Source organism: Cannabis sativa, chromosome 3 (assembly GCF_029168945.1).
Source record: "Cannabis sativa cultivar Pink pepper isolate KNU-18-1 chromosome 3, ASM2916894v1, whole genome shotgun sequence".
In the NCBI taxonomy this organism is placed as follows: domain Eukaryota; kingdom Viridiplantae; phylum Streptophyta; class Magnoliopsida; order Rosales; family Cannabaceae; genus Cannabis; species Cannabis sativa.
In genome coordinates, this window is record NC_083603.1 from 15777961 (window position 1) to 15850049 (window position 72089).

The following is a 72089-nucleotide window of genomic DNA, read 5'->3' on the forward strand; positions in this document are numbered from 1 at the left end:
ATATACAATGTATATAATATTTTATATGTCTAAATATGTGAAAGTTTTGATTTTAATATTTTATTTGTAATAATATATGTATATATTATGTAATAGTATTTATAATTTACAGGGTTAATTATTTAATTTTGTTAAAAATTATTATGTTATTAATTTCTTAAATTTTTTTACAATAGGTACAAAATTATAAAATTTTTTATATAATTGATTATTTAATTATTTTTAAAAAATTTAGTAAAAAAATTAGAATAAAATTATATTAAGTTTTGAAAAAATTAATTATAATTAAAATATTTTTTAACAATAATTATATAAATGTAAATATATTTAAATGATTTTTATCTATATAAAAAATAATAATAAAAAAAATATTTTCATGTAAATAATTCAATAAGATTTTAGAATCTAAACTATAATTATTTTAATAATAAATATTTAAGTTAGGAAAAAAAATTTATAAAATAATTACTTAATAATTAAATATAAAAAATTAATTAAATAATAAAATTATAATTTATAAATAATTGAAAATTGAATATTAACAATAATAATTTAATTTTTATGAATAAAAAAATTTAATAAATGAGAAATTTATTGAAATAATTACTTTAAAAATAAAAAAGTATTTTCATGTAAAGAATTAAATAATTTTTAAGAATTAATATAGGAAAATATTTATAAATAATATTTCTTTAAAAATTAAAAATAAAAAAGACATCTAATAAATTAATAATATAATAATATATAATTAATTAAATAATGAATGTTAATAATATAATAATTTATAAATAATTTTGTAATTAATGTTAAAATAATAATATAATTTTTTTTGAAAAATAAAATTTTAATATAGTTAAAAATAAAAGTAATAATATTATAACTTTGTTATACCCAAAGTTTGGTAAGCACATTAGAGGAGGACATGTGTCGAGCTGCGAAGAACTCAAACACACAAACGACAAGTATGTGTAGCATGGAACAACTTGTTGGAAATATAATTTAGAGGGTAGGTTTATAACTTCGTAACCCATGTCTGCAAAACGAGACGAGACGTTACAATCATTATAAAAGACAATTAAAAAGGGGAGGAGTATAAATTTCCTCCTAAGGGATTACCAAAATCACTAAAAGGCGAGTTATCATTAGATGAGGGGGTAGAAGGACTATAATATTCGCTAAAATCCCTACAACCTGTAATTTTGAATATATTAAAAGGCTCGAGTGGTTTTAAATCCCAGCTCGCATCTATGTGACTTGCCCTATCTTCTATGGTACCATGTTGCTCGGCTATACCATAAAATGACTCGTGACAGTTGATCTGGACATGGAATCTAGGGTACCAACTATCAAACTTATGAGAAATGCAGTCCACGAGAATGGATTTCCAAGTATAAAAATTAAGACGGGAGTCTTGGAAGGTAACTAATGTATTACACTCAGCCCTAAGTACAGTAGGTGACCAGCCTCATTAATTACCTCAGAATGCTCCTTCACCGGATTCCCGAGGGGCAGTGCTTTGAAGGTATTGTGCTTGGGCCAGGCGATCCCAGGCCTGGTCTTCAGGTGGAACAATTATTTGATGCCAAGAAGTATATTTGGGAATCTTGTAATCGCAAGTGCATTCTTTGTCAGCGAGAAGGCCCGCCGATCGCAAGTTTACTTCGTTCAAAAGGAATTTGCATGATTGAAGACCGTAAGGGAGAGTCATCAAGCGCCTGTGCCTACTAACCATCTTGGGGGTAGGGGTAGGTCTCGTCATAAGAGCTGTCAAAACAAACAACACATTAGTCAAGTACTTAAAAAAGGAATATTGATGTAAATAAGAAAGAAGAGAACAATCACTTACGGAGTTTGCAAAATGTGTTTGTGCCAACGGGGGAGAGACCAGACGTCTAGAAAAAGTCGTCCTTGAAGGAGACTTTATTTGGCAAGTCTACGATAATTTTTGGCTGCTAGCGTGAGTGCCAAGATAGAAAAAGCCCCCTCCGGCGTTCTTCCTCGATGGAACGGCTTTAACTGAGTAAAAGATACTCAATTTCTACAGGCGTGGGACAACCCCAATTCATAATTTTGTACAAGACTTTCAAGCTAGCAAGAATCCTGTAAGAGACGAGATTCAGCTGGAATGGGGCAACCTCGATGTGATTTATGTAATCCTTGAAGTAGTCCTGAAGAGGGAGGATGGCCCCTGCGCAAATATGCTCAAGGCTCCAAGTGCCCATACTAGTTGAACCATTGGTTCCTGGGTTATTATTGGCAAAGCGTGCAGGGGGATAGCAACTGAATTCACCCTCTCGTACTGACCTAACCTGACATGATTGCCCAAGTGCAATGCCGTAGGCCTTTAGCATTTTGCCTGTGTAGCCTGAGATAGATCGCACCTTCGATTCTATTAACTAAGCCTCGAAGGTGACGTTGGGATCTTGAGGAGTTTTGGACGTACGTGGTTTGGGAGGCATAATCTTGAAATCCAAGTCACGTGGTTCAAAAGCAATTGTGACGTTGGGTAAAAACAAAGGCTTTGCCACAGGAATAAAGGACACGCTGAATGTTTGGCCAGGCTGCTTCTCGTAAGAATCGGCGTCTGCCTTCGGATATTTCTTGCAAGAAGTGCCTGTGGCGACTAGAAATATCTTCCTTTTGGGTTCTCACTGTGTGTTCCCTAACCGTAGAATCATTTAACTCTAATTTGGAGGTGGGTTTTGAGGGATTGTATTTATATGGGATGGCCAATTCTATAGGAAACTCAAACTCTAAGGCTTCTGGATGATAAACTCTTGAACCAGAGTGGTGTTGGGTTTTATGCCCTAAATAAAACTCATTTCAATATAATCAGATTTACTTATTAATATAGATCAGAAATAACATTTAATGTTGCATGGTTCACATGATTTATTTCATGATTATATGTACATAATGTATGAATTCATCTGAAACCCTTTTCACATACTTGATCCTGTTTATTGTGCCGTCAACACATTGGAAAGTAAACATGACTATGTGAATAAAATTTCCTAGATTTATCAGACATAGGGTTTTACTGATATGATAATCTACAACAGAGTTTACTTGCATTTGGAGAAGTGCTATGTTCTTTCCAGAGCATTGGTTAAAGTAAAGCTCAGGTTGGATGCATGGAGTATGCATCGGAAGGGACCGATATTGAACTTTGACTTAGATTTAATTAAACTTACCGTAAAATCTATTCAAGTCAATATCACCAAGTTGATCCTAGATCAAATGTTCTTAATCCTGTTATGATTAGGCTCAATCTTGAAAGGCTATTCGTGTTCTTTGATTTGTTAGTTAAGCCTACTTTTAGGTCAGGGTGATACGTACATTTTGGGAACACGGTAGTGCAATTGAGTGGGAGCGCTATCATAAACATGGAATCTATAGCTTCTATCTGGCGAATAGTAAGCAAAGGATGATCTCCTTCGAGCTTGACCAAACGAACATAAATGGTGGAGTACTCATTTCACATAAGCTGAAATATAATTTATACTGGGTCAAGTGTTTTAAGGAATAAATGCATTGTAGGGTGTAACGGTAATTTAATCCCTTTACAGTGTAGATCATTCATATAGAGGATCATTGATCAAATTAGGATTATAACAATGGATAACTAATGATGTGTCTATATGGTGGAACATATAGAGCATTCTATATACTGAGAGTGAAATTCTAAGTTCTATGCGTGGATTCAACGAAGAATTAGTAAGTTAGTGAATTTTAGTGCTAAATTCTTGATCTACTTATTGGAAGCTCGGTTATATAGACTCATGGTCCCCGCACTAGTTGAGATAATATTGCTTGTAAGACTCATGTAATTGGTTTTGATTAATCAATTATAATTCTCAATTTAGACTATGTCTATTTGTGAATTTTTCACTAAGTAAGGGCGAAATTGTAAAGAAAGAGTTTATAGGGGCATATTTGTTAATTATGATACTTTGTATGGTTCAATTAATAAATATGATAAATGAAAATATTATTTAACAATTATTTATAGTTATTAAATAGTTAGAATTGGCATTTAAATGGTTGAATTAGAAAATTGGCGTTTTTGAGAAAATCAGATGTAGAAAAGGTAAAACTGCAAAATTGCAAAAAGTGAGGCCCAAATCCACTAGTATAGGGCCAGCCACTTTTGTAGGAAATTTAAACTGATATTTTCATTATTTTAATGCTAAATAATTCAAACCTAACCCTAGTGGAATGCTATAAATAGATAGTAAAGGCTTCAGGAAATTTACACTTAAATTTTCTATTTTTCCTTTAGAGAAAAACCTGAGCCATTCTCTCTCCCTATCTTTAGCTGCCACTTCTTCTTTCTCTTCCCTCTTGAATTTCGAAATCCTTAGTGTATGAGTAGTGCCCACACACAGCAAGTGATACCTCAACCATAGTGAGGAAGATCGTGAAGAAAGACTTTCAGCAAGAAGGAGTTTCAGCATCAAAGATTCAGAGAAAGAGATCCAGGTTCAGATATTGATAAAGCTCTGCTACAGAAAGGAATCAAGGGCTAGATATCTGAACGGAAGGAGTCATATTATTCCGCTGCACCCAATGTAAGGTTTCCTAAACTTTAGATGTGTTTATTTCATCGTTTTAGAAAGTTCATATTTAGGGTGTTAATAAACATACTTGTGAGTAGATCTAAGATCCTGGTAAAATAATTCCAACAAGTGGGACATTACTACCAGCAAAAAACAGTCCTAATCCATGGAGAGAATTTTATCAAACTAGAGAGTAATGAGTTGGAGATCTTAGAACAACCTACATATTACCTGAACCCTAGTATGAACAGTTTTAACCCTAAAAAAGTACCAAAACCATATGCGATGATAACGATACAAGCAAATCAAACAACTGATCCACACTATGTAATGAACATGAGGAAGAAGAAAATAACTTACCGTTTGAAGTTAGGGCTGTTAGAAATATTTTACTAAGATCTAGATTTACTAACAAGTATGTTTCATTAACATCTTAATATGAATTCTAAAACAATGAAATAAACACATAAGAGTTTAAGAAAACCTTACATTGGGTGTAGCGGAATATAATGACTCCTTCCATTCAGATCTCTAGCCCTTGATTCCTTTCTGTAGCAGAGCATCACTAAGATCTGAACATGGATCTCTTTCTCTCCTTCTTGAGCCTGATTCTCCTTCTTGTTGAGTGGATTCTTCACAATCTTCCACACTATGATTGAGATACCACTTGATGTGTGTGGGCACTCACTCTATCACTCAAGGTATGAAAATTTAAAGAAGAAAAGAGAGGGTTTAGAGGTTCGGCTATAGGTTTAGGTAAGATGGCTCAATTTTCCTGAAGGCAAGAAATTTCATCAATCTTTAAGTGTGAGCCATCACTATCTATTTATAGGTAACCACCTAGGTTTAGGTTAGATTTAATTGGCATTAAAATAATGAAAAAATTAAATGGTAAATTGCATTACAAGTGGCCGACCATGTGTATTGGATTGGGCCCCACTTTGTAATTTTGCCATTTTGTCATTTTTCCATACCATTTTCTCAAAAATACTAATTTTTCAATTTAACCACTTAAATGCCAATTCCAATTATTTAATAACTAAAAATTAATTATTAAATAATATTGTCATTTAATATATTTATTAATTAGACTTAATAAAGTCTTTCAATTAATTAATAAGACCTAGAATCTATTTTCTTACAATTTTGCCCTTGCTTAGTGAAAATTCATAAACTAGACATAGTCTAATTTTAGAATTATAATTGATTAATCAAAATCAATTAACTGAGTCTTACAAGCAGTATGGTCTCAACTAGTATGGGGACCATCGGCCTATATAACCGTGCTTCCAATAAGCAGATCAAGAACTTACCAAGTAAACTCACTGTCTTATTAATTCCTTGTTGCATCCACGCATAAAACTTGGAATTGCACTCTCAGTCATATAGAATACTCTATATGTTCCACGATATAGATACGCTATAAATTATCCATTGTTATTATCCCAATAATTAATGATCCTCTATAGATGATTTACATTGCATAAGGATAAAATTACCATTACACTCTTTCAATGTATTTTATCCTTAAAACACTTACCACCTATAAATGATATTTTAGTGAAATAATATAATCACTAAAATGAGATCTCAATCATTTACCTCTATTTAGCAAGCTCGAAGAAAATTATCGTTTTACTTCTAAATACCTATAAAAGCTATAGATTCCATATCTATGTTTAGCGCTCCCACTCAATTGTACTACCGTGTTCCAAAAATGTACGTATCATCCTGACCAAAAAGTAGGCTTAACTAACAAATCAAAGAACACGAATAACACTCTTGAGATCGAACCTAACCATGTCAGGATTAAGATCATTTGATCTAGGATCAACTAGGTGATATTAAATTGAATAGATATTATGGTAAATTTATCATATCTAATCAAAGTTCAATATCGGCCCCTTCCGATGTATACTCCATACATCCGATACTGGTAAACTTTGCCAATACCCTGGAAAGGACATAACACTTATCCAAGGTGTAAGCATACCTATCGCTGATTATCATGCCAGTCTAAATCCAGTGAACTGGCACATCAGGGAATTAAACTTTTGAACATATAATCATGATTATATTCCACCGTGTTGACAACACTATAATCATGTACAAATACATATGTTCTGGACCTAACAGAATTTATAATCAAGAATTTATAATCATGAAATAAATCATGTGAACCATGCAACATAAAATGTTAATTCTGATCTTTATTAATTAGTAAATCTGATTATATTGAAATGGGTTTTATTTAGGGCACAAAACCCAACAAGGGCTTGGGAAAATGCCTGGGAAATCCATCTGTAAACCTTCGAACGAAGCAAGGATCGCCTTGAAAAAGTAAAATCAGAGGAAACTGGCAGGAAAAAGGTCAAAGACAAGAATGGCATGCAAATCTTCAGACGGGTTTAATGGTGATCCTTAACGAAGAAGTTAAGGGTATTTCTAAAACTTTGTGAAAAATGGTGCAAAGGTGGTTCCTTTTCCTTATTTTGTACTCATGATAATGATTTCAAAAAAGATTTGATCCAATGGACGTGATTCGAAGTGGAAGTGGAAAAGATGGTCATTTAATTCTGATATACCTCGAAACCGCACAACCGCCAAAATTAGAGGGAATGCGTCTTTTGAAAAATAAAGGAGCGTGACGAAAATACCCTTGGTAATCATTAAAAAGCTCTTTTTAATTAAAAAGAACTTTTTAAGGGGTAATTGGTATACCCGAAGTTCGGTAAGCACATGAGAGGAGGACACCTGTCGAGCTGGGAAGAACTCAAACACACAAACGACAAGTATGCTTAGCATGGAACAACTCGTTGGAAATATAATTCGCAGGATAGGTTTATAACTCGGCTGGCTGAATAGCCTTCAGCGAGACAGAAACATACAATTTGCCAATTTATGTATTGACGAGAAACCATGTTAGTGCATACACTCATGACGAGGGCTCAACCTCGCTATGTGAAAGAGAAAACGATGACACTAAAAATACTTAGCGTATATTATGCAATATACAAACTAAGTATAGATAGTATGGCGAGCCAAGATAACAGACAGCGAGACGATTATCTCGCTAAAGATGTTTTGCATGCGAGGAAGATCTTCTCAACCCCAGAGAGTGTAACCATCATGATTAAGACAATATTAGTCTCGAGAAGCTAAAACGACAAGCAGCTACTCGCTATCAGAGTGATCTTGGCTCCCTCCTCAGCGAGACATCCCTATGAGATAAGGTTTACCGTATATCTTTAATTATGCGCTCATCTCGGCCCAATAGAGGTGGGATATTCATAGCTATGTAAAAACTTCATTTATTTGGCTTGATATATAATCAAATCCCACAATTTTAGGGATAATAGCCGTATATGTATTTTGGTCAATTTTGTAATTAACTGCCACTCTGCAATTATAAAAGGTGGCAGATAAGATCAAAACAAGGGAGAGGCCCCAAAGAGAAAAAGATACTCAGAAATCTGAATAAGATTAATTCGTGAACTATGCAGAATTTTCACTGCAAAACCACGTAAAAATCTTGTGTTCATATTTTTATTTTTCTATAGTTTTTCTGTATTGAATCATATTTGTGAGGCTTAAATTTGGTTAACAAAAATCTGCGTTAACAAACTTTTACATGGTGAATAATAATTTGTCTAGATAAGTAATAATACATGATTTTTTTTAAAAAATATTATAAAATTGCATAAGATATCATAAAATAACATAAAATTTTATCATTCAATTTTTTTTAGACTATAAAATCTTATATGCCTTTATAAAATTTTAGATGACAATCGACAAGTCTTAGACCACATTGCGAAATCGTAGATGTCCACAATATTGGAATGGTCTAAATGCATTTTTAGAGATGGCCTCGAAATGTAAAGATTGTGATGGTAGAATTAGGTACCCTTGTGTAAGATGTGTGAACAATAGGCTTCTAACTTTACCTGTTGTAAAAGCACACATATTCGATTGGGGTTTTTTTACTGGTTAGGAGAAGTGGGCTTACCACGGGGAAGCAGAATCTAGCGCCACTAATATAGTCAATGACCATGATGGCGTTGATGATGACCTTGAAATTGACGATATGATTCTAATAGTGGATGACTTCCTTTAGCCATCATTTGAAATGGATGATAATCTTGATGCAAATCAATGGCACTACAAATTATTTGAAGAGATTAAGGCCGAGTTGTATCCTCGTTGTGATTGGATATCTTCTCTTAATTTTTTGGCAAAGTTATTGCATTTGAAAGTTAGGGAAAAGATTCCTAACAACATATTTGATGAATTACTGAAGTTATTAAAACTACATTTTCCAAAGAAAAATAAAATTCCATCAAACTACTATGATGCCAAGAAAAGATTGAAGAAATTAGGGTTGGGGTACGAGTCAATTCATGCGTGCATGCATAATTGCTGTTTATTTTACAATGAACATGCAAATAAAGATTCATGTCTAGTTTGTGGCACTACTAGATGGATAACTTCAAAAAATTCAGGAGCAAAAAAGATGCATCATAAGGTGATGCGTTGCTTTCCATTAACTCCGTGACTGAAGAGACTATATAGTTCAAGGCATACAATAAAATACATGGTATGGCACCACACTGGTAAATCAAAAGATGATGGTGTGATGCGACACCCTATGGATGGTAGAGCATGGAAGGACTTTGATGCCAAACAATGATTTTCCTAGTGAACCTCAAAATGTTTGTCTAGGTTTAGCTGCTGATGGCTTTAATCCATTTGGCAACATGAGCCAAGCTTACAGTATGTGGCCAATAGTTTTGGCGAACTATAATCTTCCACCTTTGTTATGTATGAAAGATAATAATTTTTTGTTGACCATTCTTATTCCTGAAGAAAAATCACTGGGTATGGACATAGATGTATTTTTACGACCCTTGGTGGATAAGTTGAAGGAGTTGTGGGTTAACGAGGTAGATACGAAAGATAGTCGAACTAACATTGTGTTCAAGTTGCGTGCAACTCTTTTGTGGAATGTTAATGATTTTCTAGCTCGTAGTTATTTGACTTGTTGGAGTGGTCAGAGATACAAAGCTTGCCCCACTTGTAATGAAGATACCTCTTCCATTCGAGTAATTGGTAAGACATCTTACGTAGTTCATAGAAGATTTTTGCCAAATAACCATCGAATGAGAAAGGATACTCAATTTAACAGACAAATTGAGAGAAGACCTCCTCCAAGACGTTTCACTTGTGAGGAAGTATTAGAACAAGTAAACAAACTCCCACCCAACTCCCTGGAAATCATGAGCTATTTGGTGGTGTGAAGTAACACCCTAATCTATAGGGACGCCACGTGTGTGATTTTATAAACTAATTTAATACTAATAGATTAATTAATTATTAAAAACCCTAGTAATATTAAAAATTTGACTAAAATAAAATACCAAAAATGGACATTATAATGGCATAAAAAGTGTGTTTTGGCAATCCCTGTTATAAAAAATTTTGCTAAAGAAATATATACGACAACCATTTAAAGACAAAATCAAAATACACAACAGATACAGCCAGCCCAAAACAACTCCTGGCAACGTGGCACGCAGGCCAGTGAGGTCAATATGACATTGCTGGAGAAGACTGTCACCTCATGGTTGATCTAGCTTTTCTTTGTCTTTACCTGCACCACATAGCACCCGTGAGTCACAAAAACTCAGCGAGAAAAGTAATAATAATAATCATATAGTTGATTATTCGAATATTGTCATTTATACATAATACGAGTCAAACCATCAAACATTGTTCATAAGATGAAATCCAAATCACTACTGGCATTTGCCACGAATAAGTATCAGTGTACAAATATTTAGTAATACAAAACCATTATACCAATAATAGAATTCATATTCATTTAATCATATAAATAATATATTTATGTTACCTCATAAAGTAACCATCTTCATGACATCACGTTGCCTAATCAGACAAGTTGATGCTTTAATCTGATAATCCCGTATTGCATTGCCTAATCAGGCAAGCCCGTGCCATAGTCTGGCACTCATATATCGCATAACTGAGTCACCTAATTAGATGAGCTCGTGCCATAAACCTGCACCCATATATCATATAATTGCATTACCTAATTAGGTGAGCCTGTGCCAAAAACCTACACCCATATATCATATAATTGCATCACCTAATCAGGTGAGCCCATACCATAATCTAGCACCAATATTGCATCGTCTAATCAGACGAGTCCGTACTTACGCTCGGTACTTATCATATATCACTAACGCCCGTACTTACGCTCAGAATGTCGTCAAAAAAATTGCATCACCTAATCAGGTGAGCCCGTACCTATGCTCGGTACTCATCATATATCACTAACGCCTATACCTACGCTCGATATGTCGCCAAGAAAATCGCATCACCTAATCAGGTGAGCCCATATATCATATGCATAATATCATCACATTATCGATACTCAACCAATCAATCTTTTCATTACATAACAATATTAACTATATCTCAATATTAATCAATTCATAACAATATTAATTGTATTACATACCACATACTATACAATACAATATACTTTTCTTACCTGCATATCCAAATGAGTGTGCTAGCGGACCCAAGCGACATATAATTTGGCGTATAATAATCCTAAGTCATATTAATAGTAAGACAATAAATGTCTATCCAAAACAGCCATTTAAAACTTAAACTGTAAACTTTTCTATTAATAACTAACTATAAAAATCACACCTTATGACAACTTAAAATTTCACTCTCAACTCACTTAAATTATATAAACTGAACTCAACTTATATTCTCCAAAAAAGCTTTCATAAAGCTACAAAAATCATTAAATTTCTTACCAAAAGTTCACTATTCAAGTTTAGCTCCAATATATGAGTATATATATATATATATGGCTTTGGATGTGATCACGCATTGTATCAATTGCGTGACTAGTGACTCACAAAAATAATATATATATATTATATCAACAAACATAGTACAATCTAAAAAAGTGACATGTGTTCCTTTAATTTTTTTCTTTTTCTGACAACTATTATTTTAAGCCAATAAATAATAGATAAAGGACAATATTAACCTAATATAGCCGGTTATACTAACCTGTTGAGTTGACACAAATATTTTATATGTGCTAGGTAGGGATATAAGTGTAATTTCACATTAAGTTTTCATGCGTAAGTAATCTATTACGTTTTTGAGTGAATATCAACCACACCTAAATAATATAGATGTTACTGGGTAAATATAGACCATGTATGAAAAATATTAGTTTATCAGAATTTTCTTTAGGAGTACAAGTAATATGGTAATTAAACTGGGTGATTTCTTTTTTTTGAAAAAAGAATAATATTAATTGGCATATTAATTAAAAATTTAAAATAATTAAACTTAATAAATTTTTTATTTTTTAAATTATACTTAGTTATAATATTTTCTTTAGTTTCTCTAAAATTATTTATTTTAAATATAACTAAAACTAATAAAACTATTGCTAAAATATATATGGAAAATATATGTCATAAACTAAATTATAACGTTAATGGTATGATTTATTCAATTTTATACTTCATTCATAATTAAATGGGTATGATAAACACGTGTAATTTAACATTAGGTTTTATGCATAAGTAATCTAGTTATCTCAAACTATTCACTATAATAAAGCCACAATACCATGCCATATATGTTGAATTGAAGTAGTCTTACATATAAGTTGGTGAAATAACAACTAATGGTCTCACATAATTAAATGACAATAACAATATAAAATAAGAATTAGATGTTTCATTGAAGGCTTAAGAATGGGGACTAGTCTTTTTTACTGTGGAATGTATTCAACATGCATGGGTGGAAGATGATCATGGTCTTGTATGAGTTTTAGACCCCTGTCCTTCTCATACAAGTTCGTTTATTATGATCTCGACCTCCACAAAGTGTGCATTGCCTACCTCCTTGTACTCCATCATTTGTTCCTTTTCTAGAATTCGTTGAGGCCATGCCCTTCGTCCTCACTCTTACAGGATCTTGGATTATGTTTGGATTATCACGATATGTTGTGGTTGGTTGTGAGTTTTGGCTATTCTGTCCCTCCTCGTAAGACGCCCTAAAGATGGTATTAAGTTTTTCCAACTCCATCTTTGCCATTTGGAATGTCGCTTCTGAGTGTGATGCAAAGAAATTCATTGAGTTTGAATAAGCATTGAGCGCTCCAAACCTGAACAATCATATGAATCATAATTAAAACACTAATAGAATAAGAATAAAAGAATTTTATTTGCTAATTTAATTTTAATTTACCTTGACAATTGGGTCATCTTTTGATGCTCGGATGAGTGTTCACCAACTTGTGTAGAGGAAGAAGTCTTGACATCCTTTCGCCAACGAGTTAATATTAAGGATTCTGGTATAACTCGAATGTCAAGACTTTTCATTACACACCATATATGCTTGCATGGAATACCATCGGACTCAAACAACAAACACGAACAATTTAACTCATTCTTCTCTTTGTTATATAAGACTCGGTGTCTTATCGTACCGTATTGGAATCTAGCTAAAGAGAAGAGGTATGAATCCCCTTGATCTTCCCGATGAGAAATTGAATAGGGTTGCTCTTCCTCAATCTGTTCTTTTACTTTATAATATATGTTTCTGGTGAAAATTGCGGCGGCCTGTTTGTAATATGTTTGCAAGAAATCTGTCTTACCAGCGGGAATATGAGGGACGATATGCATGCTTTTGAAATCTTTAGCGGCTTCATTATGGCGCATTGTGCCAATAGCATGGGTAATTTGTGAAACAAACTCTCGTAAACTGTAATTAGCAAGTAAGAATCTCTTGAGTACATTGTTCATAGACTCACATCTTTGGGTTGTTCGCATGCCTCCATAGAAAACCCCTCTTAAGAACGTCTCTGCCCATTGACCACGTGTGTTGTATTTAGTACGACACCAAGAATTTTCTTCAAGGCCGAACTGTGCCAACAAAGCGGCCCATTTTTCTTCAAACTCTTCCACTTTGTAGTAGTTGTATATTAAGTCAAAGAAGCCTTTGTTGAAATCTGGAATCTTAATATTCTTTGTGGCATTGTTCCCTAGATGCCATGCACAAAGTCGATGGGTAGAGTCTCGTAACAAATGTCTGATTGCGAATCCCATCCTTTCATCATTATCAGTGAGGACTACTTTTGGTTTTTTGTTGCCCATGCAATCAAGGAACACCCTCAAGAACCAAATATAAGCGTCTTCCGTCTCATCAAGTAAAACTGCGCAACCGAACACACAAGTTTCAAAATGGTGATTGACGCCAACAACTACAGTCAATGGCTTATTATACTTATTGGTGCGGTATGTTGTATCAAAAGCAATAGCTTCCCCGAATAACATGTAGTCTCTTCTACTCATACCATCAGCCCAAAAAAGGAATGCTAATCGATTTTCGTCATCAATCTTGTACTCGACGTAAAATTCAGGATCCATTGATGATAAGCCTTCTAAGAAACCCAATGTACCTTCTGCATCACTTGATATGTTCTCTTGCTTTCTTAAACTAGCCACTTTGTTGTACACATCTCTTAGTTGGAAAGGAAGATTGTCATACCCTCCAGATTGTAGGGCAATATGTGCTACAACGGAAGAAGTTTTGATACCACATCTATTCATGCTAATTACTTGTGCAGCTACTGCTTCAGGAACCTCGCGGTTTGCCCGAGTGAATTGCATTTGTGATGGTATTACCAAATCATGATTATGAAATGGTACAAATTCTTGACACCGCCAAAGATTTGTTTTTTGTAACCGAAGGATTCGTAACGCAGCTTGACACCCACAACGTGTTATTTCTTTTGGTCGCTTCTTCCTGTCTGGCATGTTCAAAAATTTCTCCTTCCGAAAACCTTCTTTGTTACAAACCCATCGTCGAATGTATATTTCTCCATCACTTTTCCTGGATTTTGTATCGTCAATTCTAGGACTGAAACCTTTCCATCTTGCATAAGTATAATAGAATGCCTCCCACATTTTTAGACTTACCATCTCTTTCCCTTCAATATCATGAGTATCTATTTCTGCAACTGATTTGGATAGTTGAAGTGTGTCCAAAATTTCTTGCCAGTGAGAGTTGGAGGCAATATCTACGTCCGTCATACTTTTCCTAATAATTCAATAAAATGAATATTAGTCATTCAAGTGTATGATGAAAACACATTAACTTACATATTAAAGTTAATGAAGTTGATGACTTTCCTTAAATATTTGACACAAAATTTAAGCTTTTCTGTTTTGACTACTAACAGTAATCTTTATTGTTGTACTAACTCTCATAGTCAATGGTATTGCAAACAGTGAAGAACAAATTTACCTAAAAAAACATACTATTTTCATATACGTTCTATTGTAATTTCATGCACTTTCATTAATTAACCAATTGAAATATTAAAAAAATACTCTCATATGTACAAAAAAAAAATAAACAAAAGTAATGCTCTTACCTAAAAAAAAATCCTACATTTATAAAAATATATATTATGTAATAACCATAGAATGAACATGCTTTGAATCCATGACTCAATATAGTTGGACTCCATTTATGTGGTAAGTAAAAGATTTATTGTTTTCAAGGCCCAATATCAAGGCCCAATACCAAGATTTATTGTTCTCTTTTACAGCAACATCTATGTTTACATAAATGAAACATGGTTTTGTAATAGTCTCTAGTGAACTCAAACATAGTATCACATCTTATTGGTCATAAAGATTTTATGAAAAATAAATTTTATATTAGTTAACACGTTCAACTATTGTGACGGTAATTAAATATTCATCAGTAAATATTCTATCTATTTTCATAAATTAGATAAATAATGCAATCTTTTAATCTTGTGATGTTATCATTTTTTTTTAGTATTATAGTTTTTTTTTTTTTAGAAACAACACAATCACTTCTTTTAGTTTAACACTTCTTTTGTTATGAAGATTGTCTCTTGAATAATATATACTTATCTATGTTATTGTATCATATGTAATAACCATAGAATGAACATGCTTTGAATCCATGACTCAATATTAGACTCTATTTATATGGTAAGTAAAAGATAAGCACATGCTGTCAAAATAAGATATTGTGTTAATAAGACATACCTTTATAATTGTAATAGGAGACTTACAAGACTATCCAAGTGAGTGAGAGTGAGATTGATTCATCCACCAAAACTCTACCAAATGACACTATAGAAAGAAGTTGAATGAGAGTGAGATCAATAACTTTTTATAAGTACTTACTTTTAGTTGTTTAATTTTGCCATTGTGAGGTCCTCATATTTGTACACTTGTAGGTGGTGTGGTTGGTGTAGTTATTTATGAAACTAACACAAGAATTTAATTTAATATATAGGTTGTAGTTAAATATAAATGTATATAGGCTAGTCAATTGCTTGGCCTATTTTGGGCCATAATCTAACTATGTATCTAGGCCCAATATCATGATTTATTGTTTTCTTTTAAAGCAACATCTATGTTTACCATAAATCAAACATAGTTTTGTAATAGTCTTTAGTGAACTCAAACATAGTATCATATCTTATTAGTCATAAAGATTTTAGATAAATAAATATTGTTATGGTAATTAGATAAATAATGTAAATTTTTAATCTTGTGATGTTGTCAATTTTTTTTTAGTATTATAGGTTTTTTTTTTTTTTTGGAAACAACACAATTAATCACAGGAATAATTAATGTTTAATTTTCTTCTCTTTTTTCATTTGGAGAGCATATATTTTTTATGATCGCCCAGATTTTATTACCACATAAGAAATCTCCAGATAAAGATGATTTAGTCCCGTACGTCATTGTATTAATTCCCTTCCAAAATAATAATAATAATAATAATAATAATAATAATAATAATGTCATTTTCCCTTTTCCCTTTCGAATCAGAAATAATGTCATTTTCCATATCCATGAATGTATATAGTGTAATCTCACATATTTTTCATGCAAAAGTAATATACTCACGTTAGAGAGTGAATATACACCATGAATAAGTAATATAGATATTACTGGATAGGCTATAGTCTATATAGTCTCCAAATTAAATGATCTGATGTGTAATATTACTTTTTTTAAAAAAAAATAAAAAAAGTATATTGAAGAAAAGATAATAATACAGTAGTTCAAAAGCATAGTGATTTAAAAAAGAAAGAGCACAGTACATTTCTTCAACATAATTGATAGATTAATCTCTAAAGTTTTAAATTGCACTTAGATATATATATAAGATCATCATTAATAATATTAATAAAAAAAGAGATTACATGATACTAGGGATAGAGAATACCCTTTAACACCATGCATGCATGCATGCTTTTAAGAGTACTGTGGAGGACATGACTCAATACTAACTAAAGTTACTAATAAACACGTGAACACAAACTAAAACACAACATACTCTTAGAAAAATAATATAAAGCATACCATAATAAGAAAACACAACAAAATATCATAACATAATATGGAGAAATGTAAGACCATTCATAGGTTTGGAGAGGATGGGGCCAGTGAATGGTGCACAAAAGGCGAGTTCCCAAGACCTCAATCGAGATGAATCACCTCAAGGACTCTTGCTTCACCTCTGAGGTAGTCATTGGCAGCTTCCAAAAATGCTTCCACCGTCTTCACTTGGTCACTTCCTTGACCCTGGAGCTTGTTTTGTTGGTACATGGTCGAAGCAAGCTCGATAATCCTCTTTCGAGCCTCATCTAACAGGTCAGCACATTTGTTTTTTGAAGCATTCACTGAGTTAAGAGTGCTCTGCAACATGACACAATTGGAGCAAGGTTCTGTCGCCTGAGACCGGTATCTCCTTGACCGAGAGGAAGATGGAGGAGATTTCTTGCAAATTGATGAAGGAGTCCCTAAGTTCATTGGACATACGTGGGCGTCCGGGCTGTAATTCTTAGCTGAGCCGTAACAAGAGTTAGTGGTAGGGAATAGGTTTTTGGAAATGGATTTGGTCTTAGTCATTTTTTGGTGATAAAACAAATACTGTAGGTATGGGCTTATAAATTTGATTTAGTGGTGAGGCAATTACAAATGATAAATATCTATATTTATATACACACACACAATGTCACTCTCAATTGTCGAGCAAAACAATTGTATAGACAATGGAAGACCCATTGTGATTTCAAGAAAAACCCTTAATACCCAATAGTTTTATATCTTTATTTAGCAAATTCAACCTACAACTTTATGTACTATTCTTCCTTTGCCTAATTTTAAAAGGAATAAAAATAAAATTACATGCATGAAGTGATTAAAATACAAATAAATTATAATATAATAATGGTGATCTAGCAAAGAAAAAATAGGTCATATTATATAGTTATTGTATAGGTTACCTCTGGACAAAACCTTGTATTTATCACTAACACAAAATAAGAAAGCTTACAAAAACAATAATAAAACCATGCGTGTACTTTAAACCATGCAAAGTAATAAAAGACAAAACAAATGAAAAGTAATAAAAGACAAAACAAATGAAGAAACAAAATTAATATATTATTAATTTTAAGTTTGTCATTGAAGAGAACAAATGTGTAGTCTTATCACAACAATAAATGTGTAGTCTTCATCAATAGTACTACATATTAGTAGGTACTTTGCTTTACTTTAAACATAATAAAAAAATTAAAATACAATAAATAATATATATAAAAATGGACTCAAGTTACTTAAGAAATTTGTGTTATTCCTAATTTGTGTTGAACTAATAAAATTATTGTACTATTTAAAATGTATAACTAATCCATGATATTAGTATTTTTTTATTAAACTTATGTAATCAGTAGTTTGAGTTAATATGTTGTAATGTATAATTAATATCATGGATCCCTATTATAATATTAATGTGTTATGTTGTTGGTTAAAAAAAATGTCATAAATTATTATTATTATTATTAGGTTAGTACGTTTCACCTAATGGATCATTAGTGTGTACGTGGTCTTATTTTTTTTTTTTTTGAAACAATGTGTGGTCTTATCAAGAGTACTATATATTCTCATTTTAGCTAATATAACCTATAACTTTATGTACTATATAACTTTTTGCTTTACTTTGAACACAATAAGAACAAAGTGACATGCATGAATTGAATAGCCTTTAAATGACATTAAAATATAAATAAAAAATAAAATAAAAACGGTCATATTCTTTGCAGAAACAAAATCACTTTATATAATTTATTGTTTTGGTAAACCCTTGGGTCTTGGACAAAGAATTAAATTCTTAACATGGGCATCCCTCTATCTCCTCTAATAAATTTGTCATACATAGCAAACATTGAGTCATGCATCACATACTTGTTTTTTTTTTTTTTTGAACATGCATCACATACTTTTAATACATAAGTAATATACTGATGTGAGGGAGTGAATATATACTATGAATAAGTAATATAGATATTATTAAATAAATATAGTATACATCTTAGAAAATATTAAATTATCTGATATAATATTACTTTAAACACAATAAGAAAATTAAAATATAAATAAAAAAAAAAGAGGACGTTGGCTCTTAGTTGGAGACAATGTTATTATAAATATATCAATGTATTGGTCAAACTTTGAGCATTGGAAAAAGACTTGTCATTGAGCAAACAATGATAAGTGTTTAGTCTTATCCAATGGTACCACATTCTCATTTTAGCAAATATATCCTACAACTTTATGTATTATATATCTCTTTTTTTACTTTATACACAAATAAACAATAATATGCATGCAAAAATTGATTTCTTGGTTTGAAGGAAATGAAAATATATTACAAAATAAAAAAAAAATAATGGTCACTATCATAAAATTGGAAAGTTTACCAAGCTACACCAAATACCATGGGTGTACTTCAAACCATTTATAAGAAATAATAATCATTAATATGAATAATGTAAATGCATGCAAAGAGATTTCTAAAAAAAGGAAAAAGAAAATAAATAAATGCAAAGCAATACATGACAAAACCCTCAACTCCTCAAACACAATAAGACTTGATAAAAAAAAATTACTTTTACAATAATTTTTCTAGAAATTATATACTATCACAGCAAGAAATTTCAAAGTATACATATATATATATATATATATATATATATATTCAATGACTAATTTGTAACCAATAAGTAAATTTAGTGCTTTGATTAGTAATATTAATAATTTAATAATTTGATTTGTCTTAAATTTATGAAAATGACAAAGGTGATTACTGTTTTAGAAATGAGCAAGCCACAATTTTTAGTGGGGGATATTTTTTTTTAATTGAAAGAATATTAGTGAAACATATATATTTTTATAGTGATAAAATAAAATTATTTGAAAATATGATGAAAAATAAAATATAGAGAAATAAGTAAAATTATTACGTGGTATAATATGAAAATTATAAAATTTATAGGAATAGAAATAAAAATATGTAAGGATATAAATAAACAAGTATAAATTTTATGTATAAAAGTTTAATTTATAGAAAATTGCGAGTCAGGTAAATGATTCCTAAAGTCCTTTTTTGTCGTTGCTTCTATTGCCTAGTACTCTTATGAAGTATCTTTATTAGTTTAATTTAATATTAAATCCCACTTTGTCCAAGATCGGTTCTAGTCAACTATAGTGAATCCACTAATAGTCTTGCTGGGATGATTGGAGTTTAATAACGGATCGTACGTGCCTTCCTAAAACGCCTCCAGTCATTATGGAAACGGACTTTCAATGACGATTGATACCTGATAGTGATGATTTGCAAGCAACGAGTAACTTTGACCAAGATCGGTTCTAGTCAACTATAGTGAATCCACTAGTAGTCACGCTGGGATGATCGGGGAATGCATAACAGATCGTACATGCCTTCCTAAAACGCCAGCAGTCATTATGAAAACGGACTTTCAATGATGATTGATACCTGATAGTGATGATTTGCAAGCAACGAGTAACTTTGACCAAGATCGGTTCTAGTCAACTATAGTGAATCCACTAGTAGTCACGCTGGGATGATCGGGGAATGCATAACAGATCGTACATGTCTTCCTAAAACGCCAGCAGTCATTATGGAAACGGACTTTCAATGATGATTGATACATGATAGTGATGATTTGCAAGCAACGAGTAACTTTGACCAAGATCGGTTCTAGTCAACTATAGTGAATCCACTAGTAGTCACGCTGGGATGATCGAGGAATGCATAACGGATTGTACATGCCTTCCTAAAATGCCCCCAGTCATTAGCTCCTTTGTGCATAATGGAATTTCGGTTTAAGACTGTAACTAGACTAAACGAATGAGAGGAGTAGCTCAAATGGTCTGGATCTGGTTTTCTCCCACAAAGTCTGAGGTTCAAGCCATTTATAGGAACCTATATTGTTGGGTTAAGCATAGAGCCTAATTTCAAAAATTATGATAAGGATGTTTGTATATATTGGTAAGATTGTGATTGTGGAACTCTAGACTGTAATGTAGTATAGATTAGTTCAAATATGTACTACTGAAAATAAAAGGCTTTAGACTAAAGTTTCATAACTATTTTTTGTGCAGAAGAAATGATGAGACAGAGAACACTCCTTTATCCAAGACTATGAACTTGGTCTTAGAGAATGTAAATCGCAAAGGCAACGATAACTTGTTGCAAATCCGAACAAATCCTCCATCTCCTCAATGCTTTTCCGCCACAAGGGGTGGAGGCGTCCTCGGAAAGAGTACTCCAACCACCACTCCGACCCCTTCAAAGCTTCCCAAATCCAAGCTCATGGTATGTTATCTTTTTCTTACTAATATCAATTTTTCATAGATATATATTGTCTATGGTTTAGCTGATTATTCTTTATTATCTGTTTCATAAACTCATAGGAGAGAGGAATCCTTCAAGAGCAGAATAAGCAATTATTAGTAGCAAAGGAAGAGTCCATAGAGAAAAACAAAAGAGCTTCTTCTATTGTTGATCCAAAAGAAGCAAAGACTTTGGATGTATTTTGGTTTCTGAAGCCTTGCACACTATCCACCTATAGTGCTTAGAAAATTACCTTACATGATCATATATCATCATTTTACAATAACAAAAATCCATTCCTTTATTTATTTCTTAATAATTTTATCTACCCCTTTACTTTTTTTTTTTCTTTCATTCATTCATTCATTATTCTTCTTGTTGTTGATAAAAATTGTAACTAAAAATTCATTATCTATGAATAAAAATGTATTCTTTTTTATTTTGGTTCTTAATTCTTATCTCCCCATTCCAACTGTTTTTTTGGTTGTTGTTTTCAACCATAAGGGGTCACAAAAATATGGCTAAGTAGTAGTGATGAAAACATAACAATATGAAATAAATAAATAAAGAATTCCGACCTTATGGTTTAACGTTCCTTGGTCGCTTCTTGGGTCGGCGAGGAGGTTTGTCACAGAGGTTAAATCTTCTTCGCGAGCTTCTCCGGTGGCGAATATGTAGATAGCAAGATAATAGACCCTGATTTAAGTCTTAACAGAATGGCTGAGACTGATATCTGGAGTTACATCCAGAACCAGTCTCAAGATGATATGTACAATGCTAACTTAGCTAATGAATTGGCCTTAACTGGTATATACTAGCAGCAATGAAGTAAAAGTCTAGCAAAACAAAGGTTGAATTAAATAAATACTTAGCACTTTTATGGTTTACACAGTTCATTGAAATTGAATGTTAAAACCAAACCCCATAGCAACTTGTGCTTCATGAAGAAACTACTAATATAGCTACTTATATGCTAATTAGTATTTTGTTTTCCTCGAAGAATGCTATGTACTAAATCATGCCCTCCGAACTTTTCAAACCGTTAAAAATTCTTCCCAAACTATTAAACTTATTAGATTCATGAATGGAAAATTTAACTAACGCGATGCCTAACAAAGACATGATTTGGTCAATGTCAAAATTCAGGAATCCTAATTAGCCTTAAACAAAAAACCAGTTAGTAGTTTGTAAACACAAAAAGGTGTGACATTGGATTTTCAAGTTACACAAAAAGGTATTTGATTATGATTTTCCATTATCAGAAATCAAAAAAATCAAAAGTAGTAATCATTTAAGTATGAACTTTCTTTGAAAACTCAATACAAACAAACCAACTAACCCTCATCATAGAATAGATGAACTATGTGTGGTTACTTTCAACTTTCTCCAACTCTTCCATCCAAAGGATCAAACAGAATAAAGAAAAGTATTACTGAATCTGTAGCTAATCTACAAACCCTTTCTCAAAATTTAACATAAATAAATTCATATGAATAAATCACAAAGAAGACACAAATTTTCTCAATACGAAGTTTTATAAAAACCCAAAAAAGGGTTAATGATTTTGAAAGGAACGATTACAGAAAGTTATTAAATTTTTTCAAGAACTACAATTAAACGCTTATGCCAATTGGATTTAGACTAATTATTAAAAAATACAGAAAAAAAAGAGTTATTAAGATTAAAGCAGTTAGAAATAGAATCAAACCTCGTAATCTTCTTTCATGGCGGAAACCCCAGCATTTATAACTCTCTCCTCCATTATTTGGACAAGATTTTCCTTTCAATGATGATTCAATTCTCTCAATGTGGTTTCCTTCTTCTGTACCAAAGAACCAGCATTTATTGCCAATGACAACTTTAAAGGCTCATATATATGGAAAATAGTTGATAGAATGAGTAGAAAGAGGGAATAGCAGAAGAGAAAAACAATGCACTAAAATGAAAACATCAAAATCCCCAAATGAGTTGGTTGGATGGGCTTTCACTTTTGACTTTTTAGACCTAAAACAATTCATTGGAAACCCAACCAACTTCAAAAGTACTTCTAGAACTTCAAAGGCTGAAAAGTGGCTTCTAAAAGCCCAGCCAACCAGACCCTATGTTCCTCAGTGGTTGCACTCCAAGTTCTAGTCCACTCACTCCATCAAGTTCTAATCCCTCAAATGTTTGCACTTCAATTCTTCTACCAATATTTACATTTCCCATAAAAATTTACAATGTGGCTTCATCCATTAAACACCATCAAAATTTAAAAATACCAATTAGGAAAGAGATAAATGATCTTCACTTCCTCTATCGCATTTGCATAAAAAACATCAGTACCAAGAAACACTATAGATATACATTTACTGTGCGAGAGAACAGATGTTTAAATCAAGTAACAAGTATTAGTACATCGCTAGATACATAATAACTTCTATCACTCTTCTATATGGGCACTAATAATTGTGCTAATTTTTTTGAATAATTATGAGGTATTGTAGAGATTTAGGAGACAGTGGGATTTTCATCCTAACTTTCTCAGTTCTTTTGTGAATATGGATATGTTTGCTATAGCCTTCCTATAAGTTTTATTGAGTTTGGTTTATTTTATATTGTTCTTTTATGAATCATCCACCCAAATCGAGATGGTGATTTGAGTAAAAGAGAATGAGTTGGCCGAGAGCAAAATGGATACTCCAAAATGAGAATTCTCAACCATGTTTTCCAAAACTAAGATTGTAATTTATGAAGTAAATTAGTTAAATAGCTGTTTCAAAGATGTGAATTCCAATAAGGTATATTTTGCAGCTTCAGCTATAAGTTCATCAAATGTATACAAAACAACAAGGTGGGATAGTGCAACTTTTCTTTTTCTTCTTCTTCTTTTTTTTTTTTAATTTGGGAAGGACGATTTGTCCTGCTCTTTACTTCACCACATCAATAAGTATACATACACATTTCCTATTTCCCAGATTGAAATAAATAAAACTAATATATATTTATATATTTATTTTCCCTCAATAATTATATATATGTTTGTTTGTGTGTTTATTAAAGTCTGATCTGAAAGCATTTTGAAAGTTTGGTTTTGATCCTGGTTGAGGATTAAAAGGAAGACACACAGAGAGAAATGGGAAGAACACCATGTTCTGATCCTCTATATATTAATGGAGAGGGAGAGAGAGAGAAGAAGAACATTGACTTACTTGTACAAGTAAGAAACGATTCCCAGAATTCTACATAGGACAAGGCAACATCTTCTTCGCGAGCTTCTCCGGTGGCGATACCCTCTGTGATGTAGCAAAGGAGTTTAAGAACCCTAAAAACAACTAATAAGAACAAGAAAAATGATAATAAAAGCACTAAAAATACCTGGGTGATGATCTTCAAACAATAAAAGAGAACTGAAAAGTGATTTGTGGCCTGTTTGGAACCTTCAAACAATCAAACAATGAAACAATGAAGGAGTTTTTTTAGCTGAAACTAAGTTTTTGTTTGTGAAAGTAAAGATGTTTACAGCTGAAAATGTTTCTTCACTTTACTAAATGGGCGCGAAAACCAAGATTTTTGCAACTGGTTACAACCGGTTGTACTTCCCATTTTCAAGTCAAATACCCCTTTATTTATCAAATATAATATTATATAAAAATGATATATGAAGTGTGTAATATCAGCCTTTAGATCAAAATCAATACAATCTAATGGCTATTAAAGGTGTGCAACACTAATCACTCAAAAATCTCATGCGTGACAACAGACAACTCCTATATATATATATATATATATATATATATATATATATATCAAAACCTTTAAAATTTTAATTGAGAAATAAAGTGATCCTTACCCAATAAATATTTAAGTAAGATTAGATGATTAACCCCCTTTGAACCTTCACTAAATTAAGCTTCACCTTGGGCTTTTGTGGGTCTTCGACCAAGACAAGGCAGGGAAGGAGAGGTTACTTCAACCTTTATTTTTTTTTTGCCTTTTTTTTTTTTTATATATGATTAAAAAAAAAAATTATGTTGATAAATATAATATAAGTGTGTCGTGTATATAGGTCGGCCAACCAAAACAAAGGAGATAGACTTGATCTATTTAATCTTATCATTTTTAGTTTATTTACCAGTAATGAGAAAGTTAATATGGGAATAATGATGATGATGGTGTGATATAGGTGTCACAATAGGATTTAATCTAATAATAAAAAAATAAAAGATAAAGCTTGAAATAACATAACACTAAGTAATATCAATTTTACTATAACATTCTAATAATCGCAATTAAAATAGTACCCCAAATAATAAGTAAACCCAAATCTATTTATTAACTAATCCACCAAATGACATATATATATATATAGGGCAAGATTATGGTAGGACCTAGCAAAAGTTCCCTACCGGTAGGGAACTTTTTTTGACCATTGATTTTAGATCATGTGGTTATTATGATGTAAGGTGTATACTCTTACAATAGGACTGCTTGTATACGATTAAAACTTTATACATATTATAATAATATTTAATTATATTTATTTTTTTAAAAAATCATATTAATAATTAAAAATTTTATTAATTTTTATTTTGAATTATTTTTTTAAAAGTTATTTTGAATTATTTTTTTTTAAAAGTTATTTTGAATTATTTTTATATTGGTATTTATTTTCAAAAAAGAATTATTTTTTCTAAATTTATTTTTTTGGCTTCTTATTTTTTTGGCTTTTCATAATTTACTGATAGTTTTTTTTTTTTTTTTTTTTTTTTTTTTTTTTTTATGTTTACACCTAGTCTTTTCTTTGTTTTTCTTTTAGGCTGTGTGTGATTCTGGTGTTATTGACTGTTTTTTCAGTGGTTTTATTTTGTTATTTGGCTGCTCTTTTGAGACGCCACTTATAAAAAAAATTAATTAATTTGGTTTGATATTATTTTTTCTGCCAAAAAAATTGAGTTTAAGAGAAATAAGTTGGTACGGTTCCAATTAAAGAGCATATAAAATCATTCAAGCGATCCGATATCAGAAGAATTTTTGAAAATAAATATCTAGATAAAAATAATTTAAATTAATTTTAGAAAATAATAATGATAATAATTAAAAAATAAAAAATTAATAATTTTTTAATTATTAATATTATTTTATTTTTTAAAATAAATATATTATTAAAATATTATTATAATATGTATAAAGTTTTAATTGTATACAAGCAGTCCTATAGTAAGAGTATATACCTTACTTCATAATAACCACAAGATCTAAAATCAACGATTAGAAAAAAAATTCCCTACCGGTAGGGAACTTTTGCTAGGTCCTACCATAGTATTACCCTATATATATATACTAGCAAAAAACTACGTGCGAGACACGTATATTAAATTTTATGCTAGGTTTTTTTTATGTTATTTGAAAGTGAGATTATTATTGAATACTGAATGCAATATATTAGTGTTTAAGAAAGCTTAATGATTTAAATATATTCTTAAGCTATTACTTAAATGGGGGTAAGATAAAAAGAAAATTAAAAAAGTATAAATTACAGAACCTAATAATCGTAATAATATGATGACAAAATAAACAAAGAATAATATAAAATGTTTATTTAAAACTAATACATATATGTATATATGAAGGAAAAAAAATATAATTAGAAATAATGGGGAAAGGAACCTTAATATCCTCGTTTGAAACACCATATTCCAAGATTGATATGTAAAGCTTTGTCCCTGTTTCAATTGCAGAAGCTCGGCCAGCCTGACCAGAGAAAGCAGCCCCTTGATCCATAAATCAATCGTGCTGCCATGGCGTCTCCGGAGCCAGTACCATTTTCAACACCAATAAAAAATGGAAATTTAGTAACCACAATTACAAAAAGAATAACAACTTAGTAGAAACCTATGTTGGTTTATGAGAAATTGGGTTTACCAGCTACTAGGTTATGATTAAAGTCTGACGGCACAGATTAATTGGGTTTACCTCAAATACCAGGAGCAACTGAAAAGTTGCACGCATCCCATTATCTCTCAAAGTAAAACGAAATTCTATAACAATAAATTCCTCAGTGCATTCCAAGGACCAATTGGTTATGTTATATTGTATATAATGGCCATTACTTTTATTTTGAAGTGGGAAAAAAAAAAGAAGGTAAATTTAATATGTGATTGATAATATGATATCACAGATAGAAGTCGGGGTTGACAGCGGCTTAACGGTTTAATTTATATTTATATATAAGTTAACGGCAGGATTAATCTCTGTTAAGTTCACCAAATGAGTTTTTTTTTTTAAAATAGGTTGTGATTCTCTAATATTTAATATCAGTTCAAATATTAATAGGATTTATTTTATTATTATTTTATTATTTTATTATTTTATTAAATAAAAATTAAAAGTGACCCATAAATTTTTCATAAACCAAGAATTTCAGTTATATAGACACACTTTATATAGAATAGATATAAGGTATTTCTACCGTAAGACTTGGTGTATTGTACCTATGCTATAAGGGAGTTATTTTAACCAATCTAAAGTTAAAAAAGAAAGGTGCACATAACTTTTGTTGAAAAAATCTAGAGGATTATTTTAAACTTTATTATATTGTTTCATTGATTGAGTAACCATTGGTAGAGGGGTCTGTTAGACATTATATATATAAACTGAAATATATATGTTTAAGTATAAAGTGCGGAATTAATCAAACATATATACACTATGAATAAGGATCGAAATACCTCCAGCCATTGAATCTTGAGCTTCAAACCCACATAAGCTTTGATCTGCAAAGGAAATTAACTACCATGGGTAATCGGGCTTCCTCGCTATCTCAACTCTCTTTAGATGGAATTTGCTGTTATGAACAGAATGAGTGAGGAGCTCGGGGACCGAGACCCTATATTTATAGGTGAGATACTCCATTAGTATCTGCGCCACATTAATTGTCAGAATATTTTGAGAATTAATTCAGGAAATCAAATCAGGTAATGAATATAGAAATCTGACCATATATAGAATATTACATAATTGATTTTGTCCAGATTCAATGAATATAAAATATTCATTTATCAGAAAATCAATTATTTATTTATTTCCTTAAATAGAAATTTATTTCTTTAAATAGAAATATATTTCCTTAAATAAAAATATTCTTATATTCTCCCACTTGGTCAGCATTTAGACTAAAACATTCAAACCCAAACGTTCCTCATTATATAATAAACATACGAATCATAGCGACATGTCCTCATTATAAGTCGAGTATTATCTTCCATGTATTACGATATATTTATTATATAACAATGTACTTTATGTGGCAATATACTTAAGTGAATAAACCCTAACCCTTATGTTTATTTAGGTCCTCTTACGATAATTTTCTCAGATGAAATTAAGGTGCACATAAATATAAGAAAATATCGAAATTAGAGTTTCATTGAATAATTTTTGGCTGTACAAATATAAAAAAAAACTGCATATAGGTTAACTGAATCCCATATTTACTTTATGATCCTTGAATTTGTGTTGCGGCATGCCTTTAGTCAAGGATATATGCGATCACCTAATTCAGTTTGCGTGATTAATGACCACTTATCACGCCTTTTTATGGCTGTATTTAATATCGATATGCTAGCTTCGACCAGTACTTTATAGTTATTAGCCATAAATATTGTAGCTGAATTTATCGCAAAATTTTCTTAATGGCCTAATGAAACTGTAATTCTGAACTCTAGGCCTACTATGAAACTCTATAATACATCATACGAGATGTATCCTCAAAACAATAAATGAATCTGACTTCTATAGTGGAAATAACAATCAAGATTCTCTACAATCTAACTTACTGGTAATCTTAAGGTTGTAATAAAATATTGATTTACGTGAATCAATACAACCAGTGAAGTACGTTACAATCTGATTGGTTAACTATATTTCAGATGGTCAATTCATCTTAACAAAATATGTATGAATATAATTTTAGTATCTTAAAGACACCTCATCACTTTGTATGAAGAATAAAGTGGTCTTAACTTTAGTTATTCTGATACTACTTAACGATCCTGAAACAAATGTAATACAAAGTCTTATTCAGACTCTTAGGCATACATTAGGCTTTTAAAATAGAAACAAATGAATGTTCTTAATTTATTCTCACTCCAGACCATTTTTCAGATGCTGGTTCGAGTTGAATTTATCACACTTAAAGATAAAAGTTATACATAATTTTATTTAATCAGAGATGCTGTGGCTACTCTCTAATTAATTAAAATTATATATGTTATTTATATTCTTTATCTCAAAATAATAATTTGAGATATGAATTATTTCAACTTATATAGAAAACTTTTATCATCATTTGCAAGTAACATATTGTCTACGTATAAAACAAATATTACTCCCACTAACCTTCTGGTATATAATTATTTCCATAATTCTCTTTTCAAACCTAAAGGAAAAGATGATATAATACCAATTTGTGAGATGTTTGTTTTAATCTATAGGTAGACACTTTAAGCTTGCATATTCTCACCACTTAAAAATCTTTATGGCAGTCTGTATACCTTCTCCTCTAGTTCACTGTTTAGAATTGATTAATGAATTAAAACAAGCAACAAATGCCAAGGTCGATAAAAGAATCTTTTATAAAAACAAGTGAGAATGCAGATCTCCTTTGTTATTGATTCTTATTTCAAAATGAACTTCTTAGCAATGAATATTCTTTTATATCTTTATGTTTCTCAATGTTGCCTAATGAAGATTATTAGTGAAAAAACCTATGCTTAATTAATGTTCTCCACCCCATTAGGCAACTTTACTAAAGATAAACTTTATTGCTCTTTAAGATATTCATTTCTTCATTCGTGGCATATTGTACTACAACTTCAATTCTTTATCATTCTATAATTTAATTTGTGTCTCAAATTAATATTGTAGTTGAACTCTTATTGTACAAAATGTAATCACTAGAAAACATTGATCTTATTGTTCTAATAAGTCATCTTAAGGATGGACCAACAAACTCTTAAAAGAGCAAATGGTTCAATATGCATGTTATCTCAGCAATTACTAAATAACATAACCTATTAGAATTTTATCAATGGCTTGTAGATTATTAATGATTAGTTATGAATTCTCAATAACCATTAACTTTAAGGGTTCTTGTGAATCATAATTAATCTAACACTTGAGGTGGAAGTTTGAGAAAATATGAATGATCTTTCTCTAAAACTAGGTTCCTAGATTGATCACTCCCACTGGTCAAGTCAATTCTTAATTCCACAGTTCTAGTGTTGTGAGATGGATAATAAAATATGTAACCCTTAAACCTTATAGCTTTTCAAATGAAATATGCTCATTTATGGTTTAGGACCCAGATCTTTTCTTTGACAATTGTACTCTAACTATATATGGGTATTTATAAAATGTGTACATGTCATCAAGTCGGTTTTCAACCTTATCACAACTCAAAATATGTTTGAGAAACAACTTTGGTTAGAACACGATTCGATATGTACACCCCATTGAAGAGTATCAATAGACAAAGATTTAGGAAAGATTGGAGTTTGCTATGTAGGCTCCACCCCATGTCCAAAAAATGCTTAGTTTCTTAAATCTGTCACACACTATAATTTAGGTGTATCAAGCATATGTATCGGGCAATGAACCCATGCTTTTAAAGAAACTTTGCAAATAGACTGGGAGTTTATCCATACTCACGAATTTTAATGTAGTATTCTCCATTTTATTTTTGATCTCACTATCTTAATATGCAAAATGCACCATTTCTCTACTTAAGATTTAAATGTCTTTGAAACATATAAATCTATACTTTTGTAGAAAAATTATTTATGTGAGTAATCGTTAAAAAAGAGATGCAAAATTTGAGTCCATGTCTTCAAAATTAATTGACTTGTATGATTTCTAATATGATAGAATTCTAGTATGCACCGATTTTGACTTGTTGGAATACATATTTTTAATGAAATTCACACAAGTTCTAAATAAAGTTAGTAAAATCAAGTGTAATGAATATCCCCACCATTTACTAACATTTATTCTATTTATGGAGATATGTTCCATAATTTTTGGTGCTATAATGTAGAAGAATTCTTATTAATAACACATTTCTTATTGTCAGATTGAACTTGCATATCTTTATGAGTGACATCATTTGTAGTAAAGACCTCTAAATGTGTCTAAATCAAGTTTCAATAGAATCTTGGAACAGAAAGGTCTTTGCCAATTTTAAAACAAAGCCACTACTATATTGCTTGTTCCTTAAACTTCTAAATGTGAGAACTTATCTTGTCTGTGGATAAGATTTGCTCACAGTTACTGACTTTCTTAGGTTTATTTGTAAACCTTGCAAGAAATTATGAATGTGGAATAACAATCTAAAATAATCCACTATGTGTTAATAATCACATTAACTATATTAGAATGAATTCATACACAATAAATTAAAATTTATTGGTGATAATAAAGTGTGATTTATTTTTCTTAATTATACAGTAAAAACTGTACATTTCAGATTAAGTTATCAGAATAAATTTTTGGAAATTTCTACTGGTATGGAAGAAATTTATGAATAGTGATGTAATAAAATTACATATATAGTTTTGAGGTTTAAATGAATCATGTTTTTACCAATGAATAAACATGCTTACATATGAAATCTTATTAAACAAAAATTTCCTGTGGGCTAAATTTTTAATTTAATAAGATTAGATTTAGATGTAGATTATGATAGATTTACACAATTTATGAAAAACTTAAAGTTTAATATTTCTATCTCAATGAAAGGTATGAAACACTTAATTATTTATAAATGTTTCAAAATTTTATACTTTATGATAAAATTATTAAATTAAATCTACATAATTTCCTGTGGGATAAATTAAGAGAATTTAATTTAACATATTAATTATGTAAATATAATAAAATCACTGTAGGGTAAGATTATTATGTTCACATAATTCATGTTCATTATGTGATCTTAATCCACTTAATATATATAATTTTATATAATTAAGGATGCTGTGGCTACTCCCTAATTATTTAAAATTATGTGGTTCACTAGACACCAAAGTATAAACTGAAGATTAAAATTTTACTAAATTCAAAATTGCCTGTGGGCTAACTTTTAAATTTAATAAAATTAGATGAACCTTATGATAGATTTAATTAAACAATTAGTTTAGGAAAATGAAGGTTTATTATCTATCTTTAATTAAATTTGTGATAACACTATTAAATTAAATCCCCATAACTCCCTGTGGGGTAAATTAAGAGAATTTAATTTAACATATTATCCTAATTAATTATACAAATATAATAAAATCCCTGTGGGGTAAAATTATTATACCTATATAATTAATTACAATTTATGTCCATTAAGGTGAATTTTAATTAATATATAATTTTATACAAATAAGGATGCTGTGGCTACTCCCTAATTATATAAAATTATATTTTCACTTTGACATTAGGTATTGGGCTCTACCTAAAAGTAATTTCGTTATTAACATAATAGACAGAGATTAGTGCTCCTAGTGTGGTCGTCCGAAGATCATTAAAAACCGTTCTAGATATGAGCATTTGTCCCAAGTTCATGTTTTCTTATGTCAAACCAAAAAATTACTTACATTTTATTCATATTTTATTCATTTTAGGAAGTTTTATGAATATTTTATGAATAATTTTATGAAGTTTTATGAAACTTAATGTGCTATATGAAATATTCAACCTATCTTAATGTTTGAATATTTCTAAATATATCTAGCACTATAAAAGGAATTTATGTATAGCATTTAAATCATACAAATCAAAATTAATTGTATTAAAAATAAGTTTGCCAAATAAATACAAATTAATACAATTATTGTATGATAATAAATTAAATGCTTAATTCCATAATATATAATTAATTATGCATTTATGACCATATAATATCTTAAATATTTGCACTAATAATTAATTTTTATAAATAAGGTAAATATACAAATTAGTACAATTAATTATATGAAATGAATTAAATGCAAAATTAAAGAATATACTTAATGGCAGATTTTTTTTTCAACTTTTATTAATTTAAACAATAAATTACATAAATTTGGTAATAAATAATTAAACGCACAATTATTACATGCCTAAATAAATCATGTAATTAATTACCAATTTAAAACAAATTTCCATTTTCAATTTATACTAAATAACATATTAATTCTAAATATATGTATTAAATTAAAAATGGAAATTGAATGAATGTAATTTATTGACTAAATTAACACAAAATAGGAAAATAATTAATATTCCAAATAAATAAAAATTTGGAATTTTCCCTTTTTTTTTTTTTTGAAAAAAAAACTGCCCCGACCCAATCCCGAACAGGAAAACGAATTCCGACGATAAAAATTCATGGAATCACTCCCATTTGAATCTCCATGCATAAATAAAGAGATTCATGTCGGTTTTAGGCAATTAAAACACGTAAAAATTGGACTTTAATTTTAATAAAAAATTTCTAGTCCGTATGAGTTCTTAAAAAATTAATTTTCAAATTTCAATGATTTTTTCACATGTTTAGATCGATCTATAATACTATATGAATATAGTGATGTATATAGAATTCGAAATAAACACCGAAAAAAGAAAAATGAAATAAAACAACTAATGGACAAAAAAACTCCAATTTTTTTTTTCAAATGAATCTAAATGCAAAAATTAAGACATTCATATAGATTTCATGCATCGAAAACACGTAAAACAAAGACTTTAAAATCACCAAAAATTTCGGGTCCGAATATTTTTTGTTTTTTTTTTGAGCTTTCTTTGTTTTTTCAAAATGAGTTTTCATGTTTTAGAACAATCTATATTAATATATGAATGTATTGATTCAGAATGTATAATGTATATATAAACATATATACATATATATATATATATACAGAAAATAAAATAATGTACCGTATGTATATATATATATAATCATGAAATGTATATATGTATATATTTATATATAGCATTTAGGCATATAAACAATATGATATAATGAATATATGAACATATATATATACAATATATATACCTAATGAAATGAAGAAAATATCTATATATATGTATAAACAGTATATGAATATATATATATATAAACTGAATGTATATATAAACAGAATGTATATGAATATATATATAAACTGAATGTATATAGGTATATACGTATGAAAATGTATATATATAATATGAATGTATATACGAACCCAAAAACGAATATAATATATATATATGAACACTGTATATACGTATATATATATTAAACTCAAACTAAATCAAGGCAGAGATATATAATCCGCTCTGATACCAACTGTTAGACATTATATATATAAACTGAAATATATATGTTTAAGTATAAAGTGCGGAATTAATCAAACATATATACACTATGAATAAGGATCGAAATACCTCCAGCCATTGAATCTTGAGCTTCAAACCCACATAAGCTTTGATCTGCAAAGGAAATTGACTACCATGGGTAATCGGGCTTCCTCGCTCTCTCAACTCTCTTTAGATGGAATTTGCTGTTATGAACAGAATGAGTGAGGAGCTCGGGGACCGAGACCCTATATTTATAGGTGAGATACTCCATCAGTATCTGCGCCACATTAATTGTCAGAATATTTTGACAATTAATTCAGGAAATCAAATCAGGTAATGAATATAGAAATCTGACCATATATAGAATATTACATAATTGATTTTGTCCAAATTCAATGAATATAAAATATTCATTTATCAGAAAATCAATTATTTATTTATTTCCTTAAATAGAAATTTATTTCTTTAAATAGAAATATATTTCCTTAAATAAAAATATTCTTATAGGGTCATCCAAGTGGACTTGATATTTGGACTTTGGCCCTCTCTTGATAAGTAATAATGTTATTTTATTATTTTATTTTTATACTTTTATCATTTGTAAAATAAGTAATTTGCAGCATAAATACTTAAATTTAACTTCCGATTATAAATAAATACTTAAGTTTAATTTTTAACTGTAATAATACATAATTATATTTTTAAACCTTGTGTAAGTACCTAACCGTTAAGTGTAAAAGTTAATAATCACGTGACATTCCTTGATTTGTCAAAGTCATAAATTTATATTATTTATTTAAAAATTAATTTAAATATACCAATAATAAATGATATAATAACTTGACATTTAATGGTCAGGTTGAATAATTTTATCATGTTTGTAACATAAATATTAAAGTTTAAAATATTCATCTCAACCCAATGAACCCAACCCAACCCACCCCTATATTATTGTACTAAGTAGAGTTGGGTTGTACAATAAAAAAAATTGAATAGTTTATAGCTTATCCAAACCGCAATCATTAGGTTGGCTTATTAAAATACCTCTAACCTAGCCAACCCAACCCATGTGCACCCCTAATTGGTGGCGGCATTGAAGTTCTACAAATAATTTTATCAATTTAAAGCAAATTAATTTAAAAGATAATTATAGTAAAACTATGTATGCAAATAAATTGGTAGCGAAAGTATTTAAGTAATCAATTTTATTAAAATATACTATTAGTATAAAAAAAAAATTAATAGCTTAAGTAAAATTATTTTTTGAAAATATATATACCTATATAAAAACAATTCAAATTAACTTTATAAAAAAATAATAATAATTTAAAATAAAAATTAATAAATTTTTAATTATTAATATATTTTTTAAAAAATAAATATTATTATAATATGTATAAAGTTTTAATTGTATAGAAGCAGTCTTATCGTAAGAGTATACATCTTATGTCATAATAAGCACACAATCTAAAATGAATGGTTAAAAAAAGTACCCTACCGGTAGGAAACTTTTGCTAGGTCCTACCATAGTCTTGCCCTACATATATATATATATCTTACCTCTTACCTAATATATAAAATGCTTATCTAACGTTTTTTGTTGTGTACTTAACAGTTTGTTATGTATTTAACATGTGTACTTAACAGTTTGTTATGTATTTAACAGAATATTCCCAAAAAATGTTAACTTTAACACACCATTTCATTCACGAGTGAAGCAATTCCAAAGATTATACAGACCAAGACAATGATTCGGAAGAAGGTACCCATTCGCACAAGCACCCATTCATTCACAATAACTTTCGGATCAACTTGTTTAATTTTTTTTAAAATATATATGTATATGTAAGAAAATCGAAAGGGGAGATCGAAAGGAATTTTTTGTTATATATATATATATTATGTATTAGGTAAGTTATACATAAAAAGAAAACTAGAGATTTAAGAGGAAGAAAATGAGTCGTTGTGAAAAAGATGAATAATCGGAAAAAATGTGGTCATATATATGATCGATCATCATTGGTCAAATTGTCTCCTAAGCACTTTAATATGAGTTCTTTGGTTTCGGTTATGGTGAGTTTGAGCCTGAGTTTCCTGGGTTGGTTTTTTCGAGTTTCAGTGCTTTAGGCAGAAACTTTTTCTTGGTTTTGAACTAAGAAATGCACAAGTTTTTCTGGGTATTATTTTTCTAGGTGTTTTTCGGGTTAGAACAGGAAAGGTAAATAAGGAAAACACTATATAACAGAAGAAGATAAGTAAAAAATCATAAAACCATAAAAACTCTATAATCGTGAGTTTCTTTGCCTTTCCTCAGCATTCCATTTGCTCCAATCCTCAAATAATACAGCACGACATATGACACTCCCCAACCAGTGTTGTACATTACTTGAAAAATAATACTCAAAAAAGAGATGTTAATGATTTTTTACATTCAGTTCGCACACTAGGGATCAATGAACAATACTTTTGTTAAAAGAAGAAAGGAAGACTAGAAAAGAATAGAGAAACCCTAACTCTAGAAACACTAGCAGTCATTTAAGTTTAGAAGAGAGAAGAAAGAAGTTTTGAAATTTGAATATTGGGAGAGGAGAATAGGTGCAACTGAGACTTGTTTCTTACCTTGCATATAATTATCTTTTATCTTAGGGTTTCGTTTTATATTTGGGCAATGAATGAAGAATAAGTTAATGGGCCTCATTCTTGGAAGAAAGGTTTGACAATTAGGCCTTTTGAAGGGATTGATTGCCCATTGGGCTTTTGTATCAGCCAACTTTAAGGAGGTAGTTAGTGTGTTATAACGTTCGAACTCAAAATCTTAGGAATAAAGGTTGAAGGTTTGGATGGATTTGGTTGTCGTAAAGAGTTTGGTTTTCATACAAACAAGGAATGAGCAATAAAGTAAGAGAAAACGCCCTAAATTAGAGTTTGTTTATTTTTCTTAATTTGATTATTAATATACAAAATGTATATGATTTAATTTAATCATTTTAAATTATACCATTATTAAATTTCCATATTTGTAACAATATACTTTTAAGTTTATTAATCTTTAATTTAAAATGATAGAATTAAACAATACGGAAACCATATAATCAACAATATCAATCCAATAATTGGACATAAAAAATGATAAGTAGTTATAAATCAATAGTACAGACAAGTTCATAAAGCTTAACTCTTATTGATACAAAAATAAATTATTACATAAAATATTTTTTATTTTATTTCCTAAATTTAACTATAATTATATATTTACTTTACTATAGGAAAATAAAGTAAAAATTACAATTTTTTAATCTGATATCGACACTTGGAAAGATACTTTAAATATAATTATTTTAAAAATAAAGTAATACACGTGTTACTAAAACACATGACCATTTTGAATATAAAAATTATCTATATCAATGGATAATTACATCTACAACAAAAATAGAAGAATTACCAAAAAATTAAGACAAAAATGAGCAAGCTGAGTACAAAATAGTCAATTTTAATGACTTATACCCCTACATGTCTTCTAAAGAAGAAATTGGTAACTTTAATTCGCTAATAATATTTTCTTTCTATGCAAATTTCTTATTAAATCTTAAATATTTAAACATTAAATATGTAAATATATTAGCAATCGCAATACAACTCAAGCAATCAAAAAATGCAACAACATATGGAATAAAAAGAATCCGAGAAATATATCTAATTGATAAGAGGTAAGAAACAAACTTACTAAACTAAATTTCTACTTTTCTTAAAATTTTAATTTCCTAAATTAAATTAAATTTTCTAAATTTATCAAATATTTTTAATTTTTAGTTTCAAGGCAATATATTTAACTATGTGGGGTCGTTTACTCAATGATGAAGTACAAAAAGTATCTGATATAATCGATGAAAAACTAATCATACTTGCAACAAATACATATTTGTAAAATCATTCAAATATCATTATTACAATCCACTATATTTTAAAATATATATTTATACATGTATACCATTAGTTTTTAAAGATAATAATTTCTTCATTTAATTTATTAAAAATAAAAAAGAAGATATGACGTGCCTTGCACGTAGTTGCCGCCTAGTATATATATATATATATATATATGCAGTGACGGACCCATAATTTTTGATCTGTGGGGGCTTAATTGTTATAAAATTTTTTATTATTTACTTTACATTAAAATTATAACTATTTTGTGGGGGCTTTTTACTATTTTGTTGTATAATTATTGAACTAAATAGAAGATATTTAATTTTTTTTCACACTAACTTTTTTTTAGTGGGGGCTATAGCCCCCACAATCTTATTAAGTGTGTCCGTCCCTGTATATATGGGTTGAGATGTAAAATGACCCTAAATTTGGTAACTAAGTTTGTAAATGTCCACTTTATAAAAAAATTAAGAAAATGGCCAAATCTAATAAATTAGCTAATAAAAATTATAAAAATAGATTTATCACATATTTTTTAAAACAAATATATATATAATAACAAAATTAAGTTACATAATTTTTTTAGTATTACATATTATTATATTATAACAAAAATAAATAAATATATTAGATCATTTAAATATATACAGCAGTATTAGATATATCGTAGTACAGAAAATTAATATACCGTAGTAATAAAATTATATACCACAAAGAAATTATAACAATACTAAATTAATACTCAAAATATATATATATATCATTCTAACAAAATTATATATATCACCATTAAAATATGAATACATACCAAAAAATTTATATACAATAAAATAGAAACTAAATATCATATTAAATATAAATAATATATTATAGACAACAAAAATCATATACCATACAATAAAACGTATATACCTACAATAAAATATAAAACAAAATAATATAATATTATTAAAAAAAATTATATATATCATATTAACAAAATTATATATTGCCTTTATTTATACTAAAATAAAAAATAAACATGCATTATCTAAAATAAAATGATATACTATACAATAAAACTTATATACCATATAACATAAAATATATACCTTACCATAAAAATATATAATAATAACAACAAATAAAAATAAAAATATATAGGATGCTAATAAAATTATATATCATGTCAACAAAAGTACAATAGAAAATAAAACTTAAATATTATTTAAAAAAATTATATATCGTATAACAAAAAATACATATACTATACACCAAAACATATATACAAAATATAATAATAATAAAAATATAGATTACTAATACATATATATATGTATGTATACTATACTAACAAAATTATATACCACAATTAAAATATATACTATGACCATTGTATATGATAAAATAAAAACTAATTAAATATTATTTAAAATAAATAATCATACAATCAAAAAATATAAAAATAATAATTAAATATATGTAGCATGGCAATAAAATTATATACATACATTAAAATATTTTTATTATGCTAATAAAATTATATACCACTATTATACATATCATAATAAAAAATAAATATCATCTAAGAATAATAATATACCATACAACAAAATAGAAATATACCGTACAACAAAATCTATATACCAACAACCCAAAACAACTCATAAAAAATTAAAAAAATTGACATAACTTTAAAATAAAAAAGATTTTAACAAAACTAATATAGATATACCATAATGTTTAAATAATTTACTTCTAATTCTAAAAAGAATAAAAAAAATAAACAAAAAATTGAAATAAGGACATTTACTAACATAGTCTTATGATTTAGGGCAATTTGCTATATTTTTTTGAAAAGATGACATAAACTAACATACTCCTATGATTTGGGGTCATTTACTATAATTTCCCTATATATATATCTTGATCCCAATTGATACTACAAGTTATAAATAAATTTTCCATTAATAATGGCCCCAAGTAATACTTCTCACTTGAACCAACTAATAATTATTAGAGTATTATTAATTTCACTAACTAATTTTAAAAATTGCATATTCGATATTTTACCCACGGTGACATTTCACTTTGTCGCTCAACACTACTACAATGTAAGCCTTTAGCTTCTCTTTTTTCAACCCAATTTATAAAAAGGGAAGCTAAAGGGGGTGAAAATATCTGCATTGACATTTAGAGGCGGTTTTTTCGTAAAAACCGTAGGTATAGAATGTATATATATCTATGTCGTCGGTTGGGGGTTGGAAAAATCAGGGTTTTTTTATATAACCCTATGGTGTCGGTTATTAGGTATTAACCGACGCCATAGGTGCCACATTTATTCAACACGTGGCACCTATGGCGTCGGTTAATACCTAATAACCGATGCCATAGGGTTATATATCAGACCCTTTCTGCTTCGTCTTCCTCACTTCCTCATTTCACAACCTGCTGAACACGAAGAACAGCCACCCACAGCAGCCCCAAACCCACGAAAAAACCCTCGCCAACCACCACTAGAACAACCTCATTCTCCCTCATTTCTTAACCATTTTACCCCATTTTTGTCTTAAAATCTTCTATTTTCTATACCTAAACCTATACTGTTAAAAGGTTTAGTTTTTTTCCCCTCTATATACCAAACCGAACCTATTATAAAGAAAGGTGGTGGGTATAACTCCGGCCACCGATTTTAGCGGAGAAAACGTTGAGTCTCAACGTCCATTAAGGTATAAATATGATTTCTATTCATTTTATTTATGTACATTGGTATTATTTCGTTTTTGTAAATTTTTTTAGAATTTTTTTATTTTATTAACATTATATTGTTTGTGTTCTGGAGGTGGTCGGATTTTTGTAGCATTTTATCGCCGGATTGCGTTTATAAGGTAACTATTTATTAACTTGATATATAATATATATGTATATATTTTGTGTTTTATTATTGAATATGTGTTTATATATATCTTGTGTGTATATACTATTTGTGTATTTTGTGTATTTGTATTGTATATATATTTGTTGTGAATGAGAATGAGAAGTAGTAGAAATTTAATTAGTTTAGAGATAAAGTTTTTAAAATAATGGTAGTGTGAATATATAATTTATTATATATGTATATATATTTATATGTTATTTTTAAAAAAATTAACTATGGAAATTAGTAACTAGCTAGTAACTTGCTACTTTGTTTAATAACTAGTGAGTAATTTAATAATTAAAATTTTAAATTGGTTGTATATTACATTATGTTATAGGTTGTGTGCTAATATTTGAGGGTCGACATATTTCGGTGTTGATCGAATTTGTAATAGGTACATCCATCCGCTAACCTTTTGTTAGTATAATTAATTATCAATGTATGCTTAGTTGAGTTTGAATATCTTAAATATTCATCCGTAGTGAAGTAGGTTCTGCGAATACATGTACTGCGGTCAGATGGGTGGATAAATTTTGTATTGTTTATGTTAGTTTCTTTGTTCTGTATTGTTATTTTTGTTTTGTTTGTTACTTTAGGCACTTTTAAAATTTTTAGGAACGTCCAATTATAGTCGTTATGCTGCCAAAATTTCGGTAGAATTTAGATCAAATTTTATTATAAAAAACATAAATGTTAAAGGAAAAGTACATAACATAAATAACTAGGTTATTACTCGCTAGTTGTAAGAAATTAGGTGACATAACTCATTCATATTTGACTCAAAACATGTTCGTGTTAGTAGGTCTTTATATTTGACTCAAAACATGTTCGTGAAATTAGGTGACATTTGTTTTGTTTTGTTACTTTAGGCACTTGTCTTGTATAATCTAATTGATGTGTCTATGCATTTATTATACTTAGTAGGTCTTTATATTTGACTCAAAACATGTTCGTGTTAGTAGCATGATTATTAATGTCAAAGTTCATACTTTGAAAGGTTCTCAAATTTTGTTTATTAATGGTGTTAGGAAAATATTATTAATAGGTTTAAATTTTTTGGAAACGTTCAATTATAGCCGTTATGCTGCCGAAATTTTGGTAGAATTAGGATAATATTTGATTTTAGTTTCTCTTAAACTTGGTTGTCAGGATTTTATCGGAAGTGACTTTATCGAAAGTCAAGTACATAATTTTTGGTATAAGGTATGTTTTCTTTAACTTACTTTTATAAGAATATTTTGTATATATATTTAAATAATCCTTAAATACTTAGAGTAATTTTCGAATAATATTAATACAAACCCATATTATAAAATTTAAATGTATAAAAATATTAAATTACATAAAAATTAAAATATTACACATTATTTTATTATTCAATAAACTAATTATTATACAGAACATAACTTAAAAAATTATAAAAATAATAATAATATACTAGAAAAATACAAACCCATATTATAAAATTTAAATGTATAAAAATATTAAATTACATAAAAATTAAAATATTACACATTATTTTATTATTCAATAAACTAATTATTATACAAAACATAACTTAAAAAATTATAAAAAATAATACAAATATACTAGAAAAATACAAACCCATATTATAAAATTTAAATGTATAAAAATATTAAATTGCATAAAAATTAAAATATTACACATTATTTTATTATTCAATAAACTAATTATTATACAAAACATAACTTAAAAAATTATAAAAATAATAATAATATACTAGAAAAATACAAACCCATATTATAAAATTTAAATGTATAAAAATATTAAATTACATAAAAATTAAAATATTACACATTATTTTATTATTCAATATACTAATTATTATATAAAACATAACTTAAAAAATTATAAAAATGATACTAAAATACTAGAATACAAACACATATTATAAAATATAGAATATTAATAAAAAAATACCTAATATACAAACACTTAGAGCAATGTAAATTTGTCTTTATTTAACTGTTTAAGTTAATTTTATTTATGCTTTAATTTAATTTAATTAATAATGTAAAAATAAATTTAGAATTTTAATAAATGTAAAAAAATATATATTAATTAAAGCTGAAAATTTTTTTAGTAAACCCCTATGGAGTCGGTTATTTTATAAAAACCGACGCCATATGTACCCCTATGGCGTCAGTTATTTAATAATAACTGACGCCATATGGGTCCTATGGCGTCAGTTATTTCATAATAACCGACGCCAAAGGGGTACATATGGCGTCGGTTCACATAAACCCTTTAGCGTCGCCCTGATCAGCGTCGGTAACGAATTTTGCGAAAACCGACGCTGAAAGGGCTTAAAAACTGCCTCTAAAGGGGGTTTTTGTAGTAGTGCAAACGGTTCTGTACTCACTAATAATTAATAAATATATCATATAATTAATTAGCTAATCAACGTAATTTAATTTACAACTCATATATAATAAATAATATTTGTTACCATAAAAAATATATTTTTATTTCACCAATAACTCACATCATACTCACATATTCTAAATAAATCTCTTTAATTAATAAATTACGCTTATTTATCTACTTATAAATTTTTAATTTATGCTAAATTAGGTTAGTAGGATCATAATCCTACTCATTACCACCTAATTAATCTATAAATATTTAGTCAACCTTAATTAATCTTGTACGAGCTTGACTATTGGTGTTCAAACATTCTAAAACACAATATTGATGTCATGCATGTTGAGAAGAATGTTTGTGATAGTTTATTGGGCACAATCCTGGACAATGATAAATCCAAGGACACTGCCAGTGCAAGACATGATTTGAAGAATGTAGGAGTCAGAGAATGGGTGTGGATTTATGAAGATGAGAAGGGGAAGCTGTTGAAACTGCATGCACCTTACGTTCTTAAACCAGATGATAGGCTCCAATTTTGTAAATTTTTTAGAGATGTGAAATTTCCCGAAGGCTTTTGTTCGAATTTGAAAAAGAAAGTAAATGAAAATTTAACAAATGGTATCGGGTTAAAGTCAGACGACTGTCATGTACTAATGCAACGATTACTTTCTTTTGGTGTTCGCAAGTTTCTCCCGAACTCTATATCGACCACCATTTCTGAACTGTGTAACTTTTTAAGGCAAATTTGTTCAAGGACTAAAAATGTTAAAGACCCATAGGTTGCTCAACAAGACTTTATTTTAATATTGTGTAAAATGTAGTCGATATTTCCTCCAACTTTCTTTGACATAATGATTCATCTAGTCCTTCATTTGCCTATAGAAGCAATTTTGGGTGGACTTGTTTTTATGAGGTAGATGTATCCATTAGAAAGGTACATGAAAAAATTAAAGAACTACGTAGGAAATAAAGCACATCATGAAGGGTCGATAGCGGAAAGTTACGTTGTAGATGAGGCTTTGACATTTTGTTCAATGTATTTTAAGAGGGTTGAAACAAGATTTAATCGTCTTGATCGCAATGAAGATGAGGTTGTCCCACGAAAGCTTTCTGTGTTTCAATCTCAATGTCGGCCTCTTGATCGCGCAACTCGTGAACAAGTAGAGTGGTATATATTTAACAATTCACCTAAAATTCAAGCTTACTTAGAGTAAGTTTCTCTTTATTTGAATTTTTTCTTTTTTTTTTTTCACTTGAAATTTAAATCAATTAATTCCAAACTATTTGATTTTACAGTGAACACTTGGAAGTGATCAGAAAAAAATACCCGAATGGAGATTATAATGTTCTACACAAAAAAAAAAAAAAATTCGTCCGTGGTTTCTCAAGAAGGTGAATATGGATGTAATAAAAGTTTATTATCTTAAGTGATGTTTGTCATTCTCTAATGAGGTATTTATTTTTATAGATATATGACTTGCACAAGTTTGGATCATTAGAGAATGTCGAAGAGTTGCTAGCTTTAGCATCCCGGTCTGATCACTTAAATACTTACTATGAAGGTTGTATTGTGAATGGAGTTCGATTTATGGCTACTAAACGAGATGAGAACAGGAGCACACAAAATAGTGGAGTGTTTGTGGCTGGAACAGAAGGTTTTAATTATTACGACACGCTTACTGAAGACTATGCAATTCATACTTGGAAAAAAGGCCACCTTAAAAAAGAAACAGAAGACACTTGGATTAGCGAGACATGCAGAGAACTACATGTAAGTTTCAAATTTTTGTTTTATAATATTTTCAAAAAGAATGCATGAATTTATTATTGTGTTTCTAATATTTTATTTGATCTGGAGTGAATGCTTGAAGAGGTTGCTAGCATTACGGGAACAGAAAATGGTTCCAACGATGGATATCTTCTAGCAAATACAAGCAATTTCAAGCTATGAGTAAAGTTCTTGGGAGTCGGTCGAACTATCAAAGAGGAGTGGGTTATAAATTGAAAGACAGCTCAGAAACAAGTTCTCGTACTCAATGTCAAGCTCAATCACAAAGGCCCTTCTCCATCCATTAGTCCGGAAGATATGGGAGTCTTTGCTGAGTTTATGTTAAGAATGTGTGATAAGATTGATCAGTCTGGCACCTCTAGTGACCCTTCTCTACATGACCCACGGTTTGAAATTTTTTTACCATCATAACAGTAAGGTAGTTTGTCCACTTCGACCCCCGTCCAATGTTAATGTCACAACAACCATAACAACAACATCAACAATCGCATCAAATGCCTTAGTTCTTTCAACAACAACAACAAAATTCTCCCAACATGTCTGCTGGCTCCTCATAATCACCTCAATTACATTACATGTTCGAGCATCCCTCATAGTCTCCTCCTATATTTTTTCCGGATGCCCCAGGAGGATCTCAGACACAATAACTTATGGTTGGCCATTTTGGAGGCTCATCCCAACAACAATACCCTATGTATGGTCAATTTGGGTCATCCCAATAATAACCTGTGCACGATCAATTTAGGTCATTGTTGCAACAATAACCTGTGTATGGTCAAATGGGAAGATCTCTACAACAGCCTATGTACGGTCAGATTTTCAGTGCGTAGAGTCAGCAACAACAGCAACCTACTTTGGTTCGTCCGCAGACTCGACATACGCAACAATCTGGACAACCTTATTACCCTACCCCGCTGGCTCCTTAATCTCGTGATAATCGCGACGGTTCAAGACTTAGCTCGAATGCAGATGATTTTATAGAATTTATTGATCTGAACAATGATAATTAGGTTTTTTAATTAAGTAAATTTTTATGTTTAGAAGTTTATTTTAAGACAATTTTATAACTTTATTTAAAATAATACTGTATATTGTTATGGATATTAATATTAATGTTTGATTTCTTAAACCCTAATTAATATTAATGTTTGATTATTTAAATTTAAATTTTAATTGTAATATATTTGTAAAATAATTATTACATATAATATATAATATTATAATTATTATATATATAATTATAATTATTTTTATTATATAATTATTAAAAACTAAAAATAAAAAATTTATCTAAAAACATATTAATATCGGCGGATCACTAAATGTGGTCCACCGATATTAATATGTCAACGAGTAAAGTACAGATATTAATACCGGCAGACCCCACCGTTATTAATCCGTCAGTATTAATATTATTACCGGCGGATATCTATTTTGGTTGCTAATACTAATATTAGCGACTAATTATTACCGGCGGATAATTATTGGCAGATTCCGCCGGTAATACTCAATACTGGCAGAATCCCTAATTAGTATCGGTAGACCTCTCCACCGGTACTACTCTTAATTATTGTAGTGTTAATTTTTAACAATTTTATTTTTTAATATAATCAACTTTAAGACAATTTTTAAGACGAACATGTACTGAAAATATAACTAATTTTGTTATAACATCTCTAGATCATATTATTATTAATTTTGATTTTGACAAAAATTCAGTTCAGGGTCCTATTTAAACAATTTTAGAAAATATAAAGTCTATTTTGTCATTCAATATAACAGATGATTAAATTGGTAACTTTTGCAAAATATAGACAAAATGATATTTATCCTAATATAAATTGTAAAGTTTTTGAAAAATAGTTAATATTTGATGTAAATTTTTCTAAAATAAAGAGATATTTAAACCATATACTAATTTTTCTCTAATTTATACTTTTTTTTGCTTATTTATTTATTTATTTATTTTTTGAAATAACTCTTTTTTTTCTAAGCTAAAAAATATTACGGGCATATGATTTCGGACATTAAAATAAAAAATTATAATTAGAATTGCTCTAAAAAAACCAAGAAGAAGAAACCCCAACTAAAAAATGAGTATTCTCGCACTTCGCACAAAGGATCAAAGGTTTTAGATTGCCAAATTATAAGAGCAACACCTCACCATACATGGAGTAATTGTCTTGAAACTCCTTTGGGTTTGACAAAATTTTTTTGATGGAGAAAAAAACTAAATGAGTGTGTTGAAAATAATGAAATTACCTCTACCGAATTCAGTGAGGACCACAATGATTGGGATAGTGACAGCTAATCATCAAGATTTCAATTGTACAATTCTGTTAATATTTCCCCTACAATTCAGGGATTCTATAGTACATGTATATTCCCTAAATATTCCTTTACTAGAATATTCTACCCTGTACTATATATACTGTAATATTTCCATTCAAAGGGGTATCTGTTGAGCAACAATCAATACAGTCAGTAAAAGATTTTCTCTCAACACTCTGTTTCTTACCTTTTATCTTGGTATCAGAGCAAGTGATCCATGGCTGCCCCTGCTGCTGCCGATTCCACTGCTACTGCAGAAAGTTCAGCTCCGGTTCTAGCACCACAGTCGGCTGCTGTTTCCTCAGTCTCTATCTTCCAAAGCCTTGCCCCTTTAACCTTGAAACTTGATCGTGGCAACTATACCTTCTGGAAATCGCAGGTTCTACCCGCCTTGCGCGCACACGACCTTGAAGGCTTTGTGCTGGGAACAAAGGAATGTCCTCCCCAGTTCGTAGACAACACAGTCGGAGAAACCACCCCAGGAGAGACTCGACAACTCAACGTTGGGTATGCTCTCTGGCGAAGAACAGACCAAGCCATAATGAGTTGGCTCCTCAACTCTATATCCGAAACCATGTTCGGTCATGTGGTAAGGTGCACTACCTCTTTTGAGGTATGGCACACCCTAGAACTCTTATTTACTACTCAATCCAAAGCTAGAACTCTGCAAATTCGTTTTCAGCTTCAGTCCCTTAAAAGGGAAATTTATCTGTTCATGACTATATGATGAAGATGACAGGTCTTGCAGAAAATCTATCTGTTGCAGGCCAACTCATATCAGATGAGGAACTCATACTTTATATTCTCGGAGGTCTTGGACATGATTATGATCCAGTTGTGATCACTCTTACCTCTCGCACTAATCCCATTACTCTTCAAGAGGTGCAATTCCTTCTACAAAGTCAAGAAATGCGTCTGGAACATATGAATATCAGTGTTGGAGGAGATTCAAACAACCCCAGTGCCAATCTTGCAACTCAGTTTCGAAGGTCTGTTGGTATTGGAGGAGGTTCAGCTGGTGCAAACAACTCCCAAGGCAGAGGATACTCACCTCGTGGCCGTGGCCGTGGAAGAGGAAACGGTCGTGGAAACAGGCCAGTGTGTCAACTTTGCAATCGTGTTGGTCATGTTGTATCTAAATGCTATCATCGTTTTGACATCAACTTTGTTCCCACTGGTTCTGGTACAAACCAGACTACTGCCAACAACACCACTGGACAACAATCAACCAACCAAGCTCAACAAGCTTATTTCTCCTCTTCCTCAATTGATCCACACCAAGACAATGCATGGTATGTAGACAGTGGGGCCACAAACCACATTACCTCTGATGGACAAAATCTGCAACACAAGACTGAGAACAAAGGTAACACTCAACTCCTCATTGGAAATGGCCAGCCCCTTTCCATTACTGAAATTGGAAATAGCATTCTCAAACTTCATGATTCCTCAAATTTACTCCTCAATGACATATTCTGTGTACCTCAAATAACCAAAAATTTATTATCCATATCTCAGTTAACAAAAGATAACCATGTTTATGTTGAATTTTACTCTAACTGCTGTGTTGTTAAGGATCTGGATACGAAGAAGGAGCTAGCTCGGGGAACGCTTAACAATGGTCTATATCGGCTTCAAGTGTCCAAGTCATGTTCTGGTTCATCTCAGTCGAGTCTTTATCTGTCTAAGTCCTTAAATTCCAAGAAGAGTATATACTCAAAATGTAAGAGTCAATCAAGTAGGCACACTGCCCAGTCCATGTTTGTCGAGTCATCTAACACCAAGGATATTAATCTTTGGCATATGAAGCTTGGTCACCCAAGTCTAAATGTAATGAAACATCTGTTAATCAATGAAAAACTTTCCTTCAAACAGCCCTTCAAGTCCTGTGATGCCTGCCAAATTGGTAAATCAAGACATAAACATTATGCCTTGTCAACCAAAACTGCCAAGAAACCTCTTGAAATCATCCACTCGGATGTATGGGATCCCTCACCAATTTTATCCAAAGATGGATATAGGTACTATGTCCATTTCATTGATGAATTTACTAATTTTACTTGGATCTATCCTTTAAAGTTAAAATCTGATGTCAAAGAAATATTTCTCAATTTCCAAAAGTTTGTTGAAAGAAAGTTTGAATCAAAAATCAAAACACTTCACTCGGATTGGGGGGTGAATACAGAAGTTTAGCTCCATTCTTAGCTGCATTAGGAGTCCATTTTAGGCACCCATGTCCTCACACTCACCCTCAAAATGGTAAGTCCGAAAGGAAGCATCGACACATAGTCGAAATGGGACTTACTTTGATGATTCAAGCCTCTATTCCTCTTCAATACTGGTGGGAATCCTTCAGACTGCAACATTTTTAATTAATCATCTCTCAACCCCAACTTTAAACCATAAGTCCCCCATTGAAGCACTCTTCAATGTTAAACCAAACTTGCATTTTCTGAAAGTTTTTGGATGTGCATGCTTCCCACATCTAAGAGCCTACAATCAACACAAGTTGGATTTTCGATCCACCAAATGTGTTTTTCTTGGGTACAGTCCAAATCATAAAGGAAACAAATGCTTGCATCCATCTGGCCGTGTGTATATTGCTCAAAGTGTAACCTTTAATGAAACTGACTTCCCTTTTGCTCATGGTTTTCATGTGTCTCACTTCAAGAGTTCTGACATAAACACTTGTCCCACTCAAGTCCAATATCATCAGTGGCTGCCTTTTGTCTCCTCAGAACATGATGAACACATTGAACAAAGCATTGACCATGATGAACAACATCATGTTCAATCTGATAATGACCATTGTTCTGCAACTCCTCAACTGTCTCCTTCTCTCTCGGCCAGGGACTCAACATCAAGTAGCAAAAGTAAAACTCCTGCCTCAGTTAAATCATACTCTACCCTGCCTTTAGAAGTTTTCTTACCAATATCTCTTTCACCTTTGCCAAACCAACCAAATCCACCAAACCAGCCACACCAGTCGCTGCCTACATCATCACACCAGCAACCTCAACCACAAATACCCAACAAACAACCTCCCAAACCCACACACACCATGATCACCCGCTCAAAGTCAGGGATCTTCAAACCTCGGCTCCTCCTTGCAGCTGCCCCTCAATCAAGTCCTACCACAGATCCTCCCCTTCAAATCCCAGAAACTGTGGAACAAGCCTTATCCTCACCTAAATGGAAAGCTGCAATGGATGATGAACGACATGCACTCTTGAGAAATAAAATATGGAAAGTTGTGCCACGACTTCCACACATGCATGTTGTTGACAACAAGTGGATATTTTGCATAAAATATAATGCAGATGGCTCGGTCAATCGATTAAAGGCTCGCCTTGTCGCCAAAGGCTTTCAACAACAACCGGGCATTGATTTCTTTGAAACGTTTAGCCCCGTGGTCAAATCATCCACCATTCGAGTTGTGCTCTCTCTAGCTGTCTCCCACAATTGGGACATCCAACACATTGATGTCAACAACGCCTTCCTAAATGGAACCCTTCAAGAAGAAGTGTTCATGGAGTAACCGGCCGGTTTTGTTGATCCTCAAAATCCAACTGCAGTTTGTAAACTTGAGAAAGCCCTGTATGGACTGAAACAAGCGCCACGAGCATGGTTTGATAAACTCAAAACAACTCTACTTGCTCTCAGTTTTACCAATTCTGTAGCTGACACTTCACTGTTCTTTTTCAACAAAAATGATGCTCTGCTCTTTGTCCTTGTGTATGTAGACGACATCCTTTTGACAGGGAACAATGCCACTCAAGTTCAACACATAATTGCCCAGCTTCGACAATCCTTTGCCCTCAAATCTCTTGGATCGGTGACATATTTTCTTGGCTTTGAGATCAGTAGGGGGCAAGATGGCATCCACCTATCTCAAACCAAATACACACTTGACCTTTTAAAGAAAACCAACATGTCTCATGCCAAATCCTGTCCTACACCCATGAATCAAAGCAACAAACTAAGTCTCCAAGACAGTGCACCATTCACTCATCAAACTCTATACCGAAGCGTCATTGGCGCCCTTCAATACCTCACTCTCAGTCGACCTGACATCGCCTATTCTGTAAACAAGCTGAGCCAATTCCTACAAGCACCAACTCAGAATCACTGGAACGCCTGCAAGAAAATACTTCGCTATCTTGCTGGCTCAATTGGAGATGGAATTCTTTTCTCTAAATCACCTACTCTGAACATTGAAGGCTTCTGCGACTCTGACATGGCAAGTTCCCTGGACGATTGCATATACTTCGGAAACAATCTTGTTAACTGGTGTTCGAGAAAATAGAAGTCCGTAGCTCGCTCCAGCACAGAAGCGGAATACAGGGCCCTGGCTCAAGCCTGTACCGAAGTAGTCTGGCTCAAATCTCTCCTCACTAAAATTGGGATCAACTGCAAAGAACCAGCAGTGATCTGGTGTGACAACTCTGGTGCTCGACAACTCGCCTCTAATCCCGTCTTCCACTCGAGAACCAAACACATCGAAATCGATGTGCACTTCATCAGGGACAAGGTACTAAACAATGAAGTAGAAGTGAGATACATTCCAACAGAGGAACAAGTTGCTGACATACTTACCAAGTCTCTCAACATACCACAATTTCACTATCTCAAAAACAAGCTTCCTGTCGTCTACACACCACAGCACAGCTTGAGGGGGCGTGTTGAAAATAATGAAATTACCTCTACCGAATTCAGTGAGGACCACAATGATTGGGATAGTGACAGCTAATCATCAAGATTTCAATTGTACAATTCTGTTAATATTTCCCCTACAATTCAGGGATTCTATAGTACATGTATATTCCCTAAATATTCCTTTACTAGAATATTCTACCCTGTACTATATATACTGTAATATTTCCATTCAAAGGGGTATCCATTGAGCAACAATCAATACAGTCAGTAAAAGATTTTCTCTCAACACTCTGTTTCTTACCTTTTATCTGAGTGAGTATATAACTCACACAGCTAAACAAAACAATTAACTACTACGTACTAGATTGATCAATTTTTAGTTTTTAATATATATATATATATATATATATATATATATATGAGTGTCTATTCAATGGTTATATTTTTATTGTAACCATATGATTACATTTTTCTTTGATTTGTAATAGCAGGTTACTAATAGGTAGACATTCCTTTTTTAGAATTAATTAATTATAATTAACTATTTTCTTAAAATAATTAATTAAATATTTAACAAGACCTCTTTTAGCAATGAATATTTATATTTAAATCATTCCTTTAATTATTTTAATAATTAAGCCATTTAATTATAATATTTACAATAAAATTTATTTTTTTACAAAAATTAAACTTCTTTTGACACAAATTAAAATGCTCTTCTTATAATAAATTTTTAAATAATTAATTATTTTTAAATGATATATAATTATTTTATTACAATTAGATGAACTAAGTATGAGGCCTCAAGCTAATCAATCGATAACAAGTGCAGCCATTTTTTTTCTAAAAAAGCCCTTCAACTTATTTAAATAAAAAAACTAAGAATACTTACTTTTAATAATTTAAAATTAAAATTACAAGTATAATAAAATTTAAATTATGAAATTATATGTGTATAATTTTAAATAATAAAAAGTTTTGCTATAAAATTTTAAATAATTTAAGTGTAAAAAAATAAATTGCTAAAAGATCCTTATATAGTAATAAATTGCAAAAAATTAATTAATAATTATAATTAATTTAATTTTAAAATATAATTAATCTTAATTAAAGTTTTATAAGGAAATAAATGATTAGGTTATTTTCAAGTTACCAGTTATTTATTATTTATTTTTATTTAATTTCCAAATTAATCACAACCATTTAATAGTAATCCAATGACTTAAAAAAATGTAACCATGATGGTTACGATAAAAATGTAACCATTAAAACCTCTTCCATAAATATATATATATAATATATACTAGCAAAAAACTACGTGCGAGGCACGCATACTAAATTTATGCTAGTTTTTTTCTATGTTATTTGAAAGTGATACAATTAAAAATTAAAGAAAAAGTATTATTAATTATTAGGTGAGAGTATTATGTGTATCTAAATATTATATTTTATAATGTTGTCAATTAAAAGTGAATACCGAATGTAATATATTAGTGTTTAAGAAAGCTTGATGATTTAAATATGTTTTAAGTTAATCCAAAAATAAATTAAAAATTGATGTTCCAATACTTAACGAAACATTACTTAAATGGGTGTAAGATAAAAAGAAAATTAAAAATCAATCTCTAAATTATTGATAATTGAAGATAGCATTTGTCTAAAAATTGTAGATAAGAAAACTAATGATAGTCATTAGTGGATTTCAATCTCCATTTGCTTCGATAGAGACAATAGTGTAATTTTTGTATTTTGCACTTTTCATTCTAGCCGGGTCCGCATATATTTGGATTGTCCATTTTTTCGTTGATAAATTGAATATGGTAGTGTCAACAAAAAGTGAAAACCATGTTTAACAAAAAGTGATAGTATTCTATAACAAAATACTATTAAATTATTTTAAAATACTATATTTTATTAAAATAAAACTCTATGCGATTAAAATTTCATATTTATCTTTACTCAAAAAGAAAAAAAAAATTGATAAAAAAAAAGAAAAAAAAATGAAAAGTTTCTATTATTATCTCCACTGCCTTTCTAGATGTGAATAATGGTCTCTTCTTTCTTCCATATTCTTCTTTATTTTTTGTTTATTGTGTTTGCAACATATATGTAAATTATTACGTAACTTTAAAAAACTTTACTCTTAGAAACTAATGCATATGCCGAGCACATAGAATCATTTATTAGCTGTAAACTTTGTTGGGTTTTTTTCGCCATTGATGCTTGATTTTGTGAACTTTGATAAAAGTCACGCTTCTTTTTTATTCTTATTATTACTTATATAATTTGTTATTAAGTTGTGAAGAAGAAAAAAGAGAAGTGCGGATTGGAATATGATATGTAATCTCATGGGAATGTCCAAATTGTAATAGGAAAAGGAATACAATAAATAATTGAAGAAAACCTAATCGTAGATGTACAACAGCAAAAACACAATCGTATTTTTTTTGGATTGATTGGGATTTATTTTGTTTATTTTATTATATATAAATGAAAAGTGACCCATGAATTTCTCATAAACTATTTTATTTTTAATAATAAACCATTTTATTTTTAATATAAATAAAAAGTAAATAGCGAATGCAGTATATTAGTGTTTAAAAAAGCTTGATAATTTAAATATGTTCTTAAGTTAATCCAACAATAAACTAAAAATTGATGTTCAAATACTTAAGGAAACACAATGTGTGTAAGATAAAAAGAAAATTAAAAATTAATTTCTAAATTGTTGATAATTGAAGATAACATTTGCTTCCACAGAGACAATAGTATAATTTTTTATTTTGCACTTTTCATTCTAACTAGAGATGGAAATTTATACCGCGGGGATGGGTAACCGCGGGGACCCGCACCTAATGGGGTGGGGATTCCCCATCTTAGTGGTTAATGGGGCGGTGGTGGGGGACAATTTCAATACCCGAAGCGGGGATGGGGCGGGGGCGGGGATAATACTATCCGCACCATATCCGACCCCGATATAGATATATATATATATAATTTTTTTTGTTTTTTTTTTAAACTTTGAGACATATTTAGTTTTTATTTTTTATGAGGTTATGCTTTTTTTAAGTAGTTTTATCTTTTCTCTTCTATGAATTATGAATGCATAATAAATATTTGTGAGAATATTGGTTTAATTTATTTTTTTCAATTATTTTAAATTAATGTTTTTTTTTTCATTTTACCTTAATGGATAACCGATGGGTTCCCCATAACCGATGGGTATTCCCCTACCCCGAATCCGTTGGTTATTAGACGGGGATGGGGCGGGGATGGGGGTATAAATAGGTAGCGGGGATGGGGGCGGGAATTGCATTCCCCGTACATTAACCGACCAATTTCCATCTCTAATTCTAACCGAGTCTGCATATAACTGGATTGTCCATTTTTTTTTTGGTAAAAAAAAATTCCATATATAATTCGTTCTTTTACTGATCTCTCTCAACAAACTAATTGTATATGCGGTTTAAGGTTCAATTTATTTTATATATATTTTTAATTTTTAGAGTTATAGTTGTGATTATATATAGAGTTGAAATATGTTAAATATCAGTTTAAATATTAATAGTATTTGTTTTATTATTATTTTATGATATATAAATAATATTTTATTATTTTATTAAATAAAAATAATAAAGTCACCCATGAATTTCTCATAAATCAAGAATTTCAGTTATATAGGCACACTTTTCTCATAAATCAAGAATTTCAGTTATATAGGCAAACTTTATATAGAATAGATATATAAATTATCATTATTTTGGTACTTTTTGCAATTAATTGACGTGAATGAACGAAGAAAATATGTAGAAATAAAATACAACTTTGGATTTAACAAAGAGACATTAATTCACACAATTTTTCCAATAAAGAGGAAAACTATACATATGTTCTTTTGCATTTTCTTTTTATTTCAAATAACTTTTGGCTCCTACTTCTTCTAGAAACAAAGTTATATTGCTGTGTGAAGACCCGCCTTCTTCAACAGCCCTTTTAGCCATTTCTCCAAACTTTTTAGCTCTTTCCCTTCTCTCTATACTTTCTTCTCCTTGGTCATCCAACACTTTCTCTATAGCAATCTGAATTGTCTCACTCTTCACCATAACTTGATCCTCTTCTCCCGGTTCTATATACTTTGACCCCACTGTTACGGCTGTTTTCAAAACTTGTGCAACCAATTTCTCATTCAGAAATTGGTCTGTAAATAGTGGCCATGTAACCATGGGAATCCCGGAGCTTATCGCTTCGAGAGTTGAATTCCATCCACAATGAGTTAAGAATGCTCCAATTGAAGGGTGTGACAAGATTAACACTTGTGGAGCCCAACCCCGGATCACCATACCCCTTCTTTTAATCCTTTCTTCGAATTCATATTCCTTAAACCATTTCTCTAGCTCTTCATATCTATTACTTCCTGAGTCCCTTACAACCCAAATGAATGGTTTGTTTGAGGCTTCCAAACCTAAAGCAAGCTCTATCGACTGTGGAAGTGTTAGAGTAAATATGCTTCCAAAACAAACATATATGACAGAAGATGGTTTCCATGAATCAAGCCATTTAAGGCACTCATGTTCATCAATAGAAGACTTTTTACCTCTTTCAGCATTATCTAACTCATTTTTGTTGCATAAGGAAGCCGGACCAACACACCAAAGCTTACCACTCTTCATCTTCTTGTACTCTTTGACATATGATGGCTCCAATTCTTCAAAACTATTTATGATCACTCCATAGGACTCCATCTCAGCCTCCTTCATTTGCTCCTGAAATTCTTTCATTTCTGAGGTTCTTGGCTCTGGTAGCTGAGCTTTCATCACATCAATTCTATCTGGAAGGCCAGGGATACCAATATACTCTGTTTCGGGAACACATAACAAGTGGGAACATAACTGGAAAAAGTTACATCTTGCATGGAAAACTATCCTTGGAATATTAAGCTTCCGAGCTATGTTAATAGTCCAAGGCATGTAAGGGTCCGATATTACACATGTCGGTGGCGGCGTAAGCTCCGGCATCATAGTCTCGACTGGCTTTTGTAGCAAAGAAGTTGAAGAGAAGAATTTTTCACCCAAATCGGGGGAAGGCAAGGCTTCCAAGCTCTCACACCCTTGAGGTAATCCTGCTTCAACATATGGAAATTTGAGTTGAATTAGATTGATTCTAAGGCCAGCTTCCTTGGCCCGGTTGAGCACTCCTTGGACTCGAGCTGCATTTTGTGTGGTGGTGAATATGGTGATGATTACACCACGTTGAGCCAACATTCTTGCTATGTCAACCATTGGGATCAAGTGTCCTTGTGCCAAGAAAGGAAACAAGATAAAGTGATGAAGCTCTTTTGCTTGAATACCCATGGTGTAATTCTAGAGATCGAAGAAATATTAAAAACCGAAAGGTAAAGCTTCTTTTATTTTTGGATGATATAAGTATACTCTTAGTATGTTTAAAAGAAAAGAAGTCAAAGCTAGATTGAACTGCTGTGGTGTGAGTACATATACATGGGTTTATATTACTTTTATAATTTGGAAAACTTCATAGAATATGAAATGTGGTCCATAGTAGCATAGTGTAAGAATGAATTATTTAAACACAAATACGATTGTTTGGGTTCTTGGATTGTTTTGAGTAATTAAATGTTCACGTGGGGTGTGGTCGAGCTATCAGCTGTGACGTAAGGGCATACATAAGAAAATTACTATCATATATATTGGTAATTTTAATGTAGTACCCTTAGTTTCTACATCGAGTTAGTTTTCTTTTGTCAATAAGATTAAACTGGAAATTTATAATTTTACGTATATTATACTACTTAATTAAATTATACGTTTTTCATCTTTTTCTCTTTCAAAAAAAAAAAAAATTAAATTATACGTGCATAAAAAATTATTTACAATTTATCATATATTTTATTTAGACTAATTAAGGTTTTTACCTTTCGAATTTTGACATTTGTTAAATTATGCTTCTAAAACTTTTAAGGTTGTTGAAAATGCTCCATGAAGGTTGTTGGATTTAAGAACTTTTTTCAAATCTTACTACAAAATATCTAACAATCACTGAAATAGTAAAATTGAATGAAATTAAACAAAAATCCTAAAATCTAACAATCTCAATAGTTCAGGTGTAATGACCGCTCTAGTAATGTGGATTAGTAAAGGCAATTAGCACTAATTTTTATTATTTTATTCTTATTTGTGAATTATGTTTTTATGTGGACCCCAATATTTAGAAATAAATATTAGAGTTATAATTTCTCAATTCTGGAGATTTTATTAAACTCTAGGGGTATTATTTAGCTTATATGTGAAATATGTTAATTTTGTAATTTTTGCTCGGCGACAACGGAAAATGCGATGGATGGCTAGATTGATCACATGGGTAAGTTTAGAACCCTATTTCATAGTGGGAAATATTTTAGAGAAAATAAATTATCGGGATTGAGCGGGGTTATGGGAATTGACCATTTTACCCCTAGCTTTAGAAATACCCTAGTTTTAAGTCTAAGGGCATTTTAGTCTTTTGTTTAAGGATGAGTGAGGTGGCTGCCCAAGTAGTTGACACCTAGCACTTTAATTTTCAGCTAAGGATTAATCAATCCTTTTTCCAATTTAGAAAATCAAAGAAAAGAAAAGAAATTAGAAGAAATACCTTTCCTCTTGAACTCTCTCTATCTTTCTCTTCGGCTGAGACAAATCAAGGACCAAAACCAGATTTTTTTCCTTCCATTTCTTTGAATTTAAGCAAGGATTCAAGCTAGTACAGTGAGGTAAAACCCTAGACCTTTGTTTGTTGTGGTTTTTAAGCTTTTTCTCTGATTTGAGTTTGTGAAATTGTAAATTAGGGGCTGTTAAGGTTTGAAGTGCCTAGGGTTCGAATTTTAGGGTTTAGTTGAGTTGATTCTAAGTCCTAGCTGCTGGTTTTAGTGGGTGTTGATGGTTTTATGCAATTTTAGGTTTAAAGTTCAAAGCTTTGAGCTTTAATGGCATAATTTGATTTGTTGGTTTGTTCTGTGATTTATTGGTTGGAAATGGATGTTTATGCATTGTATAGGTATACTGGAGAGTTTGGTAAGGTTTGGGATTGATTTGAATTAAGGGGGATGATTTTCGGTTCCCGGCGAGAAGCCGGAATTCGGTTACGGGAGACCCGGTACCAACGGGTCGGCCGGTTGGTGACCCGAAGCCGGATTGGGTTGGGAAGCCGTGCACTTGTTGGGGGAATTTCCAGAACCCTAGTTTTGGCCAATTTCGAGATATTTAGGGTATTGCCATGAGGTTTATCGATAGGGAAACTTTTAGTTTCAAGTTTAAGTCCCGAAAAGTGATTTAGCGAGTCACTCATCTGTATTACTATTATTGTGATTAGGGCATCCATCTAGCACGTGAATTCCGTTCAGGTCGGCCAGCACACTTGAATTTGGAAAACAGGTAAGAACTGTGTATAATGTATGATGTGATTATCTGAATGTGTGTATATGTGTTTATATATGCATGCTTGAATTATGTTAAGCACTACCAACACTTGTATGAGTAAGTTATAGAGTGCATTGGTATATTGATTATTGTGATTGCGAGTACGATACAGTGATACCAACACAAGCAGGGGAAAATGCTAAGGTGTGTGGTACATCACTCAGTGTTACTCAGTGATCGGGGTAAACCCTACCAACACTCGTACAGTGAGGTACGATGTGTATGTGGTATAGTGGTTGTACCCTGGTATTGAACGTTCATACTCATCTGTTAAGCTCTGTGAATAGGTGTATGGGCGCCTATTTAAAGGTCGGAAATTATATGGTATGTTATATGCATTTCTTACTGAGTCTGTTGACTCACAATTTCTGCTTCCATGTGTAGGTAAAGGAAAGGCGAAGGCTGAACAAGAATGAACCTGAGCTCGGGTGAGATTGTACATGTCAAGCGGCGCGACCTGGAGTGTTCGGTCTCGGGACATCTGGGAGTTGTATTTTGAAAGTCGCTGTGCGACCTAGAAGTTGTGTATTTTGAATGTATAGTTTAAAAAGTAAATTTTACAAAGTTTAAAAACGGGATCCTGGAATTTGTAAATTTTATATTATATTACAAAGTTTAATATTTAAAGGAAAAGTTTTAATTTAACACGTTTTTTTGAGAAATTTCTTTGATTAGCAAAGATTGCACAATAATTAAAAAAGCACTGTAGCGTGCCTTAGCATTAGGGCGTTACAATTTTGGTATCAGAGCCGCCAGGTTTGTCTACCGAAGCGTGCTATGACATGTGCAATCTTCATCAGAGAAAGCTCGGTTCACGGTTCAGTAAGCCCGTACTTGTTTAGTATTTTAAATAAATATGAATGTGAAAGCATGTTAGGAAGCATATTAGATTTAAATTAAATATATTTCTTTAAAAAAAAAAAGAAGAAAAGAAGAAAGTGTGTTGCCTTTAAGTTATTAAGAGCGGTGTTAATTTTGATCGCTGTCTAACCTGCCTGGCTTATGGATTCGCAGGCTAAGTCCTATTAAATGGACGCCCCGCGAAATACAAGAAGTCAGGGTGGCATGGTTGAGACCGGAGACGGTCAAGGGAATCCTCAAAATCCTCGTGGTCGCGGCCGTGGCCTTGGCAGAGCTTAGGGTGGTCGCCCTGTAAATCCACCTCAAGCTCCTCCTGACTGGGAGCAAAGATTTGCTAAGATGCAGGATAGAATTCGCCAGCAAGATGAAGAGATCCAAAGGTTAAGGTAGCACGGTCCTCCTGTCGTGCCTCCTCAAGTGGTTCAGGCTGTTGCAGTTCCTGCGGTGCCAGCAGAACAACCTGTTGTTGGCAACCGTATGGAGCCGTTGTATGAAGGATTTCGGAAACAGGCACCTCCAGTGTTTCTGGGAGGCCCTGATGTGATGAAGGCCGAGCAGTGGCTTTCAGTGATTGAACGCATCCTTAATTTTATGGGAGTGGTTGGAAATGACCGGGTGACCTGCGCCACTTTCCAGTTTCAGGAAGATGCTCTCGTGTGGTGGGAGTTGATAACCCTCACTCGGGACGTCACGCTGATGACCTGGGAAGAATTTAAGGAGTTATTTAACTCCAAGTATTACAACGAAGCAGTCCGCAGTGCAAAGCGAAAAGAGTTCACTGATCTAGTTCAGACTGAGGGAATGTCAGTCACTGAATACACGACGAAGTTTGATCGATTGGCCAAGTTGGCAGCAGGAATTGTGCCAACTGACTTCAGTAAGAAAGAAAAATATTTAGCGGGTTTGAGTGCAAAGATCCGGCATGATTTGGTTATTACTACTACTGAAGCAACCATGTATGCAGAGATGGTTGAGAAGGCTTTGAGAGCCGAGGGTGCAGTGAAATTTCTTCAGGAGCCCCGGGTGACTCCGAGTGTTGGTGGAACCCCCACTGTTCCTACTCCTGTTTATGGTAGGGATGGTGGTGGCTCCACCACTGAGCAGAAAAGAAAATTTGTTCCAGTTTTTGGTGGCTCGGGGCAAAGCAAGCGGTTCCGTGGAAACCAAGGCAGAGGAGGACGCCAGGGTTACTCTTATCCTGAGTGTCCAAGGTGCAAGAAACATCATCCGGGAGAATGTAACCTGAAGACATGCTTCCTGTGTTGCATGGTGGGGATTTCAAGAAAGATTGCCCCCAGGCAAAGAAAGAGGAGCCGAAAGCTGAGGTGAAACCGGTTCCTGCTCGTGTGTTTTCCATTACCCAAGCTGATGCTGCAGCCAGTCCTTCTGTTGTGACAGGTCAGCTTCCCGTCAACAACTTGTTATTTACAGTATTATTTGACTCGGGAGCTACACGTTCATATGTGGCTACAAGAGTGATTGATCTTTTGGGTAGGCCTTGCGATATTTTAGAAAGAGGGTTTGGAACCCTAATGCCTAATGGGGAATTGGTTATCTCTAATAGGCGCATTAGGTCTATGCCAATTAGGATCGAAGATAGGGAATTGAGTACTGATCTCATAGAATTGAAACTAACTGAGTTTGATATTATACTGGGAATGGATTTCCTATCCAAGTATTCGGCCAGTATAGATTGTAGGCGTAAAATGGTGACTTTTCAGCCGGAAGGTGAAGATCCATTTGTTTATGTTGGATCAGTTCAGGGGTCTCGGATCCCGGCTATTTCTGTGCTGAGGGCTAGGGATTTACTATGCAATGGTTGTGTAGGATTTCTAGCTGTGGTATTTGACTCCAGCAGACCTGAAACATTTGGGCCTGAGGTAGTCCGGGTGGTGAAAGATTTTCTTGATGTGTTTCTCGAGGAGTTGCAGGGATTGCTGCCACAGCGAGAGATTGACTTTGTAATTGATTTGGCACCTGGAGTCGAACCTGTTTCTAAAGCTCCATATAGGATGGCTCCAGCGGAACTCAAGGAGCTTAAGTTACAACTTCAGGGGATGCTTGACATTGGGTTTATTCGACCCAGTGTATCGCCCTGGGGGACTCCGATTCTTTTTGTGAAAAAGAAAGACGGTTCCCTCAGAATGTGTATTGATTATCGGGAACTAAACAAGCAACGATTAAGAACAAGTACCCGTTGCCCAGGATCGATGATTTGTTCGATCAGCTTCAAGGAAAGACAGTGTTTTCGAAGATTGATTTACGGTCGGGTTATCATCAATTCAGAATTCGGGAGGAGGACATACCGAAGACTGCTTTTAGAACCAGATATGGGCATTATGAGTTTCTGGTAATGTCGTTCGGATTGACTAATGCTCCTGCGGCCTTTATGGATCTCATGAATAGGGTATTCAAGGATTTCCTCGATAACTGCGTTATAGTGTTTATCGATGACATTCTTGTATACTCTCAGTCAGAAGAGGAGCACGAGCATCATCTTCGAATGGTGTTACAGCGACTTAGGGATCACAAGCTGTATGCTAAGTTCAAAAGGTGCGAATTCTGGTTGTCCGAGGTGTCCTTTCTGGGTCATATTGTTAGGAAGAATGGAATTATGGTCGATCCAAACAAGGTAGAATCAGTGAAGAATTGGCCGAGGCCCAAGGCTGTGACGGAAGTTCGAAGTTTTCTCGGGTTAGCAGGGTATTATCGACGTTTCGTCGAAGGATTTTCTAAACTTTCTATGCCCCTAACCGAATTGACCAAGAAAAATCAGAGATTTGTGTGGTCAGATAAGTGTGAGTCAAGCTTTCAGGAGTTGAAGCAACGTTTGATAACAGCTCCGGTGTTAGCTTTGCCATCAGATCAAGAGAAATTCGTTGTTTATTGTGATGCATCCAGACAGGGTCTGGGATGTGTTCTGATGCAAGCTGTCAGAGTCATAGCCTATGCCTCTCGTCAACTGAAGGATTATGAGCAGCGTTACCCAACTCATGATTTAGAGCTCGCTGCTGTGGTTTTTGCTTTAAAGATATGGCGACATTATCTTTACGGTGAAAAGTGTGAAATTTATGCTGATCATAAAAGTCTCAAATACTTTTTCACCCAGAAAGATCTGAATATGAGGCAGAGAAGGTGGTTGGAGTTAGTTAAAGACTACGATTGTGAAATACTGTATCACCCCGGGAAAGCCAATGTTGTGGCCGATGCTTTAAGCAGAAAGGGTTCCGGGCAAGTTTATACTACGACTATGATAGTCCCTCAACTAGCCTCGGAAATGGTTAGTGCAGGGATTGAGTTCGTGGTCGGGAAATTGCATAATTTAACACTCCAATCTGATCTATTGGAGAGAATCAGAAAGGCACAGCTGGAAGATCCCGAGCTAGTTAAAGTTCGAGATGAAGTAGTGGCTGGTCGGCCTAGAGGCTTTTCAGTCTCGAGCAGTGGAATGTTGTTATATAAAGCTCGAGTTTATGTTCCTAGTGTTGATGAGCTTAAGAAAGAGATACTTGATGAAGCTCACACCATGCCTTATTCGTTGCATCCGGGAACCACCAAGATGTATCAGGATTTGAAAGCCTACTTCTAGTGGTATGGGATGAAAAGAGATGTGGTGGACTATGTGTCCAAGTGCTTAACCTGTCAGCAAATTAAAGCTGAACATCAAAGGCCGGCAGGGTTATTGCAACCTTTAGTCCTTCCAGAATGGAAGTGGGAGGACATTGCAATGGATTTCGTAACCGGTTTACCTAGAACTACAGGAAAATGCTAAGGTGTGTGGTACATCACTCAGTGTTACTCAGTGATCGGGGTAAACCCTACCAACACTCGTACAGTGAGGTACGATGTGTATGTGGTATAGTGGTTGTACCCTGGTATTGAACGTTCATAATCATCTGTTAAGCTCTGTGAATAGGTGTATGGGCGCCTATTTAAAGGTCGGAAATTATATGGTATGTTATATGCATTTCTTACTGAGTCTGTTGACTCACAGTTTCTGCTTCAATGTGTAGGTAAAGGAAAGGCGAAGGCTGAACAAGAATGAACCTGAGCTCGGGTGAGATTGTACATGTCAAGCGGCGCAACCTGGAGTGTTCGGTCTCGGGACATCTGGGAGTTGTATTTTGAAAGTCGCTGTGCGACCTAGAACTTGTGTATTTTGAATGTATAGTTTGAAAAGTAAATTTTACAAAGTTTAAAAACGGGATCCCGGAATTTGTAAATTTTATATTATATTACAAAGTTTAATATTTGAAGGAAAAGTTTTAATTTAACACGTTTTTCGAGAAATTTCTTTGATTAGCAAAGATTGCACAATAATTGAAAAAGCACTGTAGCGTGCCTTAGCATTAGGGCGTTACATCAGGGACAATTTTTAACGGCCAAAAAAGTTCAGGGGCATGATTTGGTACATGTTAAAGTTTAGGGGGTAAAAATCCTAATTAACATTTTATTTACTATGAGAAACATATTCTTAATTTTTATGTTTATGGTAGATACAAATAATAAACATACATGTTTTATTTATAAATTTGTATTTAAATTTTAATAAATACATTATATCAACATATCATCACATATTTGGTCAAAAAAAAAAAACATATCATCACAAACATTATCATAACAAATATATTAGATTAATAATTAGTAAACATTATCAATAATAATATAAACATAGTATTTATACATAAGGCTACATTAATTTAACTACAATTTCATTTATTTTTTTAAATATATTTTTTAATAACTAATGAACATAAGTGTTATTTAAAGTGTTTATTCAAATAAATAAATAAATAAACTTAAGTGTTCTATTTTTAAAATTATTATGATATTTTAATAAACAAGTTATATTTTATATATATGCATTGTTTATAAAAGTTAATGTCAATGTGGACGCTTCAGTTTTTACTGCTAATCAGAGGTTTGGGTACGGGTGGTTGGCTAGAGATCCTGAGGGACGGGTCATTTTTGCTTCTGTGGCGCACCAAGTAGTTGTCGAGCCTGCTATGGCTGAAGCTACAGGGCTCAAAGAGGTTCTAAGCTGGCTTAAAACTATCGATTTCCCTTAAGTAGTGCTAGAGACTGATTGTCAAGTACTTGTCAATGCTATTCAAAACAACGTAACTATGTATTCTCCGTTTGGATTATTAGTTGCTGATTGTATTTCTCTGATCAATGGTTTAAGGAATGTTTCTCTTTTCTTTGTTAAACGATCTGCGAACAAGGCTGCTAATTTTTTGACTAGGAACGCCTGTTTATACTCAGGCTGTAGTTATAGTAGGGGGCATGTACCTACTGATTTGCAAGCTATTATTTTAACTGATATGCTATAATAAAAGTATCTTTTTTAAAAAAAAAATTATAAATGTGTTTATATATATTTTTTTTATTTCATATTAAATTTTAGTAAACATATTATTTTAGTAATACATTAAAATATAAATATTAACTTTATATTTACATATTTAGTTTTATGCATTTTTTTAAAAAATCAATTGAAAGTAATTAACAAATTAAAATTGTAAATATATATATTTATTTGTAAATATTTGTAAAATTGTATAAAATTATGTAATTATATTTTTTTTGTATATTTTTTTGTAATATTATACATTTACTTGTATATAAATAAAGATTACCCCGATTAAATTTGAATAGAGCTTACATTACATATAATATGGTAGTGTGTATTTATATATACATTTGATTTTTTTTTTTTTTGGAAAAAAAAGCAGTTGCTTTATAAAAGAAATGTTAAAAGAAAACAACTAGAGAAAGAAGGTTGCTTTTACATATACAGTGCATTATATATATATATATATATTAATAGAATTGTTTTTTTTTTTAGCTTTAAGTTAATGAACTTTGTTATGATTTTATTATTTTAATTTTTTTGTTATTGAAAAAAATATCTTTGAAAAATTACATATATATTTTCAAAAAAAAATATTAGAATGTATCATAGAAATTATGTTCGAACACTAAATTGAAATTTATATATAAATAAAAAAAGTGTATGAGTCCGAGTTATATAGATAGTAACATTAAAGAGAGTTTCAAAAATAGAGTTAATCTTGTAGAGGAAAGGAAGTTATCTAGCATAGATAAAATTAATCTTAAAAATATAAAAGAGTTGTAAGTTTCTCTTTTGAATGAAAATTTCCTTATGACTGTAATTGACTCGATTTGATTAATAGAAATTATATTTCTTGATAACAAAAATTAATAAAGAAAATTATTCTTAAAAATATATAAAATCCAGTATAAATATATTATTATTTGGTATAGTATTGTACATTATAATATGTTATTGTTGCACTAAATGGGATATACATATTATTGATATTGGTTAAGTACAATTATACTTTGGTATTTAGAGATTTTGATAGTTAGATTAAATATTAGTTAACATTAATTGTATGACAGAATAATTAATTATTAGGGAACAATTATATGATTAAATAATAGGATTGTTAAATTTATAATAGGAATATAAATATATGTACGTATAGGATTTATAATATATATATATATATGGGTGACTATTCAATGGTTACATTTTTATTGTAACCATATGGTTACATTTTTTTTAACCTGTAATAGCAGGTTACTAATTGGTAGACTTTCCTTTTTTAGATTTAATTAATTATAATTAACTATTTTTTTTTTAAAATAATTAATTAAATAGACATTCCTTTTTTAGAATTATTTAATTATAATTAACTATTTTCTTAAAATAATTAATTAAATATTTAACAAGACCTCTTTTAGTAATTAATATTTATATTTAAATCCTTACTTGAATTATTTTAATAATTAAGCCATTTAATTATAATATTTACAAAAAAATTTATTTTTTTTTTACAAAAATTAAACTTCTTTTGACACAAATTAAAATTCTCTTCTTATAATAAATTTTCAAATAATTAATTATTTTTAAATGATATTTAATTATTTTGTTACAATTATATGAACTAAGTATGAGGCCTCAAGCTAATCAATCGATAACAAGTGCAGCCATTTTTTTTTTAAAAAAAAATCCTTCAACTTATTTCATTTTTTACTTTTTAAATATCTAAATAAAAAAATTAAATAATTATGCGTTATAATTTAAAATTAAGATTACAAGTATAATAAATTTTAAATTATGAAATTATATGTGTATAATTTTAAATTATAAAAAACTTTGCTATAAAATTTTAAATAATTTAAGTATAAAAAAATAAATTGCTAAAAGATCCTTATATAGTAATAAATTGCAAAAAATTAATTAATAATTATAATTAATTTAATTTTAAAATATAATTAATCTTAATTAAAGTTTTATAAGGAAATAAATGATTAGGTTACTTTCAGGTTATAAGTTATTTTTTATTTATTTTTATTTAATTTCCAAATTAATCACAACCATTAAATAGTAATCCAATGGCTTAAAAAAATGTAACCATGATGGTTACAATAAAAATGTAACCATTGAAACCTCTTCCATATATATATATATGAGAAATCTAATGTACTCTCCTTTCTCTTTACCTCATACCATAGGGAAGTTAAATGAACCATTAACAATAAAGAAAAAATATTGTATATTTGATATTAATGCACTCTTGTACAGCTGATTTTTTCTTCTTTAAAAAAAAAAAAAAAACCTGCTTTATCAAATACAGGCAGCATGATGTTGGGTTTGAGGCTTTGAGCATTTTAAAAATTTCATAATTTAATTATAAGTTTTTAGTGAATACAAATTATATATAATATATATAATTTTTTTGAATTAAGCGTTTATATATTACAATACATAATTTGGGACTCGAATCCAAAACCTCCAACACGCACGCACTCTCCTATAACCACTTAAGGCCCCAAGCGGTTTAAATATATAATATTTCAATAACAATAATATATATCATGAAAAATTAAGATTATAACTATTAAAGATCTAAAAACACAAAAATATACCAATACTAAGTGTCAAATTACATATTTTAAATTAGAAATACATTTTTTTTAAAAAAAAATAATAACATTTTTACCTATAAATTTATGACATCTACTAAATAATGTCTCCTATGATAACGGAGTGTTGTTGTGTTCATCTAATTCAATCCACACTATTTTGCTCATAGATTCGTACTAAGTGTGAATTTATTGGGTCCAATTCAATTTGCACAATAGCTCAAATTCAATCCAATTCAATCAGTAAAAATACAGATTGAATCGGTTATTTTAGATTGGTTACTTTTTAATATTAAATTATTTTATATTTATAAAAAGTATTTTTTTTTCACATTTGATATTTTATATTGATTAATATTATATTCATAGCAAAGTTGGTAATTAAAATTATTTTTGAAAATAAATATCTATATAAAAAAAAATTAAACTAATTTTTAAAAAATAATAATAATTTAAATTAAAAATTAATATTTTTTTATAAATTATTAATATTATTTTATTTTTAAAATAAATATATCATTAAATATTATTATAATGTATAAAGTTTTAATTGTATACAAGCAGTCTTATTGTAAGAGTATACACCTTATATCATAATAACCACACGATCTAAAATCAATGGTTAAAAAAAGTACCCTACCGGTAGGGAACTTTTGCTAGGTCCTACCATAGTCTTGCCCATATATATATATATATTATAATAGGAATATATGTACTTATAGGGTGGTTGTTAAGAATTTGTTTTATTTATTTATGTTTTTTTTTTTAAGAAAATGGAAATACAGAAATAGGATAGCTAAATTACAAATTTAAATTCTTAGATTTTATCTAATCAGTTGATTATATTAAACTTAGGGTTTTACGATTCAATCAAACGCTGAATGCAAATTTTACTATTTACTCTTAGGTTCTTTTCTACACCTTAAATAATTCCTAAAACTCTCTTAGCCAAGAATCGTAAATTTCAGCATAGCATCAAACAAAAGCTAGAGGTACGGGTAGAGCAGCAAGTCAAAAGAATAAGAATAATCGAGATTTTGAGGCATTGGAATTGTTGATTGAAGCCTCTGTTACAGTATTTGATTTCTAAGGTAATAAAATTTTCTTTGTCTCTTAATGTCGGGGTTTGATGTATAATTTTCCTCAAGTGTGATTTTTCGTTTTCAGAGAAATAGAGTTTCGTAAAACTATCATATCTCTCTCCTCATATGTCCATTTTCAAGGATCTGGATACCGTTTTAAAAATAATTTAAAGATCTAAATATTTTGTGAAGAGAGTTTTCCCTAATTCGGAATCTTTTGGTGCCAAAAGTTCATGTTTTTTCCCTGATTGTCGAATTACAGTTTTTCCAGTTTTCCTTTCGATATTGCCTCAGTAAAAGTGTAATACCTCTCTCGATATTTCTTCTTTTCCAGAGATCCTGGTATCATTAGAAAGATAATTTGATAATCCTTATTTTTTTTAAAGAAACCTTTCCCTAATTCGGAGTTCTTACTTGTCAAAAATTGGTATCTTTACTGGTTAGGATATTTCATTTTATGTATTGTTTCAAAAAAAAAGTGTCCTTAGTAAAAACTCAATATTACTCTCAATTTTGATCCATTTTAAAAGAATTTTATCTCATTTTAAAGTTTAAGAGAAGAGCTACATTTTTTATGAAGGAAGTATTGAGTGGATCAGGGTGTAACTATATTTAAAATTATTATTTTTGGGTTGTATCTAGAAATCGGCATGATCCAGAATTTAAAAAAACTATTGTAATAAAATATCCATAACTCCTAGGTTATAACTTCACTTTTGATGATCTCTATACCGTAAGGAAGGTCTTTTGATTATCTAAAACCTTTGTGAACAGTAAGATTTCTAATTCAAACGTTTTATGAGTCAAATTATGAGGCAAACTTACTGTGTAGTAAGAATTATAAATATATTGAGTTTATTAGTGGTCTAAAGGTTCGGTAATTGTTAATAGGACCTAGAAGGTATCGTAAGAGTTAATTACAACGGGGTTGAGGTAAGAATAAATAATTATACTTTATACTTGTACTTTTTTATATAATTTGAGTACTTAGTGAGACTTGTTGAATTAGTTGTATTGAAACTGTGGAATATGATAGTTTCGGTGGAATAGTGTTTGGTAGATGGATTGCATATGGCTGCTTAATCATGTTTCAAGTACTTGAACATGATTGGAAACCACACATGTATGATGATGTTGTAAGTGGGGCAGTGTACATAAGGGTGCACTGGCTATTGATACTGCGTTCAGGTTTAGAACGTAAGACACTCTAGACTTGTATGGAAGCTAGAGTGTGGGTGTGTGTGTGTGATATTTTTGTACTAGTGTGGCTGCCTCGATTTAAATACATGATGGATTTGTTGTATAGTTGATGTATATGATTGGGCTATGATGTGTGAGTGCTTGTACATGGTAATTTTTTTCCTTACTCGGCTTTGCAGATCACCCCTTATTTACTTACCATGTCCAGATAAGTAAGCCTGTAAACTTTTGGTGGCAAGTTGAGTCTGGGTAACATGGAGTGTATCTCGTGAGATCATGTAACTGTTGGATTTATTTTACCAGGATCTAGATTTAATAACAAGTATGTTATTAACATCCTAAACATGAACTTCTAAAAGGATGAAATAAACACATATAAAGTATCAGGAACCTTACAGTGGCTGCAGCGGAATATAATGTCTCCTTCCACTCAGATCTCTAACCCTTGTATACTTTCTGTAGCAGGTTATCACTAAGATCTGAGTTCGACTCTCCTTCTCTTGAAACTGGATTCTTCACAACCTTACACACTATGATTGAGTACCGCTTGATGTGTGTGGGCACTCACTCTTTTCACTATGAGGCTTCGATTTTGAAGAGAGGAAGAGAGAGATAGGGTTTCGGCTAGGGTAGTGAAGGAGGCTTGAAATTTTTACTGAAAGAATGAGATGCATCATCTTTTCCCTTTAGCCATCACTACCTATTTATAGGAAATCGCTTAGGGTTAGGTTAGATTTAATTAGCATTAAAATAATAAAAAAATAAAGTGGCAAAACCGTTGGGAAGTGGCTGGCCATGGAT

The 72089-nt window shown here is 30.9% G+C and overlaps 3 protein-coding genes and 1 long non-coding RNA gene across 5 annotated transcripts; 1 reads left to right on the forward strand and 3 right to left on the reverse strand.

Moving 5' to 3' along the window:
• Positions 1-9994: 9994 nt before the first annotated feature.
• On the reverse strand, positions 9995-11453 carry LOC115711232 (uncharacterized). 2 transcript variants are annotated; one of them, XR_009686784.1, is made up of 3 exons: positions 11134-11444; positions 10471-10638; positions 9995-10209 (listed from the first exon to the last, which is right to left on the reverse strand). It is a non-coding gene; the product is annotated as an uncharacterized LOC115711232 (long non-coding RNA). The 2 variants fall into 2 exon arrangements; XR_009686783.1 differs by having other exon boundaries at positions 10471-11453.
• Positions 11454-12449: 996 nt separating this feature from the next.
• On the reverse strand, positions 12450-14716 carry LOC133028974 (protein FAR1-RELATED SEQUENCE 5-like). The gene is made up of 2 exons (XM_030626266.2): positions 12870-14716; positions 12450-12786 (listed from the first exon to the last, which is right to left on the reverse strand). Exons 1-2 carry the CDS (start codon positions 14714-14716, stop codon positions 12450-12452), a joined length of 2184 nt encoding a protein of 727 aa, XP_030482126.2.
• A 6397-nt stretch (positions 14717-21113) lies between these two features.
• LOC133035435 (uncharacterized) lies at positions 21114-21817 on the forward strand. The gene is made up of 2 exons (XM_061111295.1): positions 21114-21362; positions 21461-21817. The coding sequence occupies exons 1-2, from the start codon at positions 21189-21191 to the stop codon at positions 21623-21625; spliced, it is 339 nt and encodes a 112-aa protein (XP_060967278.1). The 5' UTR covers positions 21114-21188; the 3' UTR covers positions 21626-21817.
• Positions 21818-56522: 34705 nt separating this feature from the next.
• Positions 56523-58334, reverse strand: LOC115711516 (UDP-glycosyltransferase 73C3). The gene has a single exon (XM_030639870.2). The coding sequence runs from the start codon at positions 58066-58068 to the stop codon at positions 56626-56628; it is 1443 nt and encodes a 480-aa protein (XP_030495730.2). The 5' UTR covers positions 58069-58334; the 3' UTR covers positions 56523-56625.
• Positions 58335-72089: the final 13755 nt, after the last annotated feature.

Coding starts and splice junctions, on each gene's coding strand:
- LOC133028974 (XM_030626266.2), bottom strand. CDS start 14,716: ATGACGGACGTAGATATTGCCTCCAACTCTCACTGGCAAGAAATTTTG. Junction 12,787..12,869: donor AAGATGACCCAATTGTCAAG/GTAAATTAAAAT, acceptor ATGATTGTTCAG/GTTTGGAGCGCTCAATGCTT.
- LOC133035435 (XM_061111295.1), top strand. CDS start 21,189: ATGAACTTGGTCTTAGAGAATGTAAATCGCAAAGGCAACGATAACTTG. Junction 21,363..21,460: donor TTCCCAAATCCAAGCTCATG/GTATGTTATCTT, acceptor ATAAACTCATAG/GAGAGAGGAATCCTTCAAGA.
- LOC115711516 (XM_030639870.2), bottom strand. CDS start 58,068: ATGGGTATTCAAGCAAAAGAGCTTCATCACTTTATCTTGTTTCCTTTC.